This window comes from Cetorhinus maximus, chromosome 6 (assembly GCF_964194155.1).
Source record: "Cetorhinus maximus chromosome 6, sCetMax3.hap1.1, whole genome shotgun sequence".
In the NCBI taxonomy this organism is placed as follows: Eukaryota; Metazoa; Chordata; class Chondrichthyes; order Lamniformes; family Cetorhinidae; genus Cetorhinus; species Cetorhinus maximus.
This window is the reverse complement of record NC_135884.1, coordinates 104579749-104651837: the sequence shown is the minus strand read 5'-3', so window position 1 is coordinate 104651837 and position 72089 is coordinate 104579749. Positions and strand designations below refer to the sequence as shown.

Genomic DNA, 72089 nt, shown 5'->3' with positions numbered 1-72089 from the left:
TTACAGGTGGCGAAGCAGCTACCTCAATATGTCTGAGGTGCAGTGCCAAAGAAGGCTCTGTCTCTCAAGGGAAACAGTCAACTACATCTGTCAGATGATTGGGCCTGAACTGTGTTGGTGGACACCTCATGCCAGTGGCTCTAAAGGTCACAGCTGCCCTCAACATCTATGCCTCTGGCTCCTTCCAGGGCTTGGTGGGTGATCGTTGCGGTGTCTCCCAATCAGCTGTCCACACTTGTGTCAAGCAGATCGCAGACGCTCTGTTCAGGCATGCATTGATGTTCATCCACTACCATTGGGACCAGGCAAGCCAGACAGAGAAAGCCAGAGGCTTCGCGGCCATTGCTGGCTTCCCCCGTGTCCAGGATGCTATAGACTGCACACATGTGGCCATCAAGGTGCCAGCAGGTGAGCCCGGTGCCTTCGTCAACAGGAAGGGCTTCCACTCCATGAACGTGCAGATAGTGTGTGATCACAGGATGCTGATTCTGCAAGTCTGTGCAAGGTACCCAGGCAACTCCCACGATGCCTACATCCTCAGACACTCCCAGGTGCCGAGGCTCTTCAGTGCTCCAGCCCGGCTTGATGGATGACTGCTGGGTGACATGGGCTATCCCCTCAGAAGGTGGCTCATGATGCCTCTCCGCCATCCAAGAACAGAGGCTGTGCAGCGGTACAATAGGAGCCACACCTCCACAAGCGCTGTGGTGGAGAGAACCATCGGTCTCCTCAAAATGCCCTTCCGTTGCCTGGACCGCTCAGGGGTGCACTCCAGTACCTCCCAGATTGTGTGTCGGTGATATTGGTTGCATGCTGCACTCTCCACAATCTTGCACTGGAAAGGGGGGACGCAGTGGATGATGAAGACATAGACGCATTGGCTGTGGCTGCACACGATGAGTCCAGCAGTGAATCTGAGGATGAGCACGCACAGGGAAATGCTGAGGGGGTAGACGCTGACTCGGGCATACTGCAGGGAGGCAGGGATACCCGGGAGGCTTTAATCCAATGAACCTTCAGCTAGCACACCACATATGGACCTCCAGGACAAGCCTGGGCTGTGGGCTCCATACTCGATACCTAAGTGCAAAATCTGCCTGGTTAGGAACATTAACTAAGGTCCTTGTTAATAAAGCTGAATGTCCCAAAAAGCACTCACTACATTTTTGGAAACCATCCACCTGCAGAAGAAAAGAGGCACCCATCAGCCATGGTGACATGTCTGAATTTAATATTGCAACCAAAGAAACTTAATGAAACAAAATGAAAAAGGTGTTACAAATCATACCAACTCATAAAGACCTCATTGCAGGCCAACACAAAAGCATCAGTGATAAACCCGTGGTGTGCCTAAGGTGCCTTATGTTTACGTTTTCGGGTGTACGTCTTGGTGCTGACACCTCACTGGGAGTGGCATCTGAGACAGCTGCTGACTCTGCTGTCCTGTTGACCTTGATGACCTTGGCGGTCGTCCTCTGGCCTGTAGAGCCTGTGCTGGCCCCGCCTGGGAGGGAGCTGCCAGATCCACAGCTGGCATCGCCCCAGTCGTGGCAGCCTCACCAGATGCCACAATCACTGGCAGAGGGGCGGAGCAGCTGCCACCCTCATCCGGGGCGCCCTGAGAGAAGCCCACAGAGATGACAGGCAGCTGCTGCACCGACGTGAGGTCGCTTCGGACCTCCCTGCTCACCGTGGATGGATGGGCACCAAGCTGGGAAACTTGGTGCCCAGACCATCTCCCACACTGGCACTGGCCAGCTGAGGTCAATGCCGATGTGAGGGCTTGCTGGTCCAAGCGCATCCCCAGGAAGCCCTGATGGGTCTCCTGGAAGAGGCTCTCCACGAGAGTCGTCACTCTCTCCATGGAGGACGCATGGCGCTCGGACACGAGGCTCATTGCTTTGGCAATCGTCCACGTAGTCTCCTCCACCACGGACACCAAGCCAAGCATTGCCTCATGTATCTCCCCCAGATGCTCCCGCTCACCCGGCCGCATTTCCTGCACCACAACTCCAGAGGCACATCATCAGGCACCGACTGTGCATGTGCCTGGTCCCCTGCAGTCCTCCGACTGCTGGCGCCATGGGCACTCTCTGTCTCTGCCAGCTCCTTCAGCGACTGTGAAGGGCCCTCACCGCTGTGCCCCGGGACACTAGCCGATGTTCGAATTCCCACTGAGGTGCTAATATCTGCGCTGGTGCCTGGCTGGCAGAGATGGTGTGACGATGGTGAGACTTCAGGGCCCTCAGGTGTGAGAGGGGGTCTCTGCTGCTCCTCCTCCCGGCCCTGCTCTGCTGATGCTGAAAGGAAGAACAAGGACATTGGATCAGTTAACGTGGAGATAATGACAAAGTGTATCCCTGTCCCCTGGATCATTATGCACTCATCCTTCCATAAGCAATGGTAAAGCCATGTTGCAAACTTTAATCACTGAACATTCAGCACTGCCATGGCCGTTGGGAGAACAATGGTGACCTCAATACTGGGCAAATATACCTGCCTGTGGCACTCCAGCCTCACCAACACCGGTGGACCTGGGCGCATGGCACCTCTCCAAATCTAAGGCCTTCTGCTCGAAGCGGCTGAGAATCATTTACTGTGCAGGGCCGCCGCCAGTCCTCACCCGCTCTGTGGCATTATGTGCATCCTTCTCCTGAAAAGGAGAGAAGAGCATTGATTAGTGCAACTTGTACCTGGACTCTCTTGGTGCACGGCCCACCCCAACCAGAGTGGGACATATCAGGGCTCCAGTGCCTCCTCACCCCGCTGCTGCCGAAAACTCACACAAAGATGCTAGGCCTATTCCCCACACCCCCTCCCGCCTTGGCCACATGCTGCCTACATCACATTACACACCACACGGTCTAACCTTCCATAGCAAGGAGGCGCAAGCATGTGGAGCGCAGGGGACAGCAGATCAATCGGTGCCACACCACCTTGAAGCTCCCCTCCCAGCATGTCTTCACCCTGACTTTGGCATGTCCTGGAGTTCCAGTTCTGCACCTAGGTGCAGCTCCTCCAGGTTGCCCCGAAAATAGTCATGTGGGTCTCAGTGTACCACATGCTGCGGCGCATAACCCATCTCTTCACCACCCTCTCAGGGTGACCTCGGCATGGGCAATATCTGCTGGCCCACCTAGCAAAGGACACATGCCGTCAATGATTCAATGCAGTCACTACACCCAGACTTGGGGATGGGGTGGGGTGCTGCGGTGGCACCAGGGGGGAATGCCTACCTGCTGGGTTAAGTGACCAATGCCAACTCACCCTTCCTGAGCGCAACAGGTCATTGAAGTGCTTGCAACACTGGATCCAGATGCGCCACACCACGTCACGGGAGGTCACCACCTCCGCCACCTCCTCCCAGGCACGTTTCATCATGTGGGGAGGCCTCCCCCTTCCGTCCTGGGTAACCAGGACCTCCCACCGGGCTGCCACCTCCTCGAGGAGGACAGCAAGGCAATCATCAGATAAACGAGGGGCACAGTGCCCCCCTGCCCTACCCTCCTGCCTGGCCTGCTCACCAGCAGCGCTGTGGGGAGCCCTTCCACTGGCCGTGATTCGCAGCCTTTGAAAGGCTGCAGCAACGTTTTAAAACAGGCCGCCGGGTCGCCATTGTACCCGGCACCAGTGCAGTCCCACTGCCGCCTGCCCACTCCCGCTGTCCTCGGGAGCCGCGATTCACAGCCCGCCCGCTTAAAATGGCGGCGCAGACCCAATCGTGGGTGGCGATCGGGTCCGCACTCCCCCCACCTCCCCCCCCCGCCAGCCGGAATATTCAGCCCTATGTTTAAAAAGCTAAGTGAATACAAGTTATTGTTGTTGCTGAAAACTGATCTGCATTTTGCTGTTCCTGACCATTTTCCAAGGGGCCTTGTTAGAAAATGCGAGTATGCACATCAAGTAACTGTGATTTAGATACAGTAGAATTGACATATACAGCACATAAGGAGAGTGTGGTATTAGGGTCTGGTATATACAGGGTTAATGTGGGACTGAGTACAAGTACCTCCCACACATTGATGTAAGAAGGCACATGACCCAGAGCTAGTGTCAGTCTAATGATGAACAGAGGTGTGTAAACACCTGGGATGGAATCAGCTCCGTAACTGTACCCTCTACTGTATATATGTATATAGTTATGAATTTTTAATGAAGACTTGCTGTTAATATACTCAAGACTATGAAGCCTACTTCCTGCTGTCCAAATCAGTATTCTTCATGGTGGCAGCGTCCAGATCAAAAACACTTATCCTCTCAAGAATGCAGAAAAACTAAGAAAAGGGACACCTTCAACGGATTCTGAACTGAAATAATCCCCCAACTGAAGCTACAGACTCGGAGAAAATTCACCAGAAAGAAAAAGCTCCAGAGAGAAGAGCCTGGAGGCAAAAATGTAGAAGTTTTTCTCCAGCTTAAGACTCCATTGGATCTCCCTTGGAAGGCCAGCTTCAGCAAGCAGAGCTCAGCAGCCTGTAAAGGTGAGATAAAATCTTTTAAATTCCAGGCCAGCCAGTCCTGAGAAATCCCATTTCATTCATTCAGTCCGAAGTGCTGTTTGAAAGAAACCCGTCACTAATCCCAATCCCCGGCCCCAAGAGTGGGAGTTTGCAGCCCCACCCGCTGCTGGGATCATCCGGTCCCACTGAAAGTCAATGGACTTTTGCCTGGCCCGCTGCATCCCACTAGGAAGATCCATTATTTGGCAGTGAACAGCAAGACCATCTTGGAAGCTGATAATATCTTAAAGCTATACCCACAACTTTAAAAATCTTCAAAATGGATCACAATTCCACACTTGCAGCTCCATTGGAATTCACCCATGGCCCAGACCAATCAAAGAATTGGAGTCTTTGGAGGAAACGATTTTTAAGATATAGCATTGCTAAAGGTCTAAATAAAAAATCAGAAGCAGGGCAAGTCAATACACATCGTTACTCGATTGGGTCAATTACAGACAACATCATTGCACGACAAGTTACCGATAAGTCGTCTGCCAAATGTGATGTTTTCAAATCCTTCAAATCCTTTACTTCAACCTGAGATCCAATAAAATATTGGAGAGAGCCAACTTTAATAAGAGAGTCCAACTGCCCGGGGAACCTATTGATGCCTTCGTAAACAATCACTACTGGCTGGCAGAGAGGCGTGAATATGGCAATTTAAAGTCTGAGCTCATTCGAGACGGAACTGTGGAGGGTTTTTCAGATGATTCACTTTCTGACCTTGTACAAGCTAAATATGATCCTAACCTGGGCGTGGCAATCCAGTTAGTTAGACTGTCTAAGCTATGTGAACAACACCGAACCAGCCTAAGGGGAAAGCACACTACTTGGGGCAGAAATCAAACCTCAGTCCACCATATCAGGTCACAGAAACACAGGGACCATCCAAGTCAAGGAAAGCAATTCCTGAACTGTCCAGCACAGAGACCGTGCTGGTGCTGCGGTGCGAAATGCCCTCGCAGGAGAGATCAGTGTCCTGCGAGTACAGCCCAATGCTTCCACTGCAACAGAAAGGGACACTTTGGGAAACTGTGCAAGTCAAAACCCCAGCACCATACAGACATCCCAAAGGTCATCCACGAGGTCGAGGCCTCAAACCCTGAACTCCACACAGCCATGCTTCTCAGGTGAGATCCAGAGAATGTGGTTCATTGTTTTAGAATGTTGACATCCTGGTGAATGGTAATCTAACAAATTTTAAATTAGATTCAGATGCCAGCATGACAGACCTGTGAGACGAGGAACCATGGCTCCAAGACTTTTGGATTCGAATGACAGACACTGCGCTGTATGGAGTGGATGGGCCCAACTCCCAGTCCTCAGCATGATCCTTGAGCCACTGAGGTATGGTGACAAACAGATCTTTGAGGTGATGTATGCTGTACGGAATCAGCCTTTCTCCTGAGCAGGGCTGCCTGCGTAGCCCTCGATCTCCTCCAAATTGCAGAAGATTTCAAGACTACCACTGTTATTAGCTAGCCAGAACTGCACGGTCCTGAATCCTCAAATGCTAAAGAGTATTCAGACTCTGATTTCACCTGTGGTCTCTCTTCTCTTTTGACGGAGAAAGTTTGCCCTCCATCATTCCAGGTCTTGGAAAGTGACCACTGGTCAGACCAAGCTACCGCATATGAAACTACCATAACACCTCTGGTGGAAGTGGTATCAGAGAAGGATCAATGGTCTGAGGAGCCTGTACCTCCAACTACGACGTTGGTGCAGTCAGTAGACACACCTACCACTGCACGCACGGCAACTTCCAAACAGCGTGTCAGAAACACAGATGCTGGAACTTTGTGGCAGTCTCACAACATTAACAACAAAAAACAGAGATAGGAATGCCCTCCCTTGGCCTCAGAGAGCTTCCAGAGGGCCCAAAAGAAAAAAGAAGAAGAAAAGGCACAGCCAAGTAGACGAATACCATTTTTGCCCACCCCGCAAGAAGCAATCAATGGTAACAACAACCACGCACCGCCAAACCAGCCAGGCCAACCAGGCGTGGTTTAACATCAAGCAATGGAAGAAACAGATAAAGCCATACCCAAATGCCAGTCCAACCTCCAAGCCAACAACAGGAGCCAGAACCACCAGAGCCACTCTCCCGACAGAATGGCAAATGAGATGTGGAAGGGTCATAAGGCCTCCACACCGCCTGAAACTCTAACTTCAATGACCTGAAGGCAGGAGATGAGGTAACAAGAATGTTGTTGATGCTAATACTGTAAAAGCAATAATGTTAAAACAGCAATAAGACTGTAACAATAAAGTAAATGCACGAGACTTATAACGATGTAAGACTTGAAGTAAACTAAAGTAACTATATCCATGAGATAAAGACTTGCGGGAGATGTAGTAGTAGGGTCTGGTACATACAAGGTTAATGTGGGACTGGAGTACAGGACCCTGACACAGTGAAGTATGAAGGCACATGACCCAGAGCCAAGGGCAGTTTAGAGATGAACAGAGATGTGTAAAGACCTAGGATGGAGTCAGCTCCATACCTGTACCCTTTACTGTGTCTATGTATATAGTCATGAGTTGTTAATAAAGACGTACTGTTGAAATACTCAAAACTACAAAGCCTACTTCCTGGGGCAGAATTTTATGCCTCGCGGCGAGCGTGTGCCCAACCCAAAAGGACATGAAATAGCACGAGATGCCTTTGAGCGAGTGTCCTGATATTATCCCGTACACGAGCAAACTTCAGGTCCGCAGGCAAGCGTGGGTGTCAGAGCCACGTCCGCCAACAATTGAAAGGCCACTTAAGGCCATTAAAAAGGCAATTTTTCGTGATTTTATGTTGCCTGCGCGATTTCGCCTGGTCACACGGGCAGGCTGGCAGCCACCTTTTAACAAAACCTCATCCAAGGGCAGGATATAAAGGGTCAGCAGCATTGCCATTGTGAGTAGTGAGGAGTTTAGGAGATAGTTTGCTGCTGGTTGCTTATTTGAACTTCCCAACTTCACTTCTGTTCTGAGCTTCAGTCTTAGCATTTCTAAGCTTCATTTCAGGACTCATTGGTGTCTTCAAGGCCCCTGGAGGATTTTAACTGTGTGGGCCCTTCCAGGCTTCAGACAGCCTTCTGTTACCCTGCTAATGAGGATTGTGCTCTTCGCTAGCGGCACCTCCTCTGAGGAGAAAGAGATGGGCAGAAGGGAGAGGAGGCCAGGTGTCCCATTGCAGCTTCCAGGGAAGGGACCTGTGGGAGGAGAGGTCCAGGCACAAGGGGCTCAGGGCCAGTAGGTAGTCCAAGGCATAAGGAGCCACAGAAGATGCCACTATCCAGCTGCCAGGGCTTATAGGCAGCGATGCATCTACCTCAATATATCCGAGGTGCAATGCCAAAGGAGACTGCGCCTCTCAAGGGCGACTGTGTCCTCCATTTGTCAGATGATTGGGCCTGAGATCAGCTCCGACTGTGTGGGTGGACCCTCCCATGCCAGTGGCTCTGAAGGTCACAATGGCCCTCAACTTCTATGCATCCGGCTCTTTCCAGGGGTCAGTGGAGGATCTTTGTGGAGTGTCCCAATCAGCTGTCCACAGTTGCATCAAGCTGGTGACCGATGCTCTGTTCAGATGGGTAATGACATTTATTCATTTCCGTATGGACGAGGCCAGCCAGGCTGGGTGAGCCAAAGGCTTTGCTGCGATTGCTGGGTTCCCCCGCATCCAGGATGCCATCGACTACACACATGTGGCCATCAAGGTGCCACTGGGTTAGCCGAGTGCCTTTGCCAACAGGAAGGGATTCCACTCAATGAACATCCAGACAGCTTGTGACCACAGGATGCAGATTCTGCAAGTCTGTGCAAGGTACCCTGGCAGCTGCCACGACGCTTGCGTCCTCAGACGCTCACAGGTGCCGAGGCTGTTCAGTGCTCCAGCCCGACTGGATGGATGCATGGTGGGTGACAAGGACTATCTATTGAAACGGTGGCTTATGATGCCTCTCCGCCATCCACGAACAGAGGCAGAGCAGCATTACAATAGGAGTCATGCCTTCACAAGGGCTGTGATTAAGAGGACCGTAGGTCTTCTGAAGATGCGCTACCGATGCTTGGACCATTATGGGGAGCACTACAATACCCTCCACAGTGGGTGTCACTGATAGTGGTTGCATGCTGCGCTCTCCACAATCTGGCACTGGCAAGGGGGGAACCACTGGAGGAAGAGGATCTTGAGGCAGCTCCAATGGCCAGAGGGGAGGAATCCAGTAGTGAGTCAGAAGATGAGCACGATGAGGAGAACACTGAGGGCGTGGAGGCAGACCTCTGTATCCTTCAGGGAGGCAGGGCCACCAGAGACGCCTTGGTCCAACGCTCCTTCAGCAAGGCTACCAAAGATCTGATTCCACCTCATCCCAGGGCTGCCGCCTGCATCCCGGATGTCTGAAATGACCCTTTCATTTAAAACCAAAATCCACTCAGTACCTGTGCCATAAAGTTTAGAGCCACTCATGTCCAGCATGAGATACTGGTATGCCCTGCACCTACAAAACAAGTGAAGCATACTCAGGCCATTGAGACAAAAGCAAAATTTATATAATTTTGACAGTCACATCAAATGAACAGAACTACATCTGGTGTTAATGGCACACCAGTAAACACATTAACAGGGCATGGCAGAACAGAACATCACCTGTGACCAGTTCCTCTAGTACTCACAGCATCTTAAACTTATGTTTATGAGCGTTACATCTTGGAGCTCCCCCACCACTGGCAGCGGGCATTGGAGGCAGTCTGCTGACTCTGCTGACGTGTTGTCCTTGATGATCTTGGCAGTCGTCCTCTGGCCAGTGGAGCCTGTGCTGACCCCGCCTGGGAGGGAGCGGCCAGTGCCACGGCTGGCATCTCCCCAGTCATCACAGTTTCATCAGATGCCTCGGTCACTGGCAGAGGGGCAGAGGAGCTGCTGCCATCATCTAGAGTGCTCTGAGAGGAGCCTGCAGAGATGACAAGCGGCTCATGCACCAACATGAGGTCGCTCTGGATCTCCCTGCTCAACATTGATGGACGGGCACCTAGCTGGGATACTAGGTGCCTCATCCATCTCCCACACTGGCACTGACCACCTGAGGTCATTGCCTGTGTGAGGGTTTGCGGTCTGAGCACAGCTCCAGGAACCCCTGATTCTGTCCCTGGAGCTGCCCCTCCATGAGAGTTGCCACCCTCTCCATGGAGGAGGCAGTGTGCTCAGTGATGAGGGTCAAAGCAGTGCTCATGCTCCGCAGGGACTCCTCCAAAACTGAGATCATGGCACACATGCCCTCATGGATCTCCATCAAATTCTCCCGCACATGTCCCTGGACATCCAGCATCTGCCGCCTAATGGACGATTCCAGAGGCTCATCATCTGCCTTTGACTCAGCATCGTCCTGGTCTCCAGCAGTCCTCCGACTGCCGGTGCCCTGGGCACTCTCCGCCTCCACCTGCTCCCCTAGCAAATGTGAGTGCCCTCACCGCTGTGTACCGACATTCTAGCCACCGATCTAATGCCCAACAAGGTGCTGGTATCTGCGCTGGTGCCTGGTTCAGAGAGCAGGTGTGATGCAGGTGCATCTTAAGCCGGCGGTCCTCTGGCATCAAGGGTGGCTCTTTAGGGTCCTGCATTTGAGTGCATGCTGGAGAATCTAAGGGAGAACAATAACATATCATTTGTTTAAGTCATCACACTGTCACTGTGCATGCCAGGCGCCCTGGTGAGACCATGGAGATCTGCATCCTGGTGCCATCGTCTTTCAATGATCAATGGGGGCTCCAGTTTTGAGGCTCCCATTAATGAGGGGACTACACTAGAATGGTTGCACAATCCAATAGTCTCACCTCTGTGCATTGCACTCTTAACTTCGTCTGACAACCCCACTTCTCCACGACCAGCTGAACGAGGTGGGTGGCGGCTTTCCAGCTCCAAAGGTTCAACTTCAAACCTCGTCATGATTAGGAGGTTTGAGGGGCCTCCGCCTGCCCTTGATCCCTCGATGGTGTAATGGCTTCTCTTCTCCTGAAAGAACAGAGTAGCAGTGATTAGTCCACTCTTTACCTGCAGTGTCATTGCAGCCTGGCCAACCCCACCTGAGGAACACCTTGCAGGGCACATCAGAGTCATGGCCCTCAAGCCACAAGGCACCCAGGCCAAACAACCAGGGCTCACCCCATTGGCCAGCTCCGGTGTCATTGACAGTTGGCACTCGGACTCTAACACCTCCTGCCATCCCTGGGTACGAGAGTGTCCCGCCTGACACCCACCTCCTCCACGAGGACAGCAAGGCACTCATCCGAGAAATGGGGAGCCAAGTGCCCACCCGATCTGCCCTCCCTCCTGACATTTCCTGCCGCTGGTGAAGCCATTATTCCAGTCTCTGGACAGACCCTAAAGATTCTCATCTGGCAGCCTTCAGGGAGCTGCCTCTGCTGGTTTTAAAGTGCCCACGGGTCGCCATTGAACCCCGGCGCCCAACAGGCCCCTGCCCCCGCCCCTGCCCGGCCCTTCTTGACCATTCAGAAGACACGTTTCATGCTAGGAGGACCCTAATTGGCCATCCAGTGTGAGATCACATTTGCAATGCCACCGCAGCCAGGAGCAGATTCCATATCCGCTTCCACTCCCGCCGACTTGGCGTGCATGCCGCGTGTGAAATTCAGGCCCTGGTGTCAGGAGCAGGGTTCTTCAGAGAGCAATTAACCCAAAACGATATTACAGTCTCTGCCTCATATGTTCTTTTGGCAAAGCACTCCATGCTCTTGTAAACTCATTTGGTTTCAAAATTCAGCTCTTTAGCACTTGGTTTTTTAGTGCTACGAGTGCAATTTTGCCTCCAAAATGGCATCCGCGGCATGCATGCACACTTCTGGTGGGAGCCAAGCCAGATGCCATTTTTGATGATGGCATAAACTGCATGAGTGCAGCGAGCATCCACTGGAACTGCACGGAGTAACCAGATTCTGACGTCAATCGGCACACAATGTTGATTTGATGTCATGTTACCGTTTTGGAGCTTAACACTCCAGCTAATGCCGTCCTTTAACTTCACACAACTGAACTAGAATTCCTACCATCAGTGCTTTTTAAATGGGTCATCAACAATGTTCAGGTTGGATGTTGATTGATTTCTACCACCATATCTTAATTCCCTGAGTGTTCAGGGAGCAATTTTCCAAGCTGAAACTCAGCGACAAACAGTGTGCCAGATGACTCCACTTCACTAAGGATGTCCTTCGAGAAATTTGCCACCCACTGCAGCCACAACTAATTCATCAGGACAGGGTGGGGATGGCATTGCCAGTGGTGGTGAAGGTGGCTGTGGCCATGAACTTTTATGCGCCTGGCTCCTACCAGCAGGAGCAGGTGATATTTGCAACATCGCCCAGTTTGCTGTCCGCTGTTACATTAGGCAGGTCACTGAGATTCTGTATTCCAAGAGGGCTGAATTCATTTCATTCTTTCTTAACATCTTACCGGAGAGGAACAGGGCAGAGAGAGTACATAACTGCGAGATTTGCTGGTTTCCCCATGATGCAGGGTTCCATTTACCACATACGTGTCACTTTGGAGATGTACCATAACTAAAAAGGATTCCACTCCCTCAAACCTGCAGCGGGTATCATTCACACACAGCACATCACACAGTCAATGCCCAGTACCTGCCCAGCAGTCATGATGCCTTTATTCGGCACCACACTTCCATGCCATCCAGTGGGTCACAGCTGAGTGACAAGGGCTACCCTTTGATGACCACATGGCTGGAGACTCTGGTGTGCAACCCACACACACACACACACACACACACACACATGGGCAGCACGTATAGAAGGAAACCCATGCTGCCACACAAAATGTGATTGAACGGATAATGGGATGCTTAAGCAACGCTTCTGCTGCTTGGACTGCAGCAGAGCTCATGTCAAGATTCTTGGAGGCTGCACTACCTCACCATTAGGAGGGCACAGCCCTTACCACCAGCTATATGAAAAGCAGCTAAGGAGGAGGAAGGGAGGAGGCAGCCAACACAACCCCTTTCTGGGCAGTCCATCCATGATCAGTTCATCTGACCGTGGTACATAAACACAAACTGAATATCTTATTTACCAACAGTTCTACACTTTACCTTCATCTCGTTATTTTTTCTTATTCGTTCATGGGATGTGAGCAAAGACAGCATTTATTGCCCATCCCTAATTGCCCTTGAGAAGATGCTGGTGAGCCGCTTACAACCAAGTAGCTTGCTTGGCCACTTCAGAGGGCAGCTCAAATTCAATCACATTTCTGTGGCTCTGGCGTCACACATAGGCCAGATCAGGTAAGAGCAGCAGATTTCCTTCCCTAAAGGACATTAGTGAGCCTGATGGGTTTTTATGGCAATCTAATAGTTTCATGATCATTATTAATGAGACTAGCAATTTGCAGAGATTTGTTTTTTATTTATGATTTTAAATTCCTTCAGTTGCCTTGACAGGATTTGAACTCATGGGCAGAACTTTCCCGTTGGCCTGCGGGGGCAGGCCCCACACATCCGTGCGTAAAATGATGCACAGTGACATCGGGTGAGTGTCCTGATGTCACTGCGCGCCATCGCAATATTTCGTTGGGCGGGCGTGCGATGATATCTGCTGCGCGCCCACCATTAATTAACAGGCCACTTAAGGCCCTTGAGGTGCCAATCGACGCCAATTTTTCAGCGCCCGTGCAATCTTCAGGTCGGCGCATGGACACAATGGGCAGGCGGGTTGGACACATTTGTATAAACCTCATCCACGGGCAGAAAATGAGGGCTCAGTGGGGTCGCGAGTGTGGTCTCTCAAGTATTGATTATTCAAAGTTACTGATACTTGCCTGTGTGATCTGCAATACTTCAAAACGTATACCGGCTGCTTGGTCTGGACCCACAACCTTCAGATCAGCACTTTGCAGCGAGGAATCTTTTCTGGGCCTGCAGGTTCCTGGAAGCCTTCCCTTAGCCTGGGAATGGGAGCTGAATTCTCCATTGGAGGAACCTCCAATGAGGAGGAAGGGAGGGCTAGAAGGGGGAGGAGGCCAGGAGTGCACATTCAGCCTCCAGGGGAGCCACCTTTGGGAGGACAGGCGCAGCTACAAGGGGTGCAGGGCCAAGAGGTAGATGAATGCAGAAGGGACCACAGAAGGCGCCACTATCCTGGTGCTAGGGCATACAGGTGGCAAAGCAGCTACCTCAATATGTCTGAGGTGCAGTGCCGAAGGAGGCTCCATCTCTCAAGGAAGGCAGTCTCCTCCATCTGTCAGATGACTGGCCCTGAGATCTCCGCTAACTGTGTGGGTGGACACCCCATGCCACTGGCTCTGAAGGTCACAGCTGCCCTCAACTTCTATGCCTCTGACTCCTTCCAGGGGTGGGCAGGTGATCTTCGTGGTGTCTCCCAATCAGCTGTCCATACTTGTGTCAAGCAGGTTACAGATGCTCTGTTTAGGAATGCATTGACCTTTATTCACTTCCGTTGGGACCAGGCAAGGCAGACAGAGAAAGCCAGAGGCTTCGCAGCCATTGCTGGCTTCCCCCGCACCCAGGGTGCAATAGACTGCACACATGCGGCCCTCAAGGCCAGTGGGTAAGCCCGGTGCCTTCGTCAACAGGAAGGGATTCCACTCCCTGAACGTGCAGATAGTGTGTGAGCACAGGATGCAGATTCTGCAAGTCTGTGCAAGGTACGATAGTCGTCACTCTCTCCATGGAGGATGCATGGCGTTCGGACATATGGCTCATTGCTTCGGGGAGCATCCGCGTAGACTCCTCCACACGGACACCAAGCCAAGCATAGCCTCATGTATCTCCCCCAGATGCTCCCGCACACCCAGCCGCATTTCCTGCCCCTGCTGCGTCGCGGACGACTCCAGAGGCACATCATCAGGCACCGGCTGAGCATGTGCCTGGTCCCCTGCAGTCCTCCAACTGCTGGCGCCATGGGCACTCTCTGTCTCTGCCAGCTCCTCCAGCAACTGTGAAGTGCCCTCACTGCTGTGCCCCGGGACATTAGCCGATGTTCTAATTCCCACCGAGGTGCTAGTAGCTGCGCAGGTGCCTGCCTGGCAGAGATGGTGTGACGCTGGTGAGACTTCAGGGCCCTCAGGTGTGAGAGGGGGCCTCTGCTGCTCCTCCTCCCGGCCCTGCTCCACTGATGCTGAAAGGAAGAACAAGGACATTGGATCAGTTAACGTGGAGACAATGTCAAAGTGCATCCCTGACCCCCGGATCGTTATGCGCTCATCCTTCCATAAGCAATGGTCAGGCCATATTGCAAAATTAAATCACTGAACATTCAGCACTGCCATGGCTGTTGGGAGAACAATGATGACCTCACCACTGGGCAAACATACCTGGCCGTGGCACCCCAGCCTCACCGACACCAGTGGACCTGGGCACATGGCGCCTCTCCAAATCCAGGGCCTCCTGCTCAAACTGGCTGAGAATGGCTAACTGCGCCTGGCCATCGCCAGTCCTCACACACTCTGCCGCATTATGAGCATTCTTCTCCTGAAAATGAGAGAAGAGCATTGATTTATGCAAATCGCACATGGACTCTCTTTGCACACGGCCCACCCCAACCAGAGTGGGACATATCAGGGCTCCAGTGCCTCCTCACCCCGCTGCTTCCGAAAACTCACACAAAGGTGCTAGGCCTGTTCCCCACCCTCCCACTCACCCACACCCCCCACCCCCGCCTTGGCCACATGCTGCCTATATCACACTAGGCACCACACTGTATATCCTTATATAGCAAGGAGGCACAAACACGTGGAGCGCAGAGGGAAGCAGATGGTTTGGTGCCACGCCACCTTGAAGCTCCCCTCCCAGTATGTCATCACCCTGACTTGGACATGTCCTGCAGTTCCAGCACTGAGCCTAGGTGCAGCTCCTCCAGGTTGCTCCCAAACCAGTCATGTGGGTCTCAGTGTACCACATGCTGCGGGGACAGAACCCATCTCTTCACCACCCTCTCAGGCTGACCTCGGCATGGGCAACATCTGCTGGCCCACACAGGGAAGGTCACATGCCATCAATGATTCAATGCAGTCACTATGCTCAGACTTGGGGGGCGGGGGGAGGGAGGGAGGCAGGGGGGAAAGCTATCATTGTACTCACCCTTCCAGAGCGCAACAAGTCATTTGAAGCGCTTGCGACACAGGATCCAGGTGCGCCGCACCACGTTGCAGGAGCGTTTCCTCATGTTGGGGGGGGGTCCCTCCTCCTGTCCTGGGGAACCAGCACCTCCCGCCGTGCTGCCACCTCCTCGATGAGGGCAGCAAGGCAGTCATCGGAAAAACAAGGGGCACACTGGCCCCCGCCCTACCCTCCGGCCTGGCCTGCCCCGATGGCCTACCCTCCGGCCTGGCCTGCCCCGATGGCCTTCCCTCTGGACTGGTCTGCCCTGATGGCCTACCCTCCGGACTTGCATAACCTCCATTGCCCCTCTGCAGAACCCTTCACCCAGCCATTGCGAGCAGCCTTTCTAAGGCTGCCAGGCGCCTTCCTTTATACAGACCGCCGGGTCATTGGACCCAGCAGGCTGAGTGCATCCACCGCCGTCCGCCCACTCCTGCTATGCACGGGGGTCATGAACTACACTGGGCGGACCTTAATTGGCCGGCCTGCGTAAAATGGCAGCGCGGACCCGATCGTGAGCGGCAATCGGATCCACGTCCGCCCGCGCTTGCTCCCACTCCACCCCCCCCGCCATCCAGAAAATTCAGCCCCATGTCTCTGAAACATCGGGGAGAATTTTCTCAGGGAGATTAATTTAAGAATCAAACATTGCAATAGAGAAAAAAAAAAAATTACTCAAAGACCTGTCCCCTCATGTGACCCTGTCAGATGAGCTGGGACATGTTTATGTATTGTAATAAAAAATTTTATTTAATTTATTAACCCTTCGTGAAACTCATCCCGCCCGTGGATGAGATTTCATGAGAAATGTGAAGGCCACTTGGGCTCTTCGCCTGCCCGCCAATCTTAAGGTTGGACGGGCAGCCCAGGCAATCAGTTTAATTAGGTGATAATGGCCTTAGCTGGCCTTTGACAGCTGGGCAGGTGCGCAGCCGGCTCCAGTGTGCACCCACTGAACTGAAGATCGGAATGACGCACGATGACATCGGGACGTGCGGTGATGTCGGGACACACGACCAACGTCACCGAGCGTCTTTTTACGCGTTGGCATGTGGGTCCCACCCCCACACGCCGACCGGAAGATTCTGGCCATTAGTCCAGGCCTCTGGATTATTAGCCCAGTCTCATTTCCACTGCCTATCTTACCATGACTATGTTCGTTTGGCCACAATGCTAAAACAAAAGGCACCGCAAAACAACCATTCCAAACCAAATGTACAACTTAAACCATGCCATATTGCATTCAAACATCAACTAATCACCCTTGTGCATTGCCTTAGTGCCTGCCTTCCATGTGCCTTTGCCTGTCCTAATGTTTCTACACAGCGCTATCCTAGTGGATGCAGCTCAGCTAGTGGAAGGCTGCTGCCTTTTTATGGACGAGGCTGCAGATGGCCTTACATGATACTCTTGAGCAGTTTTGCCCCTATATAGCCCAGTTTTGGACTGCATCTCGATATGGGCTGCAGCAGTTTCAGCTAGCTGGCTGAGAGCTAACAATAAGAGCACTGATAGAGTGACAGTGGTGGAAGGATGAATTCTGTCTTCCAGAGAGAGGGCTGGCACCTCAATAATCCTAGTAATCTGTTGGATTGCTGAGATACCCTTCATGCCCCTTTGAACGCTGGTGCCTACAGTTGTGTAGCAGTCTAAACTTGAATGGCAGCAAGCTGCATGAGAGCAGTTTGATTTTTCATGGCAGCAAGTTGACCTCTTATGTCTTCCACTATAGCACCTTTAAGAGTTGCAGGCTGACTTTAAGTACTGCTAGTGTTGCAAAAACCTGGATCCCATGTTCAGGCATGCAGGCACTCAACAGTATATTTAGTGCTGGCTGCAGACAGTTATCATGCAAATTGGTAGGCAGCCACAAATCTTGCAAACTGCCTGCATTGGAACCAATGGTGCGGATTAATTATGTATTGTGGTATGAACGCCCATTTTCAGGCCAATATTTTATGATAAAATTCCTTCAAACTAGCCTGTTGATAATCTTGAAAGGATTTTCACTGTGCCTATTATATAAAAAAATCTGTGAAGGTGATTGCTCTCTCTTGTGAATTGTGCATAATTCTATCAAACAATCTATCAAAAATGGAAAAGCTTCAGTCTATACCTATAACATTCCTCTTCCACCTTCCCTCTCTAACAGAGGCAAAGTAAAGCTTAACATAAAGCACAACAAAATGTAGGTAATTATATTTCAGGGTTAAATTATTATTAAAAACCAGAGAACAACCTTGAATTTAAGCTTAACAAACATATTTCAGCTAGTTTATTGAAATGTTTTATGTTCAGTGTATTTCAGAATTTACTTCAAGTCTGACAAATTTTAAAAACTGGATGTGAACATTACAATACATGCAAAGATAATAACAAAAGAGCCGTAATTTTTGCAAAGTTTGGAAAGGTAGCTAAAAGCAGACTATGCAAAATAGGCTAAATATAAAGCTCAAAACAAATCAAAGACATCAATTTGCTAACAAGCAGGGTGATCTCAGCCATATGCAGTCACCCCAAGCTCTGTTCAGATACTTCAGTCATAAAACACCACGAGCGCTCACAGTGCAAACATCTGACAACTTGACTGCTTCAAATTAAACAACCTCTGCTGAATAATAAGGCATTCAGAAAAACCCTTAAGAGATACAGTAAAGTCTTTCACCAAATTTTTCTATATGACACTGAGCACAAAAACCTATGCATACTGGCTGAAAAACTATCAAGTTCTTTAAATATTTACCTGGCACATTCATCAATAGTGGTACCCAGGGTTATGTTTTAGAAGCTTTTTTTCCCTTAAATAAAATCTTCACCTCAAAATTTAATCCCATGAAAAACTAAAGCGATGTATAACTTTGTAGCTGGTACAGACATCATCTTATGTAGAATTATTAAACAAAGAATTATAAGTTCATCTGTGACCTGTTACTTTGATTTTTATCTCTGCAGGAGTTAGATTTGCCTATGATAGGAATATATAGCTGTTAGTACTATCCCACATTTAGTTGTGTCAATTCTGGTGAGACATTCATTGGTAATCCCTCCAAGACCTTGCCCCTCACTATCCCTGTAAACATTTCCAGCCCCAAAATCCTCTGATTCCTCTCCATTCCTACAATTCTGGGCTCTTGTGTATCCCCGATTATCATTGCTCCACATTAGCAATTGTGCCTCAAATGTCTAGCCTCTAGCATTCCCTTCCTAAGCCTCTCCACCTCCCCCCCTCTCTCGCTCTTTCTCTCTCTCTCTTTTCCTTTAATATGCTCCTTAAAGCCCAGCTCTTTGACCAAGCTTTGTAAAGCTCTTGTTGGGACACAACCAGCATACTGTGCCCAGTTCTGGTCACCACACTTTTGGAAGGATGTGAGGGTCCTTGAGAGGATATAATCATTTGCCAGAAAGGTTCCAGGGAATGAAGGATTTTAGCCACAGGGTTAGCTTGGCTGTTCTCGTTGATGGCACTTGAAGGAAATAAACTTGCAGAGCTAAAGAGATAAGAGTGGGGGAATGGGACCAACTGGATTGCTCTACAAAGAGCTGGCATGGACTTGATGAGCAGAATGGCCTCCTTCTGTGCCTTAATGACTTTGACTGTAAGCCTTTGGTCACTGTCCTACTATCTATTTAAGTGATATGATGTCAAATTTTGTCTGATAACACTCTTGGGGCATTTTGCTACAACAGAAGTACTGTTTGCATGTAAGGCATTTAATACAGTGCCATGGAATAAAAGGGAAAATAGGCACTATATTTTATTCATTCGTGGAATGTGGGTATCACTGGCTGGGCCAGCATTTATTGCCTATCCCTAATTGCCCTTGCTCAGAGGGCAGTTAAGAGCCAGCCACATGGCTGTGGGTCTGGAGCTACATGTAGGCCAGACCAGGTAAAGATGGCAGATTTCCTTCCCTAAAGGACAATCAGCAATGGTTTCATGGTCATCATCAGGCTCTTAATTCCAGATTTCTATTGAATTCAAATTTCATCATCTGCCATGGTGGGATTTGAGCCCGGGTCCGCAGAGTGTTACCCTGGGTCCCTGGAATGCTAGCCCAGTGACAATATCACTATGCCACCGCCTAAGAAATTGGAAGCAGAGAGTAGTGATATATGGCTGCTTTTCAGATTGGAGGATGGTTTGTAGTGGAGCTCCCCAGGGACCCATGTGTTGGGACCCTTGCTCTTCCTAATATATATTAATGACCTAGACTGCAGTGTTCAGGGCATGATTTCAAAATTTGTAGATGATATGAAGATTGGAAACATTCTCAACTGTGATGAGTATAGTCTTGAACTTTTAAAGGACATAGGCATCTTTTTTTATCCACTTACGGTGTGTGGGCATCATTGGCTAGGCCAGCATTTATTGCCCATCCCTAATTGCCCTGAGAAGGTGGTGGTGAGCTGCCTTCTTGAACCGTTGCAGTCCATATAGTGTACAGTGAAGTTAGGGACGGAGTTCCAGGATTTTGACCCAGTGACAGCGAAGAAACGGCGATATATTTCCAAGTCAGGATGGTGATTGACTTGGAGGGGAACTTCCAGTTGGTGGTGTTCCCATCTATTTGCTGCCCTTGTCCTTCTAGATGGTAATGGTTGTGGGTTTGGAAGGTGGTCCCTAAGGAACTTTGCAAAATTTCTGTCGTGTATTCTGTAGATGGTACACACTGCTGCTATTGTTCATCATTAGTGAAGGAAATGAATGTTTGTGGAAGGGATGCCAATCAAGTGGCTGCTTTGCCCTGGATGGTGTCAAGCTTCTTGAGTGTTGTTGGAGCTGCACTCATCCAGGCAAGTCCTGACTTGTGCCTTGTAGATGGTGGACAGGCTTTGGGGAGTCAGGAGATGAGTTACTTGCCTCAGGATTCCTAGCCTCTGATCGGCGCTTGTAGCCACAGTGTTAAATGGCTAGTCCAGTTCAGTTTCTGGCCAATGTTAACACCCAGGATGTTGATAGTGGGGGATACAGCAATGGTAATGCCATTGATGTCAAGGAGAAATGGTTAGATTCTCTCTTGTTGGAGGTGGTCATGGCCTGGTACTTGTATGGCCACCTGTCAGTCCAAGCCTGGGTATTGTCCAGGCCTTTCTGATTTGGACATGGACTGCTTCAGTATCTGAGGAGTCACAAATGGTGCTGAACATTGTGCATTCATCAGCAAATATCCCTACTTCTAACCTTATGGTGGAAGGAGGTTCATTGATGGAGCAGCTGTAGATGGTTGGGTCTAGGACACAACCTGAGGAACTCCTGCAGTGATGTCCTGGAACTGAGATGATTGTCCTCCAACAACTACAACCATCTTCATTTGTGTTGGTGGATTGGGCAGACAAGTGGCAGATGAAGTTCAATGCAGAGAAGTGTGAGGTGATTCATTTTGGCAGGAAGAATAGGGAAAGACAGTAGAAAATAAAGGGAGAAACTCTAAAAGTGGTGGAAGAACAGGGGGATTTCAGTGTATATGTACATAGGTCTTTGAAGATGGCAGGGCATGTTAACAGAGCAGTTAATAAAGCACATTGTATCTTAAACTTTATTAATAGGGGCATTGTGAACAAGAGTAAGGAGGTCATGTTGAAGTTGTATAAGACACTAGTTAGGCCTCCTCTGGAGTACTGCATCCAGTTCTGGGCAGCATACTTGAGGAAGGATGTGAAGGCATTGGAGAGAATATAAAGAAGATTCACAAGAACAATTCCAGGGATAAAGAACTGTAGCTATGGGGAAGGGTTGGAGAGGTTTGGACTGTTTTCCTTGGAGAAAAGAAGGCTGAGAGGAGACTCGATAGAGGTATTAAAGATCCTGAGGGTTGTGGACGGGGTAAATAGTGAGAAACAGTTTCCACTCAAGAGAACGTCAATAACTAGAGGGCATGGGTTCAAAATAATTGGCTAAAGGAGTAAAAGTGATGTGAGGAAACACTTTTTCACCCTGACAGTGGAGTCTGGAATGAACTTCCTAACGGGTTGGTGGAGGCAGGTTCGATCGAGGTATTCAAAGGGGATTGGATTGCTATCTGAAAAGAAGGAATGTGCAAGGTTACGGGGATAAGGCAGATGAGTGGAACTAGGTAGAATGCTCTTTCAGAGAGCCAGTGCAGATTTTATGGGCCAAATGGCCTCCTTCTGCTCTGCAAAGATTCTGTGATTCTGTGAAGTTAGTATTATGATTTCAGAGTGAAATAGTATAGTGTTGACTTCATTTGGATATAAGGTGTTGACAAATGCCTCATTCAATACAGAAGGGTAGATTTTTCTCTGCTGGAATCCTCTGAACACCCAACAAGCACAGTAAATCTGAGAAACACTGAATCACAGAGGAAGCAGATAACATGTTTTTCCTCCCCCTTGATCCATTTGGCCAGGGAAGCTCCTAACTGGACTTCCCAAAAATCTGGCACTTCTCATTCCATCTGATAGTTGAAGCACTGCTGTACTACTTTGTGCACAGGCACTCAAGCAAACAGCACATGGCACTCACATTCACTGGAAGCCAAGCATATCCTGTGCAGTGCAGTTGGAGATGCTTCTGCTAATTTTAGAGGGAGCCTGTGTTTCAAGGAAATACAGAAAATATAGCTCACTTGTATCAATAAAGATATATTATTGATCCACAGGTCTAGATTCTTCAGGGCAGAATAGCAAGGGAAGCAGAAATCCATCCATCCCTAGGATTGCTCCTCCCCAATGTGTTGGGCATTATTGAACATCAACAACGGGCTTCCGGCAGGTTTCTTGAGCAAGAGGGTGCCAATGCCTAGACACAAAATCCCAGTGTTACTGCAGCAGGATTGCTGCTCGCCAGAAACAGTGGTTCAGCAGTTAAATGGGGTCAGCAGCCTGTATCTGAGGCTTACACAGGTAAGTAAATGGGGGACTATTTGGAAGGAGAAGAGAGCTCTGCAAGTCGTTCCCCTTCAGTTCCTGACTTAGAGGGCACTGCAGGTACTTCCTGTGCCTACCATCATCACATAGCAGACCTGGAAACAGCCGTAACTACAGTGCATGGGAGGAATGTGGGTAGCCTCCACCACTCACCCTTTCCATCCCTCTTCCACCCAACATGCTGGCATACCCATGAAACAGGCATCAGTTGCAGTCCCAATTGGGCCAGTAGGAAGCAAAATTGAGGTTGGGATCACGAAGCAGCAATAAACCTAATTTCACCACATTCTCCAATGTTCCATATTTTGGGCTATATTACGGAGAAGAATCCAGTCCAAGGAGCCTGAAACACAGTTTGTTTATTGTAACAATTAAAGAGACTTTGTTGCAGCATTGTTGAGTTTTCAAATAGATTCAGATCTTGAAATGATCAGGAACAGTTTGTTCTAAAGCTTCCAAAGCTATGTACAAGATGTACTACAGCAACTTGCCAAGCCTTCTTCAACTGTACCTTCCAAACCTGTGACTTCTACCACCTAAAAAGGCAAGGGCAACAGATGCTTGGGAACACCACCAGTTGCAAGTTCCTCTGCAAGTCATACACCATCCTGACTTGGAACTATTTTGCCGTTCCTTCACTATCGCTGGGTCAAAAACCTGGAGCTCCTTTCCTAACAGCACTGTGGGAGTTTTTAAAATTCATTTATGGGATGTGGGCATCGCTGGCGAGGCGAGCATTTATTGCCCATCCCTAATTGCCCTTGAGAAGGTGGTGCAGTGGTTCAAGCTCAACACCACCTTCTAAAAGGGCAGTTAGGGTGGGCAATAAATGCTGGTCTTGCCAGCAATGCTCACATCATCTTGGAAAAATAAACACAATTTATACCACACAGTCAATAGGAATAGTGAATGGAGATGATAGTATGAAAGAAGTTTCGATATAGTTCTACCATTTTTCTTGATTTTATAATAGATTTACTATTATTGCCAGTGCAATTGACAAAATAATGATATAAAGAAATAAAAAGAAAGTGCTAAAAAAAAAAGTACCCAACAGGTCAGGCATCATCTGTGAAGAGAGAAACAGAGTTAATGTTTCAGGTTGATGATCTGAAGAGATAAATGCCTCGCTGATCAAACAACTGAAGCTCCCTTGAATGGGGACATGATCATCACCTTGCAAGGTGTTTTACCATAACATGCCTTTAAGATAAACACCTATATAAAATATCTTCTGCTTAGATTTGTGTTTTGAGGCCAGTTGGGCAATAGCAGTATTCGATCTCTGACATTAAAAACTGCATGCTGAGAAAATTACTGAGATTTACAATTGTCTTCAAAATCCGACTGTTGGAGTTTCAGCGCTTCAAGTGCTGACTGATTTTTTTTCTTTGCTAACTATTCTAGTTTAATTATATTCTGTCATAAAGTATAAAATGCTCAGTCTCTAGTGTCATTAATTGAACTCTCAATTCTTGCAAAATTTTAATGAGTAATTAAGTACATAGTGCCTGTCAGTAAAAAATAATAACAAGACAAGCAGAACCATTAGTCTGCTGCAGTGTTTTTCAGTGATAATGTACTACTCTGACTTGTTAAAGAAATTGCATCTCCAGAATTCAAACCAAGCGCTGAAGAAAATCTGACTGAGAGAAAATGCTGTGGGCTTCTTAAGGCCGGTTAGAACATGTTAACAAAATGTCATTCATTCTCCCCATCACCTCTCCCTTGAACAGTGTGTCCCAGGACAGAATTTTAATAAAAAGAAAACACTTGCTTTATACTTCAATCACTTGCCTCACACGTTGAGCAGAGGATTTGTGAAAGCAATGCTTTACTTAAGCACTTAGCATTACCATGCAGAATAGTCTAGTACATGAGTTCATTGATTTTTGTAGCATAACAACATGGTGCAGTAGAGACAGATATCATACAAATTGGACCCCAACTGTTATTCAGAGCACAAGAATTGGAGAAATTGCACGGGGATATTAATAAGCAAATGCCATAACCTAATGCTCCAGTGATCCTAATTTATGTGATGGTTCACAGCATTTGACCTAATGCATACAAGGGGAATAGTTCTATGTTGTGCGAAAAATTTTCATAATTAAGAGAAGCAATGTGTGAACTTTTGCTGTTGATTCTCTGTATAGACTAATTTATAAGTAGTTTATTTTGTTCTTGATCTTATGAATGGTGTATCAGCATAAGCTCTTCCCTCTTAGCCTTGATCATTTTAGACACCCACCATGTTTAGAGATTCAGCTTCACAAGTTTCTTGATCTTTCCCACTTCAAAATTTTAATTTTGGAAGAGGCTATATCAAGCCTAATACAAGTAAAGTGGATCAGATGTATGACTCTGGGAGCGACTTATGTTGGAAGAAGTCAACCAGCACCACAAGAGGTTTCACCAAACTCACCCCAATGGAAGTGGCTGCCATTACTACACTGTAAAGATGCACAGCAATCAGATAGGAGATTAAACTGTAAACTTGCCATAACAGAATTTATTGGCATCTTTGTTATCTTTTCTCTTTTTTTTCTCTTCTCTGATAAAAACTCTGATAACTATTCACTGTTATTCACTCTCATCCTGGCAGGCAGCATAGAAGTTGGCATACTCCATGGCCTATATGAGTTTGAGGGGACTGCACTGGGAAACACATCAATCCTAAGTAAGCAGGGACAGGTGGAGTGCAAGGGAGGGGAAGGGAAGGGCTAACTGCAGGACAGGCTCTGCTCTGCTGAAGAGGGCAGAGATGCAGATTTAAGAAACCAGTGTTAAAAAAAAAATATTGCTATACACCAGCTGAAGGCTTAGGATTGTCTTTCACGGAGCTTCTAAAGTATGTCAGAGAGTACAGTAGGGTCCACTAACCTATTGTGTGGGGTTTTCTGGTATGGCATCGACACGCTGGAGTCAATCATGGAATCTGTGGTTACTTGGATGTTTGGTGTGCCTGAGATTCTCTGCAGGAATCTGAGACCAGTAATAATATCTCTCAGGAGCATTCATATAGGAGCCATGCAGGCTCTGTGCTCAATCATCTCCTCCACTTGGTCAGGGTGGGAGATCAAATGAATAAGGACTTCATTTGGATCATTTAAGTCCAAGAGTTGCCGTCATGTAGATCTGACCTTGACCAATGAGAGCCGTTTTGCCTTTTCTCCTGCAGTATAAATTATTGTGATTGTTTCAAATTTGGCACTCTTGCATTTGTCCTGATCAGTGCAAGACCAAAAGCTTCGGCAACATGTCTCTCTTTTCAGCAATATTCAAGTAGAAGCCACAAGAAAGGTTGCATGTTCATGACTTAGATTTGGGATGCAGGATATGCAGTAAACATTGAGGAAGATAGAAATAGACTTCAAGAGTAGATAGACAAGCTGATGGAATGGGTGGACACATGGCAGATGAAATTCAATGCAGAAAAGTGCAAGTGATACATTTTGGTAGTAAAAATAAAGAGAGACAAGATAAATGGTACAATTTTAAAGGGGTACAAGAACAGAGAGACCTGGGGTTTTTAAGTGCAAATCTTTGAAGGTAGCAGAACAGGCTAATGAAATAATTAATAACGCATATGACATTATGGACTTCATAAATAAAGGCACAGAGTACAAAAACTAGAAAGTTATGCTAAACATATATAAAACACTAGTTTGGTTGGAGTTGTATCCAATTTTGCAGTGCACTACTTTATTTAACTTTTTTTCCCTGCAGCTAACCACTAGCAATCAGTTTCTTAGATATAGTCACCATAATCCTTAGGCTTAATTCTTGATCAGCATGCTGCACCACTAATCACTAAACATAGGGAGATATATTTTCCTGTTTCTGTGCCTCAGAATATTGGGTCATCCAGCCACAGGGATTGGAAGAAAATTGGCTGGAGTGAAGCACATATTTGTAAGTTAGCGTGCCTGATTCTTTGTGCATCAATTTAAAAGGAGGAAAATTAGGTGGACTCCTTTAAGGGCTCTTTTGATTCCTTGGCCAGGATTTCCCGGTCGGCGAGCAGGGGGAGGGGCCTTCTCGCCAATGCGTAAAATGACGCGGGATGATGTCGGGCAGAACTCCCGGCGTCACCCTGCATCATTTTAATTTTCAGGTCGGCAGGGGCTCAGTCGAATCAGCTGTACACCCGCCGACCTATCAATGGCCTATTAAGGCCATTGACAAAGTAATTAAACTAATTAGTGGACCTGCCCGATCAACCTTAAGGTTGGCGGGCAGGCCGGGAGCCCTGGTGGACATTGGAAAAAGCATGAAACCTCACCCACAGACGGGATGAGGTTTCATGTACATTTTTAAAAATTTACTAAAAGTATAACTAAAATGTTGGACATGTCCCAACTCATGTGATAGTGTCACATGAGGGGACATATCAGGGAAATTTCTTTTTTGTTTTTAACATTTTTGAATTTGGCGCCGATCTCCCTGAGGCAGCACTTAGCCTCAGGGAGATGAGTGCGCTCTTTTGTGCGCATGCGCGAAAAAGTGCACTCTCAGCTCAGGGAATCCCCCCCACAGCCCCCCCCCCCCCACCCCACCACTCGCACAGGGAGCACATAGCGCTTCCTTGCGGATGTCACGCTGGGCGGGCCTTAATTGACCTGTCCACGTAAAATGGCGGCACACCCCCAACCGGGGGCGCCGATCGGAGACATGCCTCCACACGCCCACTCCTGAACTTCCCCCCTAATGGGGGGAAAATTCTGCCCGTTGTTCCCACAGTCGTTACTTTATATTTAGCTACATCTGCCAACCATTGGCACAAATCAGTTAAAGATCTAAATTGGCTGAAAGCGGTTGCCTTGTTCTTCATTATGTGCTCAGTCTCTGATTTTGGGAACAACATCAGGTTATAATAAAGAAGAAAAAGAAACATTGTCAAGATAATTAAAATTTTTAAGCTGACATACATCAAGCCTTGGAGGAAGTATAACGAAATAACAAATCATCTCGTCAAAACTGAAATCTTGAAGTGTAATTCAGCTTGAAGACTGAGTTGCATACACATTTATACATTAATAACCTGGAATCTTGTAACGCTTAATGTTGATTATACTTCACAGTAATCTCCTTAACTGACCAATTATAAGTGAAGTTGCAGCATTTTAATACCAGACTGAAAAATATTTTCTCTAAACATTGCTGCCTTGTCACATGTCCAAGATACACATGACAAGCCTCAATATAAATCTATACCATCACTTTTTCTTCTAGCATAGTTTTCCCTAGAGACATTTAATCAGCAGGGTAATTATTTTCACCGAAACCCTTTAAAATTTTGTCCAAGAATAGCAATTTTTCATACTGTCTGAAAGTATCTATCTATCGATTAAGAGTTTGACATTTGCAGACACATCTTCTTGTGTCACACTTACAACTTTGATAACTATTGGGCCATAATTTGCAGTGGCAGGGCATCCACTGCAAGACACAGAAACCAGGAATCTGGAACCTGAGTAGGGTAAACAATTATATATCTCCTTAAACAACTAGATTGAAGGATTGTGAAACAAACAGTACACAGTCTGAGAAGGAAGTGTAAATTAGATTGGGTGAACTCAATGCCAAATCAGATACAGAAAGAGAAATAAAGAGAGGGGAAGAATGTTAGATTGATAGACAGAAAAAAAGAGGCAGAAAGGAAGAGTAAAACAAATATTTAAAATTTTATATTGTATGTTTTTAAAATCTCCAATAACAACTAAAATCTGAAAGGGATGGAACTCCAAACTTTTATTAGTTAATTTTCAGTGCCTGTGAGGTTGACCGGCAGTAATTAACATTTATCGCGTTGTTAATAGTATTAAGACTGAAATGGACAAGAGTTAACTTGCTGTGATAGGTTTAGTTTGTACCTACTGAACAAATATAGCAACTTCACACCATTCAATTTCAATGGTGAGGCAGACAGTGAAATACCATTTTCTCAAAGTTAATGACAAAGAAGCACAATTTGTACAGGAATTCTTTAGACATTTGGGTTTAACCAGACACCTGCCCTCACCTAAAGGTGCATTACCAAAAGCACATAAACAACAGCGAGCACCATTAATTAGAATTACTACTATTTTTGACAGTACATTATGGCCAAAATCAATATCACATTTTTTTTTGTAATGTGCTTTTAGAAATGTTATGACTAAAGCATACTTTTGAAAAAAAATCAGTATCATGTTTTTGCCATTATGCAATGTATTAAGAGAATTGTGGTGCACTGTTGTAAAATAGCGGTAAATCAGAACAGTACAAGTAGGTAACGTATAAATTAAAATGAAACTTCCAGGGAAAACTACCTATAATAAACTACTATGTTCTGATGAAAATAACTGATCTTGAATGACCAGTTAGGAGAAACTATGCTCCATGGTTTTAGGACAGCCAAATACTCACAGACCCTCAAATTTCACTCCCCAATGCTCCAAGACTTAAGGATCTTTCTCCCAGTGAACTCTGCCTTTTTGTCCATCCTTTTGCCCCACCAGCGGACACTGTATCTTTTGGTCACTTCTCCTAATACCTTCTCCTCTTACTCTGCATATGTTTTTTTTTCCTGATTGGGTCTCTGTGAAGCATTTTGGGATTTTTTTTAAATTAAAAGCAATGTATGAATGCAAGTTGGTGTTACAAAAAATGAAACTTTGCATTCTAATTCAGTAGCATCTCAAGTATATCTTGTAACTCAACATATCAAACATTCTAAATTAGTTGTTACATACTGAGGTTTATTGGTCACATTTTCATCTAATAAGCTTAAGCAATAGCTTAAGTATTTCAACTCATTTACAAAACGTTTCCTCTTATCAAACTAGTTCCAGTCTTGTCTCTGAGAGCTAGTGGTTTGGTAGGAGCCCTTGCAACACAATTTACCTCAACAGTCTTGATTGTCCCAGGTTCGTACAAAGTGCAGTAGCGGGCGGGAAAAAGCTAGCCACAATGGCGACTTTTCACGCCAATTCGTCCCATTCTTGGCGCGCCCTGCCTCATTAATAAGGCATTCCCAGGAAACACAACAGATCGCTGGCGGGCGGCCTCTGATTCACCCACCCCGCCGTCACCTCAGGCCGGCAGTAATCCCGGCGCCATATTTAAAGGGTGCACCAGCACAGAGCTAACACTCTCTAAGGCATCAGAATCTGCTGCAAAGGCATGGCTGCCAAAGGGAGGAAACACGCTGCCCCCAAATTTAGCGACGCCTTCCTCAGGCACCTACTGGATGCTGTGAGGGCCCGCTGTGAAGTCGTCTACTCCCACTCTGGGCAAAGATCAGCAAGCAAGGTTACCAATCCAGCATGGGAGGCAGTGGCAGCAGTGGTCAGCGCCAATGCCCTAAAAAAAAGCACAGCCACCCAGTGCCAAAAGAGGATGAATGATGTCCTCTGTTCCGCCAGGGTAAGTCATTCTTCTCATCACTCTCAACTCATACACTGACAAACCCATCACACATCCACAGGGATCTCACTGCCGGCTCAAGTGACATCAACATTCACTCTCTCACACACACCTTCATCTGCCCTGCGGATTGTGTCCTCATCCCGTGCATGGCACTACTCACCACTCACATATGCCAAGCATCCTTATCATCTGGCCTGGCCAGCATCCTGCTTGAATCTCTCCATCTGTATTTATGCAGGACAAGCTGGCACACAATGAAAGGGAGAGGTCACAGGCTATTAGAGGGATTCCTGAAATCAAGGTCCTCACGGACTTTGGAAATAGAGCCATCCAGCTGGCCGGTGATGATCTGGACCGTTCCTGTGCTGACAGCGAGGTCGGCGGTGCTCAAACAAGTGTGGATCCAGCAACATCCATCAGACAAACATGCTGTGAGTCAGTTCCCCTGCTCCGAAGTCCCCTGCCACTCACTAATTATCTCTTCTTGCTTTCACAGGCACATCTGGGAAGCAGCCAAGGGGCTCCACGACCCAGGCCCTTGATTCAAACACTGAGGATACCTCAGAAGAAGGATCTGATGACACCCTAATCTGAAGACCCGCACAGCGCTCAGCCACGCCCTCCACCAGCACAGAGACACACACCTTGGCGGGACCTAGTTCTAGGTCCCTAGAACTAGGGAGTCTAGGTTCTAGTTCTAGAGTCACAATCTGGTGAGGACATTGCACTGTCTGATCCACAGCAGGTGGCAGCAGGGAGGTCCCAGGTTTCCAGCACTCAGAGACTGCTAGAGGCCAGAAATCTACTGAGTCCAAGTCAGATGAGGAGCCTCTGGACTCAGTCATACTTCAGTTGCTGGAGCTGCAAAGGCATGATGGAGGAGTCCATCTGCACTCCTCAGATTGCAAGGCATGATGGAAGAGTCTATCTGCCTTCAGGCTGAGGTGATAGTGTCAGCATACTAGGTCAACACTGATGGGATGGCGACTGCCATAGAGACCTTGGTCCGGGAAAATGGCCCTGCCCTGCTGCATGGGCTGAACTCTATCGCTAATGCCATAGTTGGCCTCCAACAGTGTCAATGAGAGCAGGGTGCAGGGCAGCTCAATCTCACTCTGGCTTCCCCTTCTCCTCAAGGAGTCAGCCAAGTGTCCTTGGGAGGAGGATCAATAGGTGCATATTCCGCAGCTAGCCACCTAACTGACTCTGGGAGCATCCAGCCCATCCGAATCACCTCTTCCTGTGGCCCCAGCAGCTCCAACTCCACTGGCCGAGAAGGGTGACACTGCCACACAGCCGGACCCCGAAAGCAGGCCAGGGCCCTCCAGGGCTCAGCCCTCCAGAGGCCACCCATCAAGGTCATCACAGACAGGGCATAGCAGTCAGCAGGCTATCTCCACCTCTGCTGTGGGTGTCTGGGGAGTGCTAAGACATAGCAACAGAGTTAGGAAGGTTAAAAAGATGTAGTTGCACAGACTGGGCATGGGTGTTAATCACTTGTACATACTGTTCACTATTGTAAATAAACTCCCAAGAATGCCTCCCTACCTATGGCTCCTTGTTCTGATGAGCAGTGTTCATGTCACTCAGATGTGAAACCTTGGTTCCTGCACAAGAAGAAGGCAGGTGTCTCTGTCCAGGACCTTTTCCCTGTGCAGTGTGTAACCTTCAGAGCAAAGTGATGGTCCGGCTTAACACTCACTGGACACATTAGTGATGCCTGCACCTCGATGGTGCTTGTCATTGCTGCCAGAATGTCGCAGGCAGAGTTCCATCATTCTCTCTGTGTGCTCTCAGCACCTTTGAGGTGGGGCTGCCCCCCATGTCTTCAGCATCTGTGACCAGTGATGTTGTGCTCCTGAAGGGGTCAGGTGCTGAAGGTGACAAAGGATCAGATGCTTTTAAAGTTTCACGGCTGCGTCTACCATGATATGACCTTGATCACAGAGTGCAAGCGAGCTGCCCTCAGCCAGACAGGAGTCAGACATTCACAGAGGCAATGTGGATATCTGTGGAGTGTCTTCACTGCATGTCATCATCATCCTCCTGGAATCTAGTGACTATTGGGGTCTCCGCTGTGCCTCCATGACATGAGCCTGAGCACTGAAGGTATGCGGGATGCCATCAGCCACACAGGCGTCAAATGTTCACAGATGCAAGGTGAGGATGCCAGGACTGTCCTCAATGCACCTCATTATCAGCTTCCATGAACCTTGCGGCTACGAGGGCCTCCTGAGCACGTCGGCCTCGTCTGGCCAGTGCGAAGGCCTCAGCGCTGGCATCCCCAGTTTCGAGAACCTCATCACCATCAACCCCTTCGTCATCCTCCTCATTGGGCGATACGTGCAGCTTCTCCGTCTCCTCCTCAGCCAGGTCCTCCCCCCTTCGCAGCACCAGATTTTGGAGCATACAGCAGGTGATGATGATGTGCGACACCTCTGGGGACTGTATTGCAGTGCTCCACCAGACCTGCCAAGGCACAGGAAAAGGAACTTGCCGCACCCCTGGCCAAGCTGTTCCACTACAGCTACAACAATGGCATCTACCCGGCAATGTGGAAAATTTCCAAGGTATTTCCTGAAAACAAAAAGCAGGACAAATCCAACCTGCCCAATTACTGCCCCATCAGTCTACTCTTGAGCATCAATAAAGTGATGGAAGGGGTCATCAACACCACTATCAAGCAACACTTGCTTAGCAATAACCTGCTCACTGATGCTCAGTTTGGTTCCATCAGGGCCACTCAGCTCCTGACCTCATTACACACTTGGTTCAAATATGGACAGAAGGGCCAAACTCCCGAGGTGAGGAGAGAATGACTGCCCTTGACATCAAAGCAGCATTTTACCGAGTGTGGTTTCAAAGAGCCCTAGCAAAAATGAGTCAATGGGAATCGGAGGAAAACTCTCCACTGGTTGGAGTCATACCTAGCACAAAGGAAGATGGTTGTGGTTGTTGGAGGTCAATCAGCTCAGTTCCAGGACATCACTGCAGGAGTTCCTCAGGGTAGTGTCCTAGGCCCAACCATCTTCAGCTGCTTCATCAATGAACTTTCTTCCATCATAACGTCAGAAGTGGGGATGTTCGCTGATGATTGCACAATGTTCAGGACCATTCGCGACTCCTCAGATACCAAAGCAGTCCTTGCCCAAATGCAGCAAGACCTGGACAATATCTAGGCTTGGGCTGACAATGGCACGTAACAGTCACGCCACACAAGTGCCAGGCAATGACCATCTCCAACAAGAGAGAATCAAACCATCACCCATTGACATTCAATGGCATCACCATCACTGTATCCCCCACTATCAACATCCTGTGGGTTACCATTGACCAGAAACTGAACTGGACTAGCTCCATAAATACTATGGCTAAAAGAGCAGGTCAGAGGCTAGGAATCCTGCAGCAAGTAACTCACCTCCTGACTCCCCAAAGCCTGTCCACCATCTACAAGGCACAAGTCAGGAGTGTGATGGAGCATTCTCCACTTGCCTGGATGAGTGCAGCTCCAACAACACTCAAGAAGCTTGACACCATCCAGGACAAAGCAGCCCACTTGATTGGCACCCCATATACAAACATCCACTCCCTCCACCACCAACACACAGCAGCAGTGTGTACCATCTACAAGATGAACTGCAGAAACTCACAAGGGCTCAGTTGGCAGCACCTTCCAAACCTATGACCACTACCATCTAGAGGACAAAGGCAGCAAATATCTGGGAACACCACTAACTGGATGTTCCCCTCCAAGTGACTCACCATCCTGACTTGGAAATATATCGCCTTTCCTTCACTGTCACTGAGTCAAAATCCTGGAACTCCCTCCCTACACAACATGGACTGCAGCGGTTCAAGAAGGCAGCTTAGCACCACCTACTCAAGGGCAATTAGGGGTTGCAATAAATGCTGGCCTAGCCAGTGACCCCCACATCCCGTAAATGAATAAAATTATTTATTTTTTTTAAAAAACCCTCATTTTCAAAATGCCTATCTTTGCTCCACCATAGTCCCGATCGTGCTATGAGCTTCATTGTAACATCACTCTGCTGCAGTCTGAGGCCACTGCACGGGCATCATCAACCACATCCTCTGTGAGTAACCCTTGTCCCAAAGGGCCCAACCCTGCAGCCTCTCTGGATCCTGAAAGCTGTCAGGGATCTGAGACCAGATAAGGGTGTAGGAGTCATGGGCACAAACCTGTATGATGTGTTTGTGGTGGTCGCACACCAGCTGAACATTCAGCGAGTGGAAGTCCTTGTGGTTGACGTAGTTGGCTGCTTGGATAAGCACCACGTGAGTGCAGTCGATTGCACCCTTCGCCTGTGTGACAACCTGAGATCTGCACAAATCCCAGTGCTCTTGCCCCCTGGCTTTCCTGATCCCGGGCGAAATGCACAAAGTTCTTGCCTTCGCGAAGATGGCGTCCATGACCTCATGGATACACTTGTGCGTGGAGACTTGCAAGATTCCACATAGGTCACCTGTGGAGCCCTGGAAGGAGCCACTGCCTTAAAAATTGAGCACCGTGGTCACTTTCATAGCCACTGGCAGTGGATGCCCTCCATGTCCCCGTGGTGCCAAATCCTGCAGCAGGTGGCATACGTGACCGACTGATTCAGTAGACATACACAGTCTTCAGTGAAACTCGGTCATCTGCAGGAATGACAGGCACCGTCTATAGACCCTGGGTCTAATGAGACGCCTACGAGCGATGGCTAGCTGTGGATCTTCAGCTGTGTGTGCAGCAGGCCCTGCCACCCCTTCATCTTGAGAGAGGTGCACCTCCCTTTGCAGAGCCAGGTGCCTCTGCTGCTCTCTTCTTTTTCTCTGGTCCCTGTGAGCCATGAGGCATACCACTAAATCACCAGGCTCCATGATCCTGATGTTCTGCTCCTGTGGGATCAAACAGAGAGACACATGGGTTAGCATATGTTTCCTAAGAACCTCTCTTGGTTAAGTCTGAAGGCCCCTTCACACATGCAGGAGAGTGCTGACCACCACTTGGATGCCAGTGTGTAGTGCGCTGATTGGCTGACCGAAGCCCCACTCACCTCCACCCCACTCCGCTTGACCGATTGGCAGTAGCTTCAGCCACTGGACTGCATGCTGTGCTCTCAGCTCAGACGCAGGCATTCTCCCAACCCGCACTGTAAGGCTGCACTGTTACCTTGAACCATGATGGATACTGGTCCAAACATTAATAAAGACATTGCAAGGAACTGTGAGCGCCTCCACCGATGACTGCCCCATGACCACCTTTCACAAGGGGATTGTACAGCTTGCCCAGTCAGCCAATTGCTCTTCTGCCCCCTAAAACACACATTAATTTGCAGTCTGCGCCCAAGGGGTGAAAAGTTCTGGAGCATTTGGTGGCATATTCATACTTATGTGTTGCTTGAGTGGGGAGAAAAGCTTCAGAGGCCTGACTCCAAGCATGTCAATGGAGCTGCAGCTGAACGGTCTCAGCTGTGGAAGAATGCTCATTTTTGACAAGCTTTTCCCAGCGCCTGGCTGCTTCCCTCATCCTCCCATCCCCCCACCTCCTTCAGTCTGTGCTACCTTTCCCTCCACTCAACACCCTCCCCCCCCAACCTGACCCGCACTGGAGCCCTTGCCCCGGCACAGCACTGAAAGCCAGCTCGCTTGTGCCCCCCACAAATGCGCAGCGCCTCTTCCTTGATGTCCTACAGGTAATGCTTATCAGTGCTGCACTCACCTCCGAGTTCCCTTCAAAGTTCAGCTCTCCAGATGCATGTCTTTTAAAGGCAGCCGTGAAGCACACCATTCTGAAGTCGCGCCGATGTGGACGATAAGTTTGACGTGGGGGGATGTTTTTGGCAAGCAGATCTTATAATTAAACTCAAAGTATTAAAATGACGTTCCCGGTGTGGGGCGGTGAGAAACACGGCTTGCCATTGACGGGTGGAGCGGACAATCGCAAAATGGTTTCTCGACAGCATTATACTGATTTTTGGCCTTCTTGCCATATCGTACCACCCTCATCTGCCATGATGCCTGACACCAACGGGGCTAGAAAATTCCAACCATAGTTTCCACCACCAGCATTCTTTTCATTCAAAAATTAAAGTAAGGTCATACTGGAGGAGCATAACACAATACTGATTGTACGAATGCAAGAATATGGAAACATTAGCATTTTCTCCCTCTCTTTTTAAAGGTTTATGTCCCCATCACTAACTCCTTTACGATTAAATGCAATAGGGCAATTTAATGGCCATTGTCTATTCACCTCTGTCTGCAATGCTATTACATGAGAATGACTTGGGGTAACTCACTCTTCGAAAATGAGTTCTTCTCTAAAAGTGATTACATAACTTTTTGTCTCTGCCATCTCCTAATAGGCACCCTATCACTAGCAAGACAGACTACCTCAAAAATAGCAAGCATAAACATATGCTTTACCGCTTCATGAAGCTGATAGGTGTCACTCTTAGTGTGGCTATTCAATAGGGGTGATTGTGTCACTTTGTCCACAAATCATATAAACAAATGCCATGGTTGGCAAAACTATAATTTCAGATGTCTCTGCAGTGAAATTTAACCATCATATTTTATATCCCATGGCATCTGGTAATTGGTTGCACAAATTATTTAAAAAGACATGAGGTCTCATGCCATTAACTTTCTGAATGGTATTTCAAAATTAGAGCAGGGCAATTTAAAATGGCAAGCAGCAGATCATTAGAGAAGCTTGGCGACCAAAGAGGCATCAGAGAATCTGTGGTTGTTGTTTGGGCTTTAAAAAGTTTTACTTGAAAATAATAGCCAGGATTACTTAGAATGTTATTTATCTTTTATCTGCTATCTGTTTTTTTTTACTTCTTTTGCCTGTTTTCTCCCTTCCCTCCTGAAAACCCTGGAGTCTAATTGAAATATGCTTCAATGGAAGTTGGCAACTCTCATTTCCCCACAGACCCAACAGATCATTCTTCATATGTCAACTTAGACAACGATTGTGGACAAGTTATTCAACTGCACCATTAAAAGCAAATCTTTGGGAATTCTGTGAGAAGCCTCCTGCAAGCCCTGTAAGGACCTTTGGATAGATCGCTCACAGCCTAGAATCAATGGACGGAGATACACAACACATACTCCACCCACTTCCACCTTCAAATTGCAATTGGAGACCTGGAATTGTACAATCACAATCTGCATTTTACAAGTGGCACCCTGCTTGAAACAGATGGATACTCAAGACACTTACCTGGTGACTATACATAAGTTGCTTGCAGCTGGAACACAAGGATGACCATTAAGTGACTTAATACTATTTTCTGAGTCATTAATACCCCTTGTACACAAACCAGAACAAGTTAACATTGATCCTGATGGTTTAGTATGTTATGCCCAAGTAAACAAAAAGTAAATTCCTCAAATGTCATCTTCGGCTTAATTATAATACTTCCACCACAGGGTCAGCTGGTTATGGGTTCAAGCCTAAAGCCAGAGATTTGACCACATAAGACATGGAAGGTGCTAAATAAATGTAAGCTCTTTCTTTACTTAGAAACAGCAAATACTAATGGTAGTACAGCTCAAACATGTTAATGTAACAAAGAAAGCAGTCTAAAGCAGTAAGATTTTGCATAACATTGTATAGTATGTGAAACATTTTGACCAGATTTTGCTGGAGTAGGGTATCTTGTAGCATGTCCCTTTAATTAGACTTTTTCCCTCACCCTTCAGCTCGAGAGATTTTTGCTCTGTCAGGTGCTGGAAGTGCAATGGCAATGGGGCATCTAGGCCCTTGGTGGATGAAGAGACCAATAGTCTATCTACTTTACCAATGAGACTTAATGATTAAGAAAGAAATAGGGTTATTTAGAGATAAGTTGAATAGAGAGAGAGAAATAAAGAGAGAGAAAGAAAGACTGATTAAAAGAGAGAAAAAGAAAGGAAGGAAAAGTAAGAACTTAAATTTTAACAATCTCAAACAACAATTTTCTACTTGTAGGACTGAGTTAATATTGTTCCCTTACTGGGTTGGAGGGGTTAATTGGCATTGCAGGAACATAAATATCATGATTAAAAAACGTTAACTTCCAGCCCTAACTTTCCACAGTAAGTTTAGCTGGCAATTAATGTACAAATAGAGCAATTTCATGAAACTCACAGGGAGATTGAAGTCGAGATGTGGTTTTTGCAGCACTAGCCGTGCAGTGGAGCATATCAACCAGCAAACCGTGCTGATTCTAAATTCACATGGTATCTCTTCCTCGTCAGAACCTGTTGCACACTTTATATATTAATCATGGTGTGCATATTAATCTCAGCATTATTTTTGTGGCAAAATCTCAGCCCATTATTTGTTCAATTAAGGCAATATCTGTAAAGCACACATTATGTTTAGTCTTTTGAAAGATAGCTAGCATAAATACTGACAAGATCTGTTTAGAAATGCCAGGATCTGAGACGAGTTACTTTGATAAACATGTTAGGAACAGTAACAATAAAAGAAAAATGCACAAAATAATCTAATAGAAAATAAAGTGTATTTACATGGAAAAACTTTCTTGACTGGGGATAGTGAATGGCTGCACAACAATACATCAATTTATGATGTCATCACATGCAGATGATACAATGAGATTATAGGATGTCAGTTATGTCATATAGTCTGACTTTGGGCAAACAAAAATTTTAGCAACTATTTGCCTTTATGAAACCAAGAGTCAAAAATGCCTAATGCAATGCAGATGGCCCAAATTTTGGGATCAGTGACAAAGGCATGGTGCTTAATATTCACCTTCCTCCCAGCTGCCCACAAAGTTTGACTGGCTTTAGAATACAGGCTTCCTCTAATCCAACATTTCAACACGGTTCCGTCTTTTGGGCATTTGTGGCATCTGTAAGGAGGGCAAGAAACAGTGAGGCCCTTCAACCAATCAGTTTGAAGAATCCTCACTAAGACACATAGAACCAAAACTAGGCAATATAACACAGGAAACATGAATTAGATTTAAATAATATACAGAAAGCAAAATAATGTTGGGGAATACAGATGGAGTTAAGGGAGAGAAATAAAGAAACAGACAGAAGAAACATTTTAAAGACATATTTTTAAAATATCACCAGCAGTAATTTCCTACTGACAGAATGGGGGTCTAACTTTTAAAATTATTTTTTTTAGGGCTAGAGAGGTTGTTCCTCAGAAATTATCACATCAGACTTTTAAAAGCTCACTAACTTTTTCAGCTATCTTTAGTGCAGAAATCATGGGTAAGTATTGAAAGTTCACACCTTTAGTCATTAAATGCCATTTCTATCAGCAAGGACTGCCTCAGCATAGCCTGTGGAAGAATGGGTAATTTTGACAGCAAAGTCAGATTTCTGCATTTAACTGCAGATATGCAAATGGAAGAAGTTGCTCCTCCATTTACCCCGTAATAACAGGGGGTACTATTGCTATAATTACCACAAAATCAAGGCTCATGGAAAGTGGATCGTTGAGGGAAATAAACAGAACACTTTTGCAAAAGGAAAAAATGAAATATCCAAAAATTTCTTTTCTCTTACAATAACATTTATCTTTCTCCAGCTTATTTCAGACGCTAGTAATTTGACACTATTAGGTTGCTGGGTAACAAGTGATGGCTTATATCACTGAAGAATGATAAGGCTTTGAAGAGAGTGCAGAAGAAATTTACCAGAATGGCACCAGGGATAAGGGACTTCAGCTATGTGAGAGGTTGGAGAAGCAAGGGTTTTCTCCATAGAGCAGAGAATAAGACAATTCTATAGAAGTGTTCATGATAGAATAACTAGAACTATAGAATGGTTGCAACACAGGAAGCCATTCAGCTCATTGTGTCTGTGCCAGCTCTCTGAGGGAGCAACTCAGCTAGTCCCACTCTCCTGCCTTTGCCCCATAGCCCAGCAATTTTTTTCTTTTCAGCTAAATATCCAATTCTCTTTTGAAAACCATGACTGAATTTGTCTCCACCACACTCTCAGGCAGTGCCTTCCAGATCCTAAATGCTTGCAGCATAAGAGGAAAACTCGTTTTCTCATGTTGCCTCTGATCCTTCTTCCAATCACTTTAAATTGGCATCATCTGTTTCTAGACTCTTTCACCAATGTGAACAGTTTCTCCCTATGTACCCTGTCCAGACCCCCTCATGGTTTTGAACACCTCTATCAAATCTCCTTTCAACTTTCTCTTCTCTAAGCAGAACAGCCCTAGCTTCTCCAATCTATTCTCATAACTTTAATCCCTCATTCCTGGCAGCATTCTTCTGAATCTTTTCTGCACCCTCTCCAATGCCTTCACAAACTACACAAAGCATGGTGCCTGGAATTGGACACAGTTCTCCAATTGAGGTCAGACCAGTGTTTTATAATTATTCCAAAATTGTGAAATTGTTTCCAGTGGTAGAAGGATTGGTAACTAAAAGAGAGAGAATTTTGTTAATTTAGTTTATTTGGTGGGCTTTAAAAGAGCTAAAAGACAGAGATTTAAGGTAATTGGCAAAAAAAAACAATGACGTGAAGAACCATTCTGTACATAACAAGTTGTTGTGATCTAGAACGCATTAACTGAAGGAAACAGATTCACCATTCTATTCAAAAGGGAATTGGGTAAATACTTTAAAGGGGGAAAAATTACAGAGCTTCAGGAAAGAGCAGGCGGGTGAGATTAATTGAGTAGCCTTACTAAAGAGCGGTCACAGACACCATGAGGATAAATAACCTCCTGTGCTGTATCATTCTACCATTGTCTGGTTGTTTATGCTTTGCACAGGCTGAGGGTAAGAAAGAGGTTGGGGGAAGGCAGGGGTGTTTGTCTGTCTCTCTTGACAAGTTCCTCCCAATGCATAACGGGAGAATCACCTGGATGAGTTGAGGGACTGCTCCACTTTGATTTCAAGTCGCAGCACTTTGGTCAAGTGGCGCCTGTACATGTGCCTGACTCTGAAACGTGCAAAATGAAGCTCTGGGCGCAGGGGAAAACATGCAGGGGGATTAAAGCACAAAGGCGGTGCCCAGAAACCTTCTTTCAGGTCTTCTGAATGAATGTTCCTTGAACGCAGAACATAAATGCCACACTTGCAATGAACACCAATTGAAAATGATTAGGATTGCGGCCCCGGTGCTGCAGAGAGAGAGCGGGCACCTCCAGCCCCGCCCACAGCGTGTGTTGCAAGCGCTGCCCAGCCTTCGCCATTCACTGCTCCAACATCTGGCTGCAGAAGTGAGGAAAGCTGTCTAGTCTGGCACAAAAAGCCCCTAAAGACTATCTGGCGCCTCCAGGCTTGTGATGCCTCCAGTCATGCAACAAGTTCAACACGCCCTTCAAACTAAAAATTGACAAGTTTTTCTGCGCTTGGGATTCTTAAAGTGGGTGCCTTCAAAAGTGCAAACCCTTTGAAAAGGATTTTATAATCAGCCACAACAAAAACAGAATTACCTGGAAAAACTCAGCATTTTTCCAGGTAATTCTGTTTTTGTTTTGGATTTCCAGCATCCGCAGTAGCTTTTAGCTTTTTGTTTTTATCTTTTATAATCAGCCCTTTGATTTGTTGAGTAACAACACGATTAAAGTGACCAATATTATCCGCCACATGGCTTGAATTAGTTATTAACCATTTTCTGCTGACTGTAGCGCCAGAGACTATTCCTTCCATTGCTGCACCTCAGGCCTCGCATTCTTTGCTTTCATTTTTAAAAAAATGTATTTATATAGGGCTGTTCACTACTACAGCATCTCCCAAAGTGCTTTATAGCCAATGAACTGTAGGAAAAGAGATTGTCTAAAGAGAAGGAAAATATCAATGCCGTGCGTGGGGTTAAATCCTGTGTCCCTTTTGCAACCTATATAAATCTAACATTTGAATTGTAAAATTAAAACCACATTGCAGTTCTGTTTAATTTTCATGGACACATTTTTCGGCAATATGAGCGGAATCCTGTAGCTGTTTCACTGCCTTTGGTGCATTTACCAAACACCCTTATCTAACAAAACGCTTTCATCTTCCATAATAGTCTTATTTCCAAATATAAACTTATGGGAGCTTGTGTTCCTGTTGCCAGTGAGTGCGTTTCCTTCGGTGGGTTTTTTCAACTTCCGCCAGTACTCCGCTTCAGCAGATTGATCGCGCCACTGCGCATCTGGAAGTACAAAGGATTTTGAGTCGACAGGAGCGAGTAACAACAACACATTGTTGCCTGCAGACTGATACCTGTAACAGCAAAGCAGAGAAAAGCAGCACCATGCTTGTGCAGTGAAGGATATCAGAGGGACGCCACTAACAGCGATATTCCTTTTGATAGATAGGTGCCTTCCCACTGGAAGAAAATGACTATCAAAACAACCAGCAACTTTTATCGCTTAGTCTTAAAAGTAGCGTTGCTCCAAATCATCGGGGTGCAGCAGACTCTAGAGGCACCGACTGGCATAGTCAAGTTTCCAGGGGATAACAGCACGAAAACAAACAAGGAAATAGCCACTGTAAGTTGGGTAGTCGTTAACTTTCTAACACCCGGGTGCCTTGCAAATGGCGTTTTATGTTACTGGGCTGATCATTTGTTGTAGCTTCTACTAGCTGCCAAAACGAAGGAAGCGAATATTCCCCCCCCCCCCCAGTGTCCCCAGGGATCAAAGTTTCTTATAGGTCTAGAAGTGAAAACACAATGGGCCTTGATAACATCTGTTCGTTTTGGCAGTGCACGGTCCTTACTAACAGAGAAAACAGAACTGTTTTAGATAGCGGAACGTCGTGCAGTACTTTTAAAGGAGTTCGCTAATAACCTCAGTAACAGGATCAATCTTTTATTTCAATAAATATGTGCGGTCAAAACAGAAACATTATTTTTGTATAGTTTGACACATGACGTGAAGAAGTTAATTGAACAGAACACATGTTTCAATCTGTCTAGTTTATCCAAAGCGAACATTCCAAAACGATAATACTCGTCAGTTTGGATGCCAGTTCAGTGCCTCAGATATAAATAAACAACCCCGATTATTAAAGTTCGTGCTGATGAGGCAAGGATGGCCAAAGTCCAACTCGGCTCACTATGACTGCAGAGTGAATATACTGAGATTATTCCTTTCTGCAGATTATTGGCCAAGACTAGCAAATTACTCATACATTTGGAAATATTGAGGTTAACGTTTGCAAATTGCATTTAAGAAAATTGTTCACGAAATCAGTCTGAATGATCAAAGGCTTTTTACATAAAAATCAGCGTCGAAGAAGAAATCTGCAATGTAAGTGAGAATTGTAACCAATTTAAAATGGTCAGCCCCAATCTTTCGAATAAATACACGGAAGTTCTTACATACAGGCAAAGTTTGCACAAATGCACTCAAACACTGATTCACAGCGTTTGCAACTAACTCAGTAATGCTTGTCTCAAATTCCATTCATCTTTCCACACGCTAAACGTATTCATGAATGTTTTTAATCAGTTATACTTGAACAAATTCTATGGCTGCCCGAAAGAAAGGTGCGATCTTGTGGTGCTGTCCGACACACTGAAGAAGATGCAGAAATTTTTTGGACTGCCACAGACTGGAGAACTGGACAGTGAGACTGTAAACGTTATGAAAAAGCCGCGATGCGGAGTTCCTGACCTGGCCAATTACAACTTTTTCCCACAGTTGCCCAAATGGGAGAATAATCATGTAACTTACAGGTAGGCGTGTATTAACTGACGGGGTTTTTGTGTAATGTGCGTTTTAATGGAACTGATTGGTAAAGCGTTTGAAATGGGGTTACTCTGACCGTGCATGGCCTCCCAATCTGATACAGAGAAACATGAAAGAGTTTCTAATATATTCCTAGATGTTATGGCTGTGTCTAAGGATAAGGCACTATTGAATGAACTAACTTGACCAGAAACTGAACTGGACTAGCCATATAAATACTGTGGCTTCTAGAGCAGGTCAGAGGCTAGGAATCTTGAGGTGAAAGACTCACTTCCTGACTCCCCAAATACTGCCCCCCATCTACAAGGAACAAGTCAGGAGTGTAATGGAATGCTCCCCATTTGCCTGGGTGAGTGCAGCTCCAATAACACTCAAGAAGCTTGACACCATCCAGGACAAAGCAGCCTGCTTTATTGGCACCACATCCACAAACATTCACTCCCTCCACCACCAACGCACAGTGGCAGCGGTGTGCACCATCTACAAGATGCACTGCAGGAATTCATCAAGGCTCCTTAGACAGCATCTTCCAAAGCCACGACCACTACCATCTAGAAGGACAAAGGCAGCAGACACATGGGAACACCACCACCTGGAAGTTCCCCTCCGAATCACTCACCATCCTGACTTATATATAAAATATATAATATTTTCACCGTTCCTTCACTGTCACTGGGTCAAAATCCTGGAACTCCCTCCCTAACAGCACTGTGGGTGTACCTATACCACAAGGACTGCAGCGGTTCAAGAAGGCAGCTCACCGCCACCTTCTCAAGGGCAATTAGGGATGGGCAATAAATGCTGACCCAGCCAGCGAAGCCCACATTCCATGAATGAATAAAAAAACTTAAGAAATCTACCGTTTGCCAACTCAGTGGTTGAGTTGCTGTCAACTATGGTGCCGAGCAGTATTCGTTTTTCTTAAAATAGGTCATCTGTAAGCATGCAGCCATGATAGGAGTTGTGGGAAGGGCTCCTGCCATACTGCCCTGCATCGCAAACCCTTCATGTCAAGCTGAGCTTCTGTTGGTTTTGCTCTCAGGATTTTAGGATACACTCACGATCTGGACTCAGAGACGGTGGATGACGCTTTTGCTCGGGCTTTTCGGGTATGGGCTGCCGTCACGCCTCTGTCATTTACAAGGACCTTCGATGGAGAGGCGGACATCATGATCAACTTTGGCCGCTGGGGTAATAATTGTTTTTTTTCTCTTGAAACCCGAAGTACTCCTGGAACACGGGCGATCAATCCATGCTGGGTTATTAAATTCAGGATCGTTATTGGTAGGTGATGCCGAAAGGGGAGGTTTAGCCCATGCTTCCAGACAAGGACATTTGAAATGGTTGCTATTTGAATGGAAGTATTTGTCAAAGACTTTGTATTTCGCAGATATTTTGGATCCAAACTTCTCAAGAGTGGAATCCTGGTGTGACCACTGGAGTTGCGCCTGCTCACATCCATCAGCACTGCAGCTGGCAGAGTCCACAGGAGTAGATCTCAAAAGAACGGGTGTGAGCACCATGCTGGCTGCATCTCTACCATCCGTCTTCCACATGCATTTGGGAGTTTTGGTTTCCATTTGCCAATGGGTAGTGGGGGGGCGCCCAGGCCCAACTCCAGTCACATTCAAAATTAAAATGCTGCGGATGCTGAAAACTGAAATAAAAACCCGAAAATGCTGGCAGTATCTGTGGGGAGAGGAAAGACTTGATGTTTGGGGTTGATGGCCTTTGCTTGAAAGGACCTTGGCATGAAATGTTAAGTCTGTTTCTCCAGGGAAATTTTCTGTGATCCCCATAAGGCGGTTGGTCTTTCCTCAGATTTGCTCTCCCTGTGGGGGCAAGCGACGGTGGGGGGGGGAATCGGGGTGGTTGGTGGAGGGTGGTGGAACCCACCTGTTTGCTTGGCCTGAACCCCACTAGTGGAGGCCAGTATGTCTCACTTCCCTAAGTGTACAGGGCCTTCACTGATATGTTGAGTAGCAGTCTCTCCTCAGGAGAAGAAACTATCTGCAAAGGGACTCCCCACTTCTTTACCAGCATTTCCTTCATGTGGGGCAGATAGAGATTTTGTCTCCTATGAGACAAATTAAGGAACTCACAACATTGGCTGCACCTGGGTCCCTGCCAGTTACTTGGGGTCCACCCAGTTGCCATCTAGAAATATAATTGGAAACCAGGGGAACACGAGGAATTTCAGTGCACTCTCATGTTCATCCATACAAAGACAACATTTCTATAACAGAATGTCATGTCCTCCCATGTGTAATGGTTTAATCTAGAGGAAGCCAATTCTTTTAATATTCTCTTCTCTACGCCTAAAAATGCGACCTCTTTAAAGAGTTATGTAAGAAATGGCTCAGCTGAGTGGTTTCGGTATTTTCCACCTCAGGGAATGTACAATTGTACTTCCCTCAAGCCACCAGATTCAAAATGGTTCCCCTGCTATGGAATTAATAGTAAATTTTCTGAATATTTTTCATTCAGTTTATTGCATTTGCCTGGACTGCCCATTTTATCTTTACTTTTTTCCTGAAGATTTTGGTTCCTTTGTGCCATGCAGCATTCTCAAACCAGAAAGAGCAAGTGCCTCCAAAAGTGCTGCTGATAACCTGCCCACTAGGAGCTGACTTGTTCGTAAGAACGTAGGAGCATAAGAAATGGGAGCAGGGGTAGACCACATGGCCCATTGAGCCTGCTCCAGTATTCAATATGATCGTGGCTGATCTTGGGCTTCAACTCCACTTTCCCACCTGCTCCCCATGTCCCTGAGAGACCAAAATTCTATCTATCTCAGCCTTAAATGTATTCAGTGATGGAGCATCCACAACCCTCTGGGGCAGAGAATTCCAAAGATTCACAACCTTTTGAATGAAGAAATTTCTCCTCATCTGAGTCCTAAGTGATTGTCTCCTTATCCTGAGATTGTGCCTCCCTTTCCACTTGTTTTAGGTTCCCCGATTTTAGATTTTATTTTTATGAGTAAGCATCTGAACTATGTTCAATGTCTCTTCCATAGGCATGGCCAAGACCTAGACCAGTAACTAGTTTTGCTGTGAACAGCTTTGCAGCCAGCCCATCAGCACTAGTCAATTCTTGATCCCACTTGAATAGTTGTCTTAACTCCTTTCAAAATCTTTTGTATGCAGATATTTTGTAATATTGTTCCTGTTTCTAGTATGGACATTTTTGGAAGAGGACTTCAATATCCAAAGACAATGTCATTTTTATAATAAATGAAAATTCATGTATGAATGCATGAAAATGATAGGCAGGAAAAGTCCATTCAGCTTGTTCCCTATAGTTGTTCTGCCATATGGATCCTGAGAGAGACACTTCGTACCCACTTGAAGCCCTGTAATTTCCAAGGAGAGACAAAAAAAGTCTAGATCAAAGCCCAAGCCAATTCAGAGAAAGGCCTTGAAAATCCCTCTCTTGCCCCTTTAAGTCAATCAAATTGAGGGCAGGCGATTATAGATTTGAAGAAAGTTTTCAAAATAATGAGGGGCCTGGATAGGGAGAAATTGTTTCTGCTCGTAAATGGATCGAGAACCAGAGGGCACAGTTTTAAAGTGTTTTCCAAAAGAAGCAAATGTGAGGTGAGAAAAAACTTTTTCACACAGCGAGTAGAGTTTGGAATGCACAGCCTGGAAGTATGTTGGAGGCAGGTTCAATTGAGGCATTCAAGAGGGCATTGGATAATTATTTAAATAGAAAAATGTGCAGTGTTACGGGGAAAAGACAAGAGATTGGCACTAAGTTAAAATGCTCAGAGAGCTGGTGCAGACTCAATGGGCCAAATGGCTTCCTTCTACACCATAACAATTCTGTGATCACATTGACCATAATTTATATTATAGGGTATCTACCTCTTGTACAAAGTGATATTCACCCCTACCAGCAAGAAGTCCAGTTCTCTCATGAAGGAATGCAGCAAATCAGGGTTCGTTGAGTTTGAAAACTGTTCCACAGGTTCACTATTCTCCTGGAAAAGGAGGGCTGACTAACGTGCAACTTGGCTTTGTAGTTACGCAACATGTAACTGGCCCTCCTCACCTATCTAACTAAAAAAAAGCTGACCCATGTAAACACAATCCCGTCTTTTCGTTATTTCATAAACCTTGATCAAAATGCCTCTGAGTCCATGCTACTCTAAAGTATGAGCCTATTTGGGTAGCTCAGGTCTTTTAAACTAGGAATCAATCTGTGGTTTCCTCTGCACATTTTCAAAAGCCTCAATATGCCCCATCATATAAGGAGACCAAAACTGAGTACTATATTCTAAGACCCAACCAAGATCTTACGCAAAGACAAAGTGCATGCTTTGTTTTGTAGTGTATTGTCCTGATTGTAACTTAGGATCCTGTTTGACTTAGTTATAGCTTCACAACACTGATCCTGAACCTTTCAACAGTGATTACAACACCCAGATCTTTTTCTTTCACCACTGGCTGCAATTCTGTTCCCTGTAGGGAGACCTGCCGACATGCATAACATTTCACTTTTGTAAGCTGAGCTTCATTTGTCAATCATAGGCCCATTCCCCCAATGCAATTGAGCTCTTCTTGCAGCAGTTAACTGTTCTCTACAATCCTAACACTCACACATAGTTTTATATCATCCACAAACTTGCAGATCATTTCCCAAACACCTACATCTGGAATATTAATAAACATAGTAAGGAAAAATAATTGATAAATTTAATGTGAACAAAATGCAAATATAAATTAAATTGTTTTCTATGCTCTATTCAAATTTTGCTATTGTCATCTCTTACACATCTTATTTAATGAATTTCTGTGTTACAATGGCACTGGAAAATTGAAAAAGTTAACTGCTACCTATGTAGCTTGTGGAACAAGCCACCAATGAAGATTCAAAGTGTTCTGATTGGAGATTATGACTGCAACCAACATAGTAAAATGTTTTTCAGATAGTTAAAGGTCAAAGTTGTTATTGTAACTTAAAATAGCGATGTATATGGAGTATAACCATGCGGTGCAATTTTAACTTTGTCAAGAACATGGTGATGGATACCCATTCGATGGGAAGGATGGGTTACTGGCACACGCCTTTGCCCCAGCGAAAGGAATTGGTGGTGATTCTCATTTCGATGATGATGAGTTCTGGACGTTGGGTGAAGGACGAGGTACGCTAACATCTGTTTAACATTTTATTCATTTTAGTCACACATTTGTTGTCCATATTTGACTTGAATCCAGTCATTAAATGTTAATCTTTTCCATAACCAATGCTTTGCAAATTGTCTCAATTTATACTATACTTACTGACCATAACACAACCACTTATTAGAGATGAGTTTTAATGTTGCTCAGTTTTCAAGCATTGTTTCGTGATCACCAAATTCCTTGAGTAACCATCCACATATTTAATCTACACAGAAACTATGACCACAGCTAATATCAATATCTACTATTTTGCGTAATACAGCACAGGCTAATATTGATCACATGATACTAAAATTATTTTACTTTATAATCGCAATTTTACAATATTTATTAATGTAGTTCGCAATTGGTGATTTGAAATTCAGTGAGTCTTTCTACATTTGTATTTTACAGTTATTAGGGCAAGATATGGGAATGCAGAAGGTGAATTTTGCAAATTTCCTTTTATGTTCAATGGGAAGGAGTACGATAGCTGCACTACTGACGGTCGTAGTGATGGCTTCCCCTGGTGTTCCACAACTTATCATTTCGATGCAGATTCAAAATATGGATTCTGTCCTCATGAATGTAAGTTTTCTGTTTTAAGTATTTTCAGTTCATCAACACCAACTTTCATGTATTTAATGTAGAAAAATGAGTGATAGTGCTTCATAGAGGTATACATGGACAAAAATAAATGCCGAGTCAAAGGAGGAGATTTTGGGAAGGGTGATCAAAAGCTTGGTCAAGGAGGTTGGGTTTGCAGAGGACATTAACTGAGGTGGAGAGTCAGAGGCGTTTAGAAAGAGGCTTCCAGAGCTTGGAGCCCAGAGAGCAGGAGTTATGACTGCCAACAGGGTGCAGGGAAAGAATAGATGCACAAAAAGCCAAAATTGGAAAACAGAGAATTTGGTGGGGAGGTTGTCAGGCAGGAAGAGATAACAGAGTTAGGGTGGGTTGAGGCCATGAAGGAATTTAAACATGAGAATAAAAATTTGAAATTGGAGAATTTGCAAAACTGGGAACCAATTTTGGTCCGCAAGGACATGAATTATGGATGAGCAAGCTATGGGCAGCGGAAAATTCTGGAAATGCTCAGCAGGTCAGGCAGCATCTGTGGAGGGAGAAACAGATTTAACATTTGCAAGCTCCTTCTCTAAAATCAGGGACTTATGCTGGAGTACAGCTCCACACACCCATGTTACTGTAGTCTAGTCAATAATGCAACCTGGCTGGCCTTACTCATAATTTAGTCCATAATTATTGAGGCAAGTTGTAACGACCCTACGGGCAACCTACTGAGATCATCTAACTCAGTCTCTTGATTGAACCTAGAGCCTTCCTGATCATTGTGGCTCGTTACCACACTTGGTGGCGATTTTATCTACTGAAGTACCAAGTTCTGTTTCATAAGGCTGGGCTTTACAACCCCTTTGGGGATGGCCTGGTAGGCTGGCAAAAAGGCTCAGGAAGGCGACGGTTGGTGTTCCTGTCATCTTCCTGGGCCATGCCATTTTTCCAGCAGGGAGAAAGATGCAGATGGCCTGCCCAAGCAGGGCCCAGTTGAGCCACTTAAATGTCCAGTTGAGAGCCTGTCTTGCCTTTGCTGGCATTTTACCAGCGCTTGGGGGGTTGTTCATTGGGGTGCTGGAGGGTAGCCTATGCCACATTGGAAGGCTGCCAGGTAAACTGTGGCAGCCTCCTGATAGACTCTGGGGATGACCCACCTTCTTGGGCCCTGTTTGGCACACAGAAGGGCCCCATGGCAACAATTGCCAACCCCATGGCCATAGCACCGCCTTCCTTCAGCAAACCACCCCTTCATCCCCTTGCCGGCGCCTCCTTAACTGTCCTTGGAGCCCCCAGACCCCACCTACCTGACTTTGAGGGTACATGGCCATCAGTGCACCCTCATCCTTAAGGTGAAACCCCAGCAGTAGTGGGGGCAGGCCACCATACTTAATAGGGACAGCAGCCCCAGTGGCGAACTCTTCATTGGCTGCCACTGACAAGATGCAGCCCCCGGTCCCACTGACAGCTGAAGTGGATGAAGTGGGTTCACTCCACCCCAGCCCCCCTTCCCCCACCAGCTTTCAGCCCCAGTGGCAGGACCCCTGTACCCTCCATAAAATCCAGCTTGCAGTTACTAACAATTGTGGTCAGTGAGTTTAGTGAAATACGCTATATGATATAGAATATCACAAATGCAAATGGTACAGAAAAGGCTCTTTTGACAATAATAACAGTATTTTTTGTGAGGTGTACCAATTTGAATAATTTGTAGTTATACTCCAACTAACGTACTGGAAAAAGTGTTGCAACTTGTTTTTAGCTGAGAACAGCACTTCTACCAACCTGAACATTTCCATTTATGGTGCCATTATTCTGCTGTTGTTTTTTATGCTTTTGTCTAGCACTGTAGACATGTGATTTCACTCAAGCCCAAAAGATGTGTGTTTGTACTTCTTATTGCTGCATATTCATATGAGTCAGCAGCATGCCTAAATCTATCATAGCCATAATTGATCTTAAGCTGCACTTTTAACCAGCAGGCAGTATCCATAATAACCTAGGGTTCAACCAATTTACTGCAGCTGGATCAGGATGATGTTAAATATGAGTCATTGAAACAGATGTTCATGTTGCTCAACAGTAACAACATTAAAATGAAGCTGTTTTTAAATTCATAGACCATTCGAAGTAAATAACAAGTCAGGAATATTCTTCTCCACTTCTGTATGATCAATTTTGGAACTAAATTGTAGCAGGATAAAAGTCTGATTTAAAAGCAAAAAACTGTGGATGCTGGAAATCGAAAACAAAAACAGAAATACCTGGAAAAACTCAGCAGGCCTGGCAGCATTTGTGGAAGGGAGCACAGTTGAGTCCGCATGACTCTTTAACAGAACTAAGGAAAAATAGAAAAGGGGTGAAATATGAGCTGGTTTGTTGTTTCCTCTAAAAGTGAGCCTGTAATAATATACAAATGTCTTGCTTCCTTACAGCACTCTTTACTATGGGAGGAAATAGCGGTGGAGAGCCATGCTCATTTCCTTTTACCTTTGAAAGCAGGCAGTATGACAGCTGCACAACAGATGGAAGAACAGATGGCTACCGGTGGTGTAGCACAACCAGCAATTATGATACAGACAGAAAATACGGGTTCTGCCCAGACCCAGGTACTACCAATTCATGCGCAATACATGATTAAAAGGCGGGTTACACAACTTCTGTGCCATTCTTCATTTGTTATTTAACCATGCCATTCCTTGAAAACACATGAACCAATAATATAACCCTTGGCAACACCGTAACACTGCTATGCATTGGGCATTGACTCACTGCATTACAGGGACGCTGAGATATGAGGTGTGTGGAACACTTGCTGCATGCAGGATAACCTGAAGAACTTTGGGCACTTAAAACCTGTAGGCTGGTTTTGTACTAGTTTAATTAATACCCTAATTCTCATACAAACAAGGGAATTTTTCCATATGTGAGAGCAACAACTGAACAGTTCATGGGCTAAGGAAATGTTAGAAACGATAGAAAAGTAACGGTGCAGAAAGAGGCCATTCAGCCCCTTCAGCTGTTTAAAATAGTTTCCTGAAAAAAAAAGGGTTCTGGAACGTAGGGCAGGTATCTGATCCTACCCGCCCCCATTCACTGTAATGCCTCCATGCTCAAATTGCCACAGATCTTTCCTCCGAAGGAGTCAAGGGCCATGCATGCACAACCTCTTACTATGAGCAGCCTTTTCCAATGAGCAAATATGAAAATAGCATATGGTGGACAGAGGAATGTGCATGAAGTGCCCAAACATTAGTGTGTGGACGTAGAACGTTCTGGTTGATTGTATTGAAATCCAACTTGCTATTTTTACTTACTTCATTTAATGAACTGTGCAATTAATGTGATGATATGACAACACAGTGCCCAGGAATAAATGGAGAATTTTAAAAGATTTAACAGTTTGCAAACTTGTAAGTGCATGCCCCCTTTGTGGTGATGCACCAAGCTTAGATTGAAGTATAGTTAAGATGCATCTTATGCCGAGATTTAAAATGAAGCTACAAGTTAATATAATTTCCTTGGCAACCTTGTATACCTAGAAAATATCTTCTACGCCTGCTTCCTAGTTTGGGCCCAGCTAAGAGATTCATTCAAACTGTCACTTCTTTCCATATCATTCCAGCATTGCTATTTAATATAGGGTGTCCTTAACTTCTAAAAAAAAAGTTTCTCTGCTCTGCTAGATGTGCTGCCAAAGTTCAGGCAAACAGTATCGGAAAAGAGTGCATGGCTGGAGAGATGGTGCAGGAGGGAAGGCTTTAGATTTCTGGGACATTGGGACCATTTCTGGGGGCAGTGGGACCTGTACAAGGCGGACGAGTTGCACCTGAACCAGAATAGGACCAACATCCTTCCGGGGAGGTTTGCTAGTGCTGTTGGGGAGGGTTTAAAATAATTTGGCAGGGGGATGGGATCCCAAGAGGAGGTTCATCAGGGGGAGATGCACAGCCAAAATTAGAAGAGAGAGCAAGTGAGTCTGGAAGGCATAGAAATTATAGGCCAGTTAAGGCACAAGGGAGTTTGGCAAGGTTGGATGGTAATTATTTTCATGCAAGGAGTCCGACGAATAAGGCAGATGAGTTGAGGGCACAAATTAACACGTGGAAGTATGCCATTGCTGTCACAGAGACATGGTTGAGAGAGGGGCAGGATTGGCAGCTCAATATTCCAGGATATAGGGTCTTCAGGCAAGACAGCGAAGGAGGTAAAAGAGGAGGGGGTATCACAATATTGATCAAGGAATCAATTACAGCAATAAGGAGAGATGACACCTTAGAAGGCTTCTTAAATGAACCATATGGGTAGAACTGAAGAACAAAAAAGGAGCAATCACATTGCTGAGAGTGTACAATAGGCCCCCAAACAGTCAGAAATGGAATTGCAGATATGTAGGCAAATTTCAGAGAAGTGTAAAAATAACAGGGTAGTAATAGTGGGGGATTTCAACTTCCCCATCGTTAACTGCGTTAGTCATAGTGTGATAGGTTTAGAGGGAGCAGAATTCTTAAAATGCATCCAGGAGAGCTTTTTAAGCCATTATGTAAAAGGTCCTTAAAAAGAGGGGCAGTCCTGGACTTAATTTTAGGAAATGAAGCCGGGCAAGTGGTAGAGGTATCAGTGGGGGAGCATTTTGCAGATAGTGATCATAACTCCGTTAGATTCAAGCAAAATATTGCGGATGCTGGAGATCTGAAACAAAAACAAAAATACCTGGAAAAACTCATCAGGTGCTGTCAGACCTGCTGAGTTTTTCCAGGTATTTTTGTTTTTATTTCCGTTAGATTCAAGGTTGTTATGGAAAAGGACAAGGATGGGCCAGAAATCAGAGTTCTAAATTGGGGGAAGGCTGATTTTAATAAGATCAGATTTGGCCAGGGTGGACTGGGAGCAGCTACTTTTAGGTAAATCTGCGTCAGAGCAGTGGGACTCATTCAAGAAGGAAATAGGGAGAGTTCAGGGCCAACATATTTCAGTAAAGACAAAGGGCGGGACCAACAAATCCAGGGAACCCTGGATGTTGAGGGATATACAGGATTGGATAAAGAGAAAAAGGGAGACTTATGGCAGATACCGAGGGCTCAAAACAGCAGAAGCCCTAGAGGAGTATAGAATGTGTAGGGGGTTCTCAAAAAGGAAATTAGGAAAGCAAAAAGGGGGCATGAAAAAACATTGGTAGGTAAAATAAAGGAAAATACAAAATTATTTTACAAGTACATTAAGAATAAGAGGATAACTAGGGAAAGAGTAGGGCCCATTAAGGACCATAGTGGTAATTTGTGTGTGGAGCCGGAAGGCGTAGGTAGAGTTCTAAATGAATACTTTGTGATGGTGTTCACAAGTGAGAGGGACAACGTGGGTATAGAAACCAGGCAGAAGGACTGTGATATAATTAAAGAAATTAGCACAGGAAGGGAGGAGGTTCTAACTGGCCCGGATGAAATGTATCCCAGGCTGTTGAGTGGGCCAAGGGACGAGATAGCAGGGCCACTGGCAATAATTTTCAATACCTCTCTGGCCACAGGAGAGGTGCCAGAGGACTGGAGGACAGCCAATGTGGTACCGTTATTCAAGAAGGGAGAAAGGGATAAACCAGGGATCTACAGGCCAGTCAATCTAACCTCAGTGGTGGGGAAACTATTGGAAGCAATTCTGAGGGACAGAATTAATCTACACTTGGAGAGGCAGGGATTAATCAAGGACAGTCAGCATGGTTTTGTTAAGGGGAGGTCATGTCTGACCAATTTGATTGAACTTTTCGAAAAAGTGACCAGGTGCGTAGATGAAGGCAATGCATTTGACGTAGTCTACTTGGACTTCAGCAAGGCTTTTGATAAGGTCCCGCATGGGAGACTGATAACAAAGGTAAGAGCCCAAGGCAATTTGGCAAATTGGATCCAGTATTGGCTGAGTGGCAGAAAGCAGAGGGTGATGGTTGAGGGGTGTTTTTGTGACTGGATGCCTGTGTCCAGTGGTGTTCCACAAGGATCGGTGTTGAGTCCCTTGCTGTTTGCGGTATATATAAACGATTTAGACTCGAATGTAGGAGGGCTGATCAGTAAGCTCGCGAATGACACGAAAATTGGTGGGGTGGTAAATGGTGAGGAGGATAGCCTTAGATTACAGGAGGATATGGACGGGCTGGTCAGATGGGCTGATCAGTGGCAAATGGAATTCAATCCGGATAAGTGTGAGGTGATGCACTTGGGCAGGAGAAACAAGGCACAGGAATACATGATGAATGGTAGGATCCTGAGAAGTACCGAGGATCAGACGGACCTTGGTGTGCATGCCCACCAGTCCCATAAGGTAGTGGGTGAGGTAGATAAGGTGGTTAAGAAGGCATATGGGATACTTGCCTTTATTAGCTGAGGCATGGAATATAAGAGCAGGGAGGTTATGCTGGAACTGTATAAAACGCTGGTTAGGCCACAGCTAGAGTATTGCATGTAGTTCTGGAATCCGCATTATAGGAAGGATGTGATTGCACTAGAGAGAGTGCAGAGGAGGTTTACCAGAATGTTGCCTGGGCTGGAGAGTTTTAGTTTTGAGGAGAGATTGGATAGACTGGGGTTATTTTCCCTGGTGCAGAGGAGATTGAGGGGGGACATGATTGAGGTGTATAAAATTATGAGGGGCATAGATAGGGTAGACAGGAAGGAATTTTTCCCCTTGGTGAAGGGATCAATAACCAGGGGGCATAGATTTAAGGTAAGGGGCAGGAGGTTTAGAGGGGATGTGAGGAAGAATTTTTTCACCCAGAGGGTGGTAGAAATTTGGAACTCACTGCCTGAAAGGGTGGTAGAGGCAGAAACCCTCATAACATTTAAGAAGTATTTGGATGTGCACTTGCGATGCCATGGGCATACAAGGCTATGGGCCCAATGCTGGAAAATGGGTTTGGAATAGTTAGGTACTTGTTTGACCGGCGCAGACTTGATGGGCCGAAGGGCCTTTTTCTGTGCTGTAGACATCTACGGCTCTCCTCTTGTCTGTTTCCAGCCATTTCCCTTCCCTTCAATTGCAGGCCAATTTTAAGGATGACCACTGGTCCTTTGACATCTACCATCGCCAAATAACTTGACCTCTGACCCTGGAGTTCACGCAGATTGAGATGTTTAGCACCAGGGATGTTAAATATTTGATAAAACTCAGGGCCAGCTAGTGCTGACATTCGCATTTCAGAATGGGTGCAACTTTTGACTGTTGACAGTTTATTGATTGTATATTGTGCTGTGCAAAGAACAATCATACTCACCAACCACAGGTTTCTCTTTACCCTCCTGGTGCAATAGCAACCAAGAATAAAGCTGGTGGAGGCTAGTCAGATGAACAATATGGTGGCACATATCTGTTTTCAAGGTACTTCTGCAATGCAATGTAACAAAGTCTGATCTTTCAGTTGTGATTACCATTGGCAAAAATGTGCTTTGTTTCAAAAAAGGAAACAGACTTTGGCAAAATTATCTACTCAAGATAATTACTACCACCACACTTTAATATGACTTAGACATCCAAATATGCATCGTATTTCGAAAAGGATCTTCCACCACTTGTGAAAACAGCATCACCATCTATCAGGGAATGGGATGAAGAAAAATCTGTACGACAAAATTTATGTTCACAAAATGAACTCAATGAGCATTTCTGCATTATGCTGTGATCATCTTGAATCGAACAGGCCCTCCAACTGACTCAAAGATCGGAATTTTCATGGTCCTGTGGAGACGACGTTGTGGACAGGGATGCTGGGAGAATAAGGGCTGGGGAGCCACATCGCAACAGCTCACCAATGCATTTCCACCTCCAGGGGTGGGCTAGGAACCAGGTTGGCTGCCTGCTATACAGAGGCGGGCAACCAATTGGAGGCCATATTGTGACGTTACTGATATTTTCCAGCTGTCGGAGCAGAGAGCTCTCCTTGAGTATGGCAGCTGCTAACTTAATCGAAGCAGCCTCTTGGTAGTAGACCCCCAGAGGGTCCATGCTGCAACGACAGCCACCAGGATGAAAAGCTGCAACTGCGTCTCTGACTGCTCCTGCAGAAGGAGAGTTCCCCTCTACCCTGATGGGTCTATCAGCCTCTTTGTTTGAAGACTTCACTGCAAGCAATTGAGTCACACTCCCTGCCTGCCTGCCTTAGCAGCAACCCCCCTCTCCTGGTGGGACTGCCAGCCCTCAGATTGGGCCTCCGGCCTCGGGTCCTGCACGCAGTCAATTAAAGGGCAGTGAGCACAGGGGCGGCAATTAAGAGCCCAAAGTATCTTATGACAAAAATTGTGGGTTAAAGTCTCCTTAAGTAAATTTTAAATAAGCCAGTCTGATTTGGTTGTTGCAACAGTGGATCAACTCATAACTATGGTTCAGACTGCAGGCTAACTTTTTTAACTGCATTTGTAGAACATCACACTTTTTAGTGTCATAGTTAATGCAGATGAGCCTTTTTATTTTACATTTAATGAATGGACCTTTACAAAAATTATTTTTAATTCAGTGCCCTAAATGTCATCGCCCCCCCCTTATTTGAAAACTTCTCCAACTGTCTAGTTTGTTGGTGTGTAATTTTTTAAATCTTGCTCATCTGTCTGATTTCTGCATTTCAGCTTTGTCAACAGTTGGAGGAAACTCAGATGGTCAACCTTGTGTATTTCCTTTCACTTTCCTTGGGAAAACATATGATTCCTGCACAACTAACGGACGTAATGATGGCCAGATATGGTGTGCGACCACTGGAAGCTATGACCAAGACAGCAAGTGGGGATTCTGCCCTGACAGTGGTAAGTTGAATCATACTCAGAAAGGAATGGAGCACTTTAGCACAAGGTACTCACAGCTAGATGGGTAGTCTTGGGGGCAGTGGGTGATGCCCCTTCCCCTGAGTCAGAAGCTCCACCCCACGACTTGACAGCTAAGGAAGATGTGTACACAACATGGCCAAACAGGTTGAACCTGCAAATCCTTCCAACACAAACAAAAGGCAGTAAAAGCGGGAGAAATTCTTGGTCAGCCATTTGATGGAAAGAGAGTTGTAGCCTCAACCATCACCATTCATAGCTCCAGACTACAACATGCATGTTAAAGTACATGTTGCCCAAGTACCTGGGACAACCTGAGTGATCTGTTACACACCATCACCATTCACAGCTATAAACATTGTTAGGGAACATTAAAAGTTGCTTATATATCTGGGAGAGGAAATTCACAGTTTTTGAAAGCTAAACTCTCTGAATCTCTTAGGGTCTTTATTTAAGGAGCGATATACTTGCATTGGAAGCAGTTCAAAGAACCTTTCCTCATAAGACAACCCTTTTATCACAAGAACCAAGATTAAGCAGGTTGGGTCTAAACTCATTGGAGTTTGGAAGAACGAGAGGTGATCTTATTGAAACTTATAAGATTATGAGGGGGTTTGACTGGCTACATGCTGAGAGGATGTTTCCTCTCATGGGGGAATCCAGAATAGGGTCACAGTTTCAGAATAAAGGGTCTCCCATTTAACACAGAGATGAGGAGGAATTTCATCGGGGTCAATGATCTTTGGAATTCTCTACTCCAGAGAGCAGTGGAGGCTGGGTCATTGCATATGTTCAAGGCTGTGTTAGACAATTTTTGATCTATGCGGAAGTCGAGGATTATGTGAGACAGGCAAGAAAGTGAGGTTAAAGCCACAATCAGGTCAGCCATGATCTTAGTGAATGGTGGAGCAAACTTGATGGACCAAATGGCCTACTCCTGTTGCTATTTCTTATGTTCTTATGGGTCACATTTAGGGTGAAGAGATTCTATGGAGCCCCTGTGCCTCCTCTTGGAAACTCACAGATGAGGCTGAAACCCACTGTATCTGGTTCCCAGACTAATTCCTAGGTCTTTCCCTGTGCTCTGGGCAGACTTGTTCCAGAAATGGATCAGACAGGCTAGCAGATGATCATGGCCAATGTAACAACAGGCGTGGGCTTTGTGCATATCCACAGCTGAAATGTATTTATAGTCTTTGCTAACAGTTAATTAATTTCATTATAAGTAGTTAAATAAATGAACATGGGAAGATATGATGTGCCTTTCCTCTATGGATCTTTTCAAAAAGGTGATTTTCCTTTTTCAACTCTTGTAGGTTACAGTCTTTTCCTTGTTGCTGCTCATGAGTTTGGTCACGCGCTTGGCTTGGAGCATTCCCAAGATCCTGGAGCACTAATGGCCCCAATCTACACCTACAGCAAACACTTCAGACTCTCAAATGACGATGTTCTCGGCATTCAGAAGCTTTATGGTACAGCAGCCGCAGACTAAATTAATAATAGGAAAACTAAAGTTTGTTTTGTATGTTGCAATTCCAGAAGATCTTAAACTCCTACAGCTATTAAGAAAATATTCACTGACTTGACTGCAAGCCATAGTGCTACATCAAGGAGGAGAATCATGAGGGAAGTAGTTAAATATAGATTTGACGCCCTCCCCCCAACAGTTCGATAATGCGAAAAGCACAGTGTCAAGAAACTTCCTTTTTTTGTGGGAGACATTGCAATTTTATTCTAACTCCCATGCAGCAGAAAACTAATTCTATAATACAGGTTGTAGCATTGTCAGGGAATAGCTGTGATAACCACTTAACTATCCATCAGGGACCAGCCTAGTTATCAATCTGAAGGTACAGTGTTAGCTTTCACGTGTGTGCTCACAACGTGCAGCTCTACCTTGCCACCACCTTTCCAAACGTAGCTGAGGTGGGAAAGGTGTCACACAGTCTGAAAAATTCCAGTTATAGTCATGATATAGTATTCAACTGATGCATTAACATGTCACCCCACTGACACAGTATTGTTGCCATGCTGAAAGAGCTGAGCAATCAGCAGCATTATTGCTGACACAACCTTTGTCTTTTTTGTATCCTACTGATTTATCCAACTGGAAACGAATCTTGTATATTCTGGGTTCACTTCAGGTGCACCAACCGATAAACCCTTGCCACCAACACAGGGTCCTGTCACTCCTATGAACCTATGCGAGGACAACTTGGTCTTTGATGCAATTGCACAAATCAGAGGAGAGATTTTCTTCTTCAAAGATCGGTAAGGACTTTTTCCATTTTGTATCTATCTTTAAATTTACAATTAAATAAATCAGTGGAAATAAAAATTAGATAAGGTGTAAAACATGTTCTTTGTTCTCTGTCACCATTTTACACTACCAAACAAAGGCAAGCTTCCCCGCCTTGAGTTTTCCAAAGTTCTTCTGATTAAACTGAGCTCTGAAACTACAACTGGATGAGCATCTGTGTTATTCCTGTCTTTCCTTTCTGGCAGAGAACACAGCGTATTGGAAAATTTGAGCATGGTGTGTTATCTTCATTGCTAAGGAGGCCAGGACAATAATTTGGAATTAGATGGACTGTGAGCTGCTCAGAACCTGACTACTTTTTACTTTATAAGCAAAGAACCCTCACTCCTTGTTCTGGGATTCACCACAGCGCAAAGCCAAACAGATCAGAGGGGCTAATGAGGATACCCCATACTGCATTACACCATCTTCAGTACTGAAGGGATTTCGCTGAACTGTCAGCAGCACTTTACAAAATTATTACCTAAAGTAGCATCAAAAGAATTGCTAGAAATGACTGCCCATGCCACAGTACAGAAACAGCTCTTAACAAAATCACAAATGACATCCTCTGTCACTGTGCTAAGCTATCTCTCCTCGTCTTTCTCGACCAGCCTTTGACACAGTTAACCACATCATCCTCCTATAATGCTTCTCCAATGCCGTCCAACTGGGTTGACTGCATTCACCAGTTCCATTCTTAACTATCCAGTCTTAGCCAGAGAATCACATGCACTGTCTTCTCTTCCCACTCCCACACCATTGCCTGTCTATCTCTCTCTCTCCTCCTTTAAGATGCTCCTCAGAACATGTCTTTTGACCAAGCTTTTGGCTGCCTCCTTTTCCTGATATCTCCTTATGCAGCTAGGTGTCAAAGTTTTCTTGATAGCGCCCTTGTGAAGTGCCCTGGGATGATTTATTAGTTAAAAGCACTTTAATAAATGCAAGTTGTTGTTGCACCTGGGTAACAGCTTTTGGCACTAATCCAATATATCTGCACAGAATGCTGGTGTGAAGAATGCACCTGAGGCATTCCAAAAGTTCTAGTCCCTGTTTACACTCTTGGAGATCTCAATAATCCTGGAGCACAACAAATGCAAAGGATTTGAACAACAAGTGCCGGTGTGATCTATTATCGTGTATGGGGGATTGGGAAGAATTCAGAATGCAGCATCCCATAAGACAAAGGGAAGGCACCCAACCTGCAGCAACACTGTGGGCACTAATGATCACTCTGCCCTTGAAACCATGACTAACCAAAATCCACAGGCCTATTTTGTCAGTTTGTACCTGAAATTATAACAGCCATGCTGCAATGCAGATTGAAACATTGGAGTTTTGGTGATGCCTTATAATCCCAGCCAGATTTCAACACTGAGGATCAAAAATTCTATAGTATGTTTATTTGTTAGGCATGTTTGTGGAAAAGAAGAGATTGGAAGTTGCACAGGACCTTGATCGATTGTAAAAGGATCTCTAAGCATCCATGAAGCCTAGTCATTTTATCAGGGACAAATTTTTATCATGGCTGCTCTCAGATCTCAGGAATTCAGGCACTTACCGTCATGATTTTTTTTTTCTCCATGTATGCCCGTGTTCCCAAATGCACTGAAGGAAAAACTTTGTAGTAAATTCTTTTTAAGGGGGCAATTTTACTTTAAATCATGTAGCTGCAGAATCACAACAACAACTTATATTTATCTAACATCTTTAATGTAGTGAAACGTCCCAAGATGCTTCACAGGAACATTATAAAGCAAAGTATGAGCCACATAAGACATTAAGCCAGATGACAAAAAGCTTGGCCAAAGGGTTAGGTTTTAAGGAGCGTTCAGGGAGTGTCTTAAAGGAGGAAAATGAGGTGGAGATGCGGAGAGGCATGGGGAGTATACTTAAGAGCTTGGGGCCTAGCCAACTGGAGGCACGGCCTCCAATGAGGGAGCAATTAAAACTGAGGATGCACAAGAAGCCAGAATTAGAGGAGCGCAGATATCTCAGAGGATTATGACCAAGAGGAGATTACAAAAATAGGGAGGGGCAAGGCCATGGAGGTATTTGAAAACAAGGATGCAAATTTTTAAGTCAAGACATTGCATGACCAGGACCAAATGTAGGTCAGCAAGCACATGGGTGATAGGGGAACAGGACTTGCTGCGAATTAAGACACAGGCAGCAGAGTTTTGGATTACCTCAAGTTTACGGAGGGTAGAATGTAGGACACCAGTCAGAAGTGCGTTGGAATAATTGAGTCTAGGGGTAACAAAGGCTTGGATGAGGGTTTCTGCAGCAGATGAGCTGAGACAGTCTTCACAATATATATAATGGTGGAAACTTCTGCTCAGCCAGTACTAGATGTTGAATAAGCAGCCTGATAATTTTGCAACAGTAGAGGAGCCAAGAGAGATGGTGGGTGAAGTAGAGCTGCGTGTTGTTAACATACGTGTAAAAACTAACACTGTACCTTTGGATGATTTCACTGAGAGGGAGCAAATAGATGAGAACTCAGAAGGGACCAAGGATTGATTCATGGGGGGAATACCAGAGGTATTGGTGCAGGAGCAGGAAAAGAATCCATTGTAAGTGATTCTCTGGCTATGATTAGATAGATCAGAATGGAACCAGGTTAGAGCAGTCCCAGCCAGCTGGATAACATTGAAGGGGCGATGGAGGAAGATGGTGTGGTCAACTGCGTCAGACAGGTCGAGATAGAAGAGGAGGAAAAGTTTACCTTTGTTACAATCATACAGGATGCCATATGTGACTTTGATATCAGAGCTGCTTCAGTACTAATTGGAGGGATTCAAACATGGAGTTCTGGAATAGAACAGATGGTAGTGGATTTGTGAGGTGACAATATGTTTAAGGAATTTGGAAAAGAAAGAGAGGTTGGAGATGGTACGTTAGCGAGAATAGTGGGATCAAAAGTTTGTTTTTTGAGGAGGGTATGATGCTGGCAGATTTAAAGGAGAGAGGGACAACAGCTAAAGTGAGAACCGCCACAAGCAAATATTTTAATTCTTCAATGTATTAATGAGTTAAACTTTAATCTGACTGTTGGGTAACAGTAATACAAATTATCTCTTACCATTGACATTATAACTGTTATTCTAAAATTTTCTAATGTTATTTTCCTTATTAACATTACTTATGTCTTACAAAAAGTTACCAATGATGAAATCAGTTTTAATAGGACATTTTCATTATAAATGCATTATAACTTCATTTCCTTATCACTGCTTTGGACAAGTTTGGTTAACTTTGTATAGACTTCTGCATGTAATTAGCTCATTTACATTAATTTGGTAGAATCACTAGTTTAAAGATGGCCGAGTTATTCTCCCATTTGCCAAAGAAGTCAAATAGATTTTTTTCCAGATCTTTTTATTAAATTTCCATAAACATCTTGTTTAGATGTTTTAAAAAAATAATTTTTTTAATGAACAACCTCTTACAGACATAGGGAATTATGAACTTCCACTGCGGGTATTCACTTTGCCTATGATGATTAGAAGCAGATGTGCTGATGAATAAGCCCATTGTACATTCCCTAAAATCTTTTGTGCTGTTTAGATTCTTGTGGAGAACCACAAATCCCCGGACCAAACCCACGGGACCTGTGCTAGTTGCTGTTTACTGGTCTGATGTGCCTGAAAAAATGGATGCTGCCTATCAGGAGCCTTTGCATGACAAGTCTGTATTCTTTGCAGGTATTCATTTCAATGTTGATTACTGTGATTCAGTAAATATTATGCAATGCAAATGTTATTTTGTCAAAAACAACTTGTGAATACAGATCCAAACCTTGGTCAATTTTTGGTTAAAATTCTGCAAATATACAAATATATTGAATTAAAATGATTTATTTGATCATTCTGCCCTTGACAATTCCTGCTGCGGGTGGGAGCAGAAAATCCTGGCCATTATTTACTTTTTAGAACTATTTGTTGCTACTAAAAAAAACAGTAACTATCTAAATGGCAAAGAATAGAGGCCCATGCACAACAAAAATTTTAACATCATTTTTGTAGAACTACTATAGAAATTCTGAGCTAAGCACAATTTTGGAGTAAATGTAAGGAAATTTCAAGAATAAACATTCTCTACAATTTGACCTTTCGCTGCCACTAGGTCACACATGGAAGCAATAATGACCAAGAATTATGTTAAATGTGAAAGAGAATAAAGCACTTGTATTGTACAAAGCAGTAGCCTGGCCTAAAGTGTAAACCTCCCTTCAATAATGTTAGATAAGACTATTTATCAATCTCTTATTCGGAACTTTAATTCAACTGTTACAAGATGAAAATATATCTTTACTCAGATTCATTGTGGCTGATAAATTACTTGTTTTGCAGAACACATACATGCTAACTCTAAGAAAGGTTAATCACTGTACTTTACTAGTAAACTTTGGTTCTCTTTATTCAGGAGATCAGCACTGGATTTATAGTGCCAGTGACCTGGAGAAAGGATATCCCAAGAAAATCTCCACACTTGGGTTACCAGAAGACTTGCCACGAATTGATGCAGTTTTTAACTGGAAGAAAAACAAGAAGACTTACATCTTTGCAGGTGACAAGTTTTGGAGGTAGGCTGAAACTCCAAAATATTAATCAGAGGAATGTTTATTTCGGTTCATAGATTTAGTAGCATAGTTATTTTTTGTTTTTAAAAGTGCAAATTCTGAAGCCTCACATTTCACAAGCTACAGATATTCTTACATTGGCAATATCTCATTAACATACAATGAATACAATAACGTTACTTCATAACTTAATATGAAGACCTTATTAAGACTAAAGGGTGCATATTTCAAACTTACAGATACAATGAAGTGAAGAAAAAAATGGATGTTGGATTCCCTAAGTTAATTGCAGATGCCTGGAATGGTGTCCCAGACAGCTTGGATTGTGCCCTTGAGTCTCTTGGAAATGGTAAGCCATAGTTCCGTGAAATAGACTGAAGCTATAGAATGTCACTGGTTACGAAAAGGAAGCCAAGCAATCTTGCACTTGATATAATGGAATTTGTGATCTGATAGGCATATTTCTTATTTTTTTCTCTTTTATATAAAACACATATGTAAATTAGACTTAATATATTGTAATGACAATAGTTTGTTTTGACAAATGTCAACATTTGTTTCAAAGTTATAAAAATGAATAGTAAAGGCAGTGTTCCAAATTAATGCACCATACCGAGCGAATGGTAGAACTCACCATCTAACCTAGTAATTTCTGCATAAACTCTTAACCTTTGATACTGAGAAGAGATGAGGCATCTTCCAACCACCACTGAGAAAAATCCCTGAATGCTCATTTATGAATGTGTATTAAGTTTGTTACATTGTTTTTTCATTTTACACAGGACACACCTATTTTTTCAAGGATTGGTACTACCTTAAAATGGAAGACCAGAGCTTGAAGATTATCAAAGTAGGAAATGTGAAAACTGACTGGCTCGGTTGTTAGGATAAACACATTTTTTTATCATTTATCTTATTTTCTTCCAAATAGTCATATGTCTTAGCTGTAAGTTATTGTTTAAGTGTTAAGTATAGCATTGTCTCATGGTTGTAAAGTCAAGCTTGGAATTTTACACCAAGACCAATTACAACAGTATTATTATCCAGCTTTGCTATTGAAACAATATTTTTAGGTCAGTATTTTCATTATTCTGTAAGAACTAAGGAAAAAATGGTGAAGGCACAGGTTGCCTAAAGTATTGATTTATGTAGTGTGATGGAATTAGAATGAAAAACCATTATTTAAATATTTGAAAATGCTTTCTGTACTTTACTGGTACAGTTTTTTTAACACGGGCCATATTCATATAAACTTGAATTTTTCTTTTAAAATACAAGAAATATTTTAAACAAATCTAAACTAGTTCTATGCAATGGTATTGAAACATCGTAATAACCAAGACATGGAAATAATCAGCTATCAAAAACAGATCACAGTTACTACTTTTTAGAACAAATATATGGTGGATAGCTGAAAACAACCTAAAATCAGGCTATTTGTGATTTTTTTTCTGAACAGTAAGTTGAAGCTTTTGTAATGCCCAGATATTATTAAAAAGTTGACAACTCACAAGAAACACTGGTGTTTCCATTTCTTGTTTCACAGTGTTAACCAAAGTTACAAAGAGATTGTGATATTTTGAACCATTCTTATACTAATTTAGTTTTTTTTTCATAAATTTTATATTCAATAAAGTTGTCTTAAAGAGTTTGGAGTCCATTTTTCTGATTAATTAGCAGTGAAAGGACAGTGAAGACAGGTAAAGTTATCTCACTATTAACTTTATCCAGAAACTATTTAACTCTACAACACAATCAGTATTAATATATTGTTAATTAAATAAATCCTTGCTCAGAACTATACATTTTGATGAAAGTCATCTAATGAATAAAAAGATTGACAAACCTATTTAAAAGCAGAAGGTGGGATGGTTACCAGTGTGAAAATGTGTTAACCCCATATTAGGAATGTATAGTCTTAATATAAGTTCCAATTTGCAAGCACAAAATAAATTATTTCAGGCACAATGGAATGTTCAGTGACCTTTCTCTTGCATAACTTTACAAATCAAATCCAAAAAGTATCCACAAACTTATAAGTCTAATTGCATTTAGCCAATAATTTCCTGCAATGACAATATTTGCAATAAATGCTGTTATGCCAGTGTGCACCTTGGTCCTCCATTGGTGAACTTGAGCCAAACATTTACTGGAGAATGGATGAGAATGTGCCACAACTAATGTACGAGCAAGGAGCAGGAGTTGGCCATTCGGCCCCTCAAGCCTGCTCCGCCATTTTATGAGATCATGACTGATCTGATAGTAACCTCAAATCTGCATCCCGCCTACCCCCGATAACCTATCACCCCCTTGCTTACCAAGAATCTATCCACCTCTGCCTTAAAAATATTCAAAGACTCTACTTCCACCACCTTCTCAGGAAGAGAGTTCAAAAGATTCACGACCCCCTCAGAGAAAACATTTTTGAATCATCTCCATTTCAAACGGGCGACCCCTTATTTTTAAACAGTGACCCCTAGATCTAGATTCTCCCACAAGAGGAAAGATCCTCTCCACATCGAATCTGTCAAGACCCCTCATGGTCTTATATGTTTCAATCAAGTCGTCTCTTACTCTTCTAAACTCCAATGGATACAAGCCTAGCCTGACCAACCTTTCCTCATAAGACAACCCGCCCATTCCAGGTATTAGTTTGGTAAACCTTCTCTGTACTGCTTACAATGCATTTACATCCTTCCATAAATAAGGTGACCAATACTGTACATGGAACTCCAGATGTGGTCTCACTAGTGCTCTGTATAACTGAAGCATAACCTCCCTACTTTTGTATTCAATTCCGCTCGCAATAAATGATAACATTCTATTAGCTTTCCTAATTACTTGCTGCACCTGCATACTAGCCTTTTGTGATTCATGCACTAGGACACCCAGATCACTTCGCATCTCAGAGCTCTGCAATTTCTCACCATTTAGATAATATGCTTGTCTTTTATTCTTCCTGCCAAAATGGACAATTTCACATTTTCACATTATATTCCATTTGTCAAATCTTTGCCCACTCACTTAACCTACCTATATCTTTTTGTAGCCCCCTTATGTCCTTTTCACACCTTACCTTCCTACCTATCTTTGTGGCATTAGCAAATTTGGCAACCATCCCATCCGACCCTTTATCCAAGTCATTTACATAAATTATAAAAGTTGAGGCCCCAGCACTGATTCCTGTGGCACACCACTCATTACATCTTGCCAACCTGAAAAAGGCCCATTTAAGCCTACCCTCTGCTTCCTGTTAGCCAGCCAATCTTCTATCCATGCCAATATGTTACCCCTTATACCATGAGCTTTCATTTTCCGCAATAACCTTTGATGTGGCACGTTATCAAATGCCTTCTGGAAATCTAAGTACAGTACATCCACTGGTTCACCTTTATCTACAGCACATGTTACTTCCTCAAAGAACTCCGATGAGTTGGTTAAATGTAGGGCCATTACTTCCACCTATCGCCAGAAAGTGCTGGCCCATAGAAATTAGAAGAAATAAATACCTATTTACCTGACCGGAGTTGCTTCAGGCCTGCATTGCAGGTCTGGTGGTGCGGAGAGTGGGGGGTCCGAGGTCTGCGGGTTGTCATGGAGTGGGTGAGGCCCAGATCCAGAAGGAGTGGGTGGGAGTTGGAGGTCCAGGCGTGCCAGGGTTCTGGGAGTTGGGGGTCTCGGAGTTCGGGGATGTTAGGGGGTGTTGGAGCTTGGGGGGGGTGGTGTTGGAGGGTCGGGGGCGTGGGGGAGTCCCGTTAGGTCAAGTCTGGGACTTTACAATAGTTACTCAGAAGAGTTTTAATTCTTTTAACTTTTTCTGGGTAACTATTGGTATAACCCTGGTAGAACCATCCGAAGTTTACGATTTAAACTGCACTGTCAGACGGTTCTCAGCGCAGGGCAATTGTCCAGAGGAAGTGTGGGACACTTCTGGGCAATTGCCGTGTAAACCCTTACCTGGGAACTTCCAAGAGGGATTCCCCAGCGCATCTTTGGCGTATCCCCCACCCTACCCCCAAATCCGACGCTGGGGAGCTCAGAAGTTACGGACCATGAATTTTCTTTCATAAAACCATGTTTACTCTGCCTGGCTACCTTGAAATTATCCAAGTGCCCTGCTATTGCTTCTTTAATAATAGCTTCTAACATTTCCCTATGACAGATGTTAAGCTAACTGGCCTGTAATTTCCTGCTGTCTGTCTCCCTCCCTTTTTTGAATAATGGGCCGGAATCCTACGTTCGTCGGGCACGTGCGATCAGTGGGCCCGGAAGTGGACAGGAAATGCACTTCCACCCGCAATCGGCCTCCGAACACAATTTCACGCTGAATGGCCAATTAACAATCAACCAGTGTGAAACGCGCACAGAGAAGGCCTCAATGCTGACAGCGGGGGGGTGTTTGTTGGTGGGAAGAAGGCGGGCACCGACAAAAGTCAGGGTGAAATGCGTGCTGAGAAACTCACCGCTGCCAGCGGGGGGTGGGCGCCGAACAAAGTCAGGGTGCAGGTGGGCACTTCTAGTGAGCTCCCTGAAAGCAGACAGCTGCTGCAGAGCTGCCTCAAGGAGCTGCAGACTTCACAGATTAAATGACAAGAAAAAAATGCAGCAAACTGTGTCTATGCAGCACATTCAAGCACTTGACAGCAGAGCTCAAAAAACATCAGTCCCCAGATATCATTTTTATTATATTTCATCCCGCCCTGGATTGAGGCTTCAGTGAAAATGTAAAGGCAGCCTGGTCGATTGGCCTGTCCGCTAACTGTAAAAGTGGATGGGTCACATAAAATTAATCTCAATTGCTTCCTTCGTGGAGTTACATTTGCTATCTTCCAATGGGACCTTCCCCAAATCTAGGGATTTTCAGAAAATTTAAACCAATGCATCAACTATCTCACTAGCCACTTCTTTTAAGACCCTAGGGTGAAATCCAACAGGATCTGGGCACTTGTCAGCCCACAGCTCCAACAATGTACTCAGTACTAAATAGTGGTGAATCAGAAACTCCATAGCCAGTGACCAATTCTGGGTCAGTGGTAGTAGAATAGAGGTGACCTTTCAGACCTGCTGAGTTTTTCCAGCTATTTTTGTTTTTGTTTCAGATCTCTTTATTGTCATTTTGCTAAAAGACAACTCTTCAACATGCCACTCTCAAATTTCCTAAAGCACGTTCACAGAGCATCATGTGGGTTGTTTAAGTTTGACTTTACAAAGAACACAGATGTAATCCAACTAAAGAATCATGTATTATGCCTAATAATGATTTGTTTCCAACAGGCCAGGGGTTAGGATTGCAAAGACCATTCTAGTTGCAAAGAGCCCGTGGTAATTTTCGTAAAGCAGAAAGCAGCTTCCAATATTTCTGCTCGCATCAGAAATGAAATTGTTCTGTGCTATAAAGCACACGTCTTAATCCAAGAAAAGTGCTGAATTTACTCATTTGTAATTCAGTCGTAATAAATATGAGATTTTGATTTCATGGTTGTTGGTTAATCAAAGCCATTGTGGTGCTCTGTATCCAGTTGTTTTAGCAAGAAAGTTATAAAAAAGCTGAATTATTCCATCAACGCCATTTATGTTTTATTCTAATCATATAGAACTGGCTTACCAGCAGAACAATGCGACACTCCCTTAATTTTTTAGGGCACAGTGGCACTTTATGATAATTATGTTTGAAAGCTCACCAGCCCATATTAACAGTCTAAGGGTGGAATCTTCTGTGTGCACTGGTGTAGGGCATCATGGGGGGCATGAGTGAGCAATATGGTGGGAAGGCCAAAAATTGGTTTCACGAAGTCATGAAACCAGATTGCAATCATCTGCTCTGCCCGTCAATGGCGGGCCGCGTTTCCCGCTGCCACATGTCAGGAATTTCATTGTCATATATCTGCATATCATTATAAGCCCAGCTCACTGGAATCATCCCCCCACACTGGATCATTTGAGCACATCAGCGTCCTGTTTCACAACCGAATGTAAGTGCCATCTTTCTGTAAGCAGAAGTGTTCTTGTTTTAAAAATAGGCACTTATTCGAAAAAACCTTTTGTTTGTATAGTTAATTTTTAAAGTAACTCACAGTGAATTCTCTGAAATTTCCACCCGGCTGGGGGACTGTGCGGGGGTGGGCGGGGGCCAGGCGCTAACCCGATCGGCGCCCCCAGTCAGGGACGCGCTGACATTTTACGTGGGCGGGCCAATTAAGGCCCGCCCATCGTGACACGAGCCCGGAAGCACTGAGCGCTCCCTGTGCGGGTGGGGGGGATTCCCTGAGTGGCTCCCTGTGCTGTTTCGCATGCACTCATGCGCGTGAAAGAGCACAGAGATCTCCCTAAGGCACCTCCGTGCCTCAGGGAGATCAGTTTATGGTTTTAAAATTTAAATAAAGGAAAAAAACTTTTAAAACATGTCCCCTCATGTGGCAGTGTCACATGAGCTGGGACATGTCAATGAATTTTTAAAATAATTTTTATTGAATTTTAAAACACTTCATGAAACCTCATCCCGCCCATGGATGAGGTTTCATGAAAAATGCGAAGGCCGCCTGGGCTCTTCGTCTGCCCCCCAACCTTAAGGTTGGACAGGCAGCTCATTTAATTGTTTCAGTTAGGTTTTAAATGGTCTTAATAGGTCTTTGACAATTCGGTGGGTGCGCAGCCGGGCGGAAAATCTAAATGACGTGCGGTGACATCGGGACGCCTGCCCGACGTCACCATGCATCATTCCGCGTTGGCAAGCGGGCCCTGCCCCCCCTGCTCGCCGATGGGAAAATGCTGCCCTTAGGCTTAAATCAGAAGCTTAGTTTATTCACACATTCAATCCCTGGGGATCATCACAACTTCACACACATACATACAAGTATACAGTAAGGGGGATCGAAAAAGGGGGGTGTTTACAAGTATGAATAACTTAACAGTTCAAAGAACCATAGAAATAGATATCAGTTCACATGATTTCCAGAGTCCAGAAAGTCCAAATCCAAAGAGGTTTCCATCACAGAGAAGCTCTGTGCTCCAGGTCAGGCATGTTCCTAGCAGAAGTGCAGAATTCTTTTAAGATGATTG

At 44.9% G+C, this 72089-nt stretch overlaps 1 protein-coding gene across 1 annotated transcript; it reads left to right on the top strand.

Annotated features, from left to right (window-relative positions):
• The first annotated feature begins 42047 nt into the window (after positions 1-42047).
• mmp2 (matrix metallopeptidase 2) lies at positions 42048-66679 on the top strand. The gene is made up of 13 exons (XM_078544247.1): positions 42048-42410; positions 43374-43600; positions 44656-44804; positions 48634-48762; positions 49196-49369; positions 51787-51960; positions 57955-58128; positions 59463-59618; positions 60291-60417; positions 64016-64152; positions 64874-65033; positions 65270-65379; positions 65813-66679. The coding sequence occupies exons 1-13, from the start codon at positions 42258-42260 to the stop codon at positions 65914-65916; spliced, it is 1974 nt and encodes a 657-aa protein (XP_078400373.1). The 5' UTR covers positions 42048-42257; the 3' UTR covers positions 65917-66679.
• Positions 66680-72089: the final 5410 nt, after the last annotated feature.

Bases quoted from the DNA above. Each gene is read 5' to 3' on its own strand.
- mmp2 (XM_078544247.1), top strand. From the start codon at position 42,258: ATGACTATCAAAACAACCAGCAACTTTTATCGCTTAGTCTTAAAAGTA. The intron at 58,129-59,462 runs GTAAGTTGAATC...CAACTCTTGTAG, and splicing joins GGGATTCTGCCCTGACAGTG to GTTACAGTCTTTTCCTTGTT. The intron at 59,619-60,290 runs GTACAGCAGCCG...GGTTCACTTCAG, and splicing joins CGGCATTCAGAAGCTTTATG to GTGCACCAACCGATAAACCC.